The sequence below is a fragment of the Pituophis catenifer genome, unplaced genomic scaffold (genome assembly GCF_029215685.1).
Source record: "Pituophis catenifer annectens isolate HBS135680 unplaced genomic scaffold, rPitCat1.0.hap2 SCAF_2, whole genome shotgun sequence".
Classification (NCBI taxonomy): domain Eukaryota; kingdom Metazoa; phylum Chordata; class Lepidosauria; order Squamata; family Colubridae; genus Pituophis; species Pituophis catenifer.
In genome coordinates this window covers 182,273,347-182,345,435 of record NW_027256882.1, presented here as the reverse complement: position 1 = coordinate 182,345,435, position 72,089 = coordinate 182,273,347, and the positions used below count along the sequence as shown (strand labels likewise).

The 72,089-nt window shown below is 40.8% G+C and overlaps 1 protein-coding gene across 2 annotated transcripts; it reads right to left on the bottom strand.

Annotated features, from left to right (window-relative positions):
• Nucleotides 1-16,286: 16,286 nt before the first annotated feature.
• RAB3D (RAB3D, member RAS oncogene family) lies at nucleotides 16,287-68,131 on the bottom strand. Of its 2 annotated transcripts, XM_070935275.1 has the most exons (6): nucleotides 67,862-68,131; nucleotides 39,921-40,022; nucleotides 38,003-38,230; nucleotides 33,609-33,727; nucleotides 17,180-17,304; nucleotides 16,287-17,030 (listed from the first exon to the last, which is right to left on the bottom strand). In XM_070935275.1, the coding sequence occupies exons 3-6, from the start codon at nucleotides 38,228-38,230 to the stop codon at nucleotides 16,840-16,842; spliced, it is 663 nt and encodes a 220-aa protein (XP_070791376.1). In that variant the 5' UTR covers nucleotides 39,921-40,022; nucleotides 67,862-68,131; the 3' UTR covers nucleotides 16,287-16,839. The 2 variants fall into 2 exon arrangements, with proteins under 2 accessions (XP_070791376.1, XP_070791375.1); XM_070935274.1 differs by lacking the exon at nucleotides 39,921-40,022 and having other exon boundaries at nucleotides 67,862-68,129.
• Nucleotides 68,132-72,089: the final 3,958 nt, after the last annotated feature.

The following is a 72,089-nucleotide window of genomic DNA, read 5'->3' as shown; positions in this document are numbered from 1 at the left end:
AACCTGTCAGAACCTGCTGGATTTCACCCGTGACCCCGGGCCTCTCATTGCAACCAACCTATTGCAAGTGTTCATTCTCAGCTGGCCCTCCACCAACACTCCTGCCCTGCCACTGGTCCCCTGTCCTCCCCGCCCCCCACTGCATGGCCACAGGTGATTCACCCAGAGACACTTATCCTTGGCTGATTTGTGGCATGGGACAACTATCCACCAACCAATTTGCATGCTCAGGGAGGGGCTTCTACCTTCCCATTGGGCAGCCTTGGGTGCCTGGGAAGAGGGTGACAGAGTGGCAGCTCTGCATGCAAAGCCCCCAACTGGCCCGCATGTTTCGGGGCTCATGCAAAGTGCTCCAGAGTGGGCAGGGGGAGCAATTTGCATGGCAGAGAAATGCTCATGGACCGTGTAAATGTAACCCAAATAAAATTCAATAATATTTAGTTGTAAAAGAACACTTGGGCAGCAAAGCCACAGAAGCTGGTGGAGCACCGGGGGGCGGGGGGACAGGTGATTGATGCCGGGGCCATGACAAATGAGAAAAATCTTCCTTACAGGGTGCTGAAGTTTGTTTACTCTGCCTATGACTCTCACACAGAACTATACAAGAACTATACAACTACATACAAGAACTATACAACTATAGAACATTGACTATGCTAAAGCCTTTAATTATGTGGATCACAACAGGTTGTGGCAAGTTCTCAAAGAGATGGGATACCAGACCATCTTAATTGTCTCTTGAGAAACCTGTATGCAGGTCAAGAAACAACAATGAGAACTGGACACGGAACCACTGATTGGTTCAAAATTGGGAAAGGAGTCCAGCAAGGCTGCATACTGTTGTCCTGCCTATTTAACTTATATGCAGAGCACATCATGAGAAAGGCGGGGCTAGATGAATCAAAAGTTGGAATTAAGATTGCCAGGAGAAATATCAACAACCTCAGATATGCAGATGATACCACTCTAATGGCAGAAAGCGAAGAGGAACTAAAGAGCCTCTTGATGCGGGTGAAGAAGGAGAGTGCAAAAGTTGGCTTGAAACTCAACATTAAGAAAACTAAGATCATGGCATCTGGCCCTCTCAATTCCTGGCAAATAGATGGGGAAGAAATGGAGGTAGTGCCAGATTTTATTTTCCTGGGCTCCAAGATCACCACAGATGGGGACTGCAGCCAAGAAATTAAAAGACGCTTGCTCCTGGGGAGGAAAGCTATGGCAAATCTAGTTAAGTTAAGGCAAATTTAGCATACTAAAAAGCAGAGTCATTACCCTGCCAACAAAAGTGTGCATAGTCAAGGCTATGATTTTCCCAGTTGCAATGTATGACTGTGAAAGTTGGACCATAAGAAAGGCTGAGCACCAAAGAATTGAGGCCTTTAAACTATGGTGCTGGAGAAGACTCCTGTGAGTCCCTTGGACTTCAAGGTGAACAAACAAGTCAGACCTAGAGGAGATCAACCCTGACTGTTCCTTAGAAGGCCAGATCCTGAAGATGAAACTGAAATACTTTCAGTTAATGAGAAGGAAGGACTCACTGGAGAAGAGCCTAATGCTGGGAAAGAACGAGGGCAAAAGAAGAATGGAATGACAGAGAATGAGGTGGCTGGATGGAGTCACTGAAGCAGTCGGCGTGAGCTTAAATGGACTCCAGAGGATGGTAGAGGACAGGAAGGCCTAGAGGAACCTTGTCCATCGGGTTGTGACAGGTCGGACACGACTTTGCAACTAACAACAACAAAATGACTCTCTCTCCCCCCCTCTCTCCCTCCCCCCTCCCTCTCCCTGAGAGAGCTGGTGTGGAAGGGGAGAGACCAAGAAAAGAGGTAGGAAGGAAGGAAGGAAGGAAGGAAGGAAGGAAGGAAGGAAGGAAGGAAGGAAGGAAGGAAGGAAGGAAGGGCTGGTGTAGTCCATGAGCATTGCCCCACTATGCAAATTGCTCCCCCACCCCATTAGAGTACTTTGCATGAGCCCTGAAACACATGGATTGGTCAGGGGCTTTATGCACAGAGTCATTGCTCTGTACCCAACCTCCCAGGTACCTGAAATGCTGCCGTTCAATGGGAAGGCAGAGGCCCACCTGTCAGTGTGCAGATTGGCTGGTGGACAGTTGTCCATGCCAAGAATTGGCCAAGGATAAGTGTCCTGGTTAAATCACCTGTAGCCACACAGTGGGAGGGGGAGAGGACGAGGATCAGTGGCAGTGGCAGTTGCCACCTTATGCTTGTTTGTGCTTTGCTATGTAGTGACAGACTGCCAAGAACTGGGGGGGGGAGGGGAATAAAGGGGGGGAATGCTTCAGGAAATGAAAGTAAATGTTGTATCTCTTCAAGACACTGCCTCAAGGTCCCCCAGCTGGAAGAAGGAGGGGGCCGCATGCCAAACTACGCTTGGATTGACCATTAGGAAAACATTTGCCTGAACTGGATTGGTTACACTGAAGGAAGCAATAAGAAACAGTTAAGGGAGGGAAAAATAGAATTTAGGGATTTGAGCAAGTGATTTTCAGTTCTGGCTTTGCAGTACTGCAATACAGTTGATCTCTAATAAAGTATACCTTTCTCAACAATTGGAGCCAAAGATTATTCTACTTAGAGGTTTAAATTGTGGCAGGTCCGACAGTAAGCCAGAATTGCATTCTTTAATCCACCCAGAGGATTAATCTACCATTGGAATTTTGCAATCTTTAGATCATGGCTAGCTCTGGTGAAGACCAAGAAGAGCTGGAAGGCGGGGAAGAATTTGTGACAGGACTGGAAGGCAACTCCCTGACTGGGGAGATGATCTGGGGTTCCTCCAACCTGGAAGAGAACCCAGCAAACCACAGCTGAACCTGGCACCCGCATTAAGACAGCCTCCTGGAAGCTGGCACCACTGCCCTGATCCCCTGAGAGATGGAGTCAGTCTCCCATGGTGAGGGATTGACCTTAATGGTCATTTGGCATTGGAAAATTGGAAGAACCACCAGCAGGGTGACCATCACCAGAGGATCTGGGCCCAAAACAGGAGGGCAGCATGACCTGTGGCAAGGCTGGAGCCTGGAGAAGGCTCCCAATGTGACAATCAACCAGAGGGTCAAACTCATTAAAGAAATGCTTGAGGAACTCTTGGCCCAGCCCCCTCATGGAGCAGCCTGGACTGGCACTAGCAGCCCAGCCTGCCACCCCAGCACCCTGATGCCTGCAGGCCCTGTGAGGCCAGACAATTGTCAGATCCCACAGCTGAAAATGAAATTCAGCAGAGGATCTGGGAATGCAACTTCATAAACTAGTGGTTTAAGTTGTGGCAAATCCAACAGGTGGGGCAGGAGTGCTAGTGGAGGGCCAACTGAGAATAAACACCTGCGATAGGTTGGCTGCAATGGGGGGCATGTGGTGAAGTGGGTACAGCAATGTTGCTCTGATCAATTGTCCCATTCTGCAAATGTAGTTCCTGTTCTCAATTGCAATAGTCCCCTGGTTGCAGCTGTGTAATAGTCCAGCTTTCTATCCCGAAACTTTCAGAGCAACTTTCTCAGGTTTTTTAAAATATTCAAAACTGTTTCTCATTGAAATTTGAACATCTTGCAGCTTGCGTGATTTCAAAAAATGGATCAAAGGTATTTCTAGTTTGAATAAATAGTACACCTGAAGCCAAGAATTGGAGGTTGGGAAGCCAAAAAAATTAATATTTGAATAACTCATTTTTGTTCAGTAATTTGTATTTGGAATGCAACTTATTTGTATGCCTATAAAGAAATGTTGATAGTATAATTTCACAAGAAAATCTCCAAGTCTGTAAATACTAAAAAGCTGCCTTCAGAGTAAACTTTTAAGAACCCTTATCACATTTCCATCCTTTAAGAACCTTAAAATACAAAATAACTGGCCACATTTCCAGGATGAAACACTGCTTGCCCTTTAGTCTATCTCTGTAAAGACATGGTTCCCTCCTTCCTTTTTAATCAAGTAAAAAGGAATAATAACAATCAAGTAAAATTTAATCAAGTAAAAATAGCAATCACTTTTTATAATAGTAGACTTCCTATTTTCTTTAACTGTGGGTTCCTTTATGTTAGCTCTGTTTTTTAGCAAAGAGGTGATGAATAAAAGCAAAGATAGCTGGCATTGCTTAGGGTTGTCATATTGCGGATTTCAGTCCATGAACACAATATACAACTATTTTCTCAGTACAGGTAAAGGGTTGGGAAGCAAGAGCTAAATGCCAGCTGTAGTACCTCTAAGGCTCATGATCAAATGCAATAATATGAAAAAATGAAATTGGAGAATCTTGCAAATTGTATGATTTTAGAGGAGAATAAGAGCTCTTTGACAAAGTATTATCTGTAATAAGGGTATTCCCCCCAGGAAAAATAATTAAGGGGGTGTAAAAATCCCTTCTCATTGATTAAACTATTTCTGTACTCTGTCTCACTGGAATATTGTGCATTACAAGTTGTGCAGCATGCCATCAGAGTTGCATCCTCTCTCTTGTTTCAGAAGATTGTGATGATAATTAAGAGAAAGTCCAAGGCATAAGAACTCTCCTTATGCTCACTTCAGAATAGAAATCAGATGATCTGGAAGAAAAGAATTCAGCCCTGAGACTTTACCTTCTTGGAAGACTTAGCTTGGGTCCTGCATTATTATGTGATCAGCAATACATCTGTCATCAGAGCAATACAGCATGCTAGTGGTAAAGAACACAACAGAACTCCCAAGGAAATAAACAACACATACAAACCTTTATGGAAATGTTGACAATAAACCAGATCTCAGCATGGTGAAAACTTTCAAAGAATGTTTCATGAAGAGAGTTTTGAGTATTGTATATCTTTGACAAACTGATGAATAGAATAATGCACTAAGAAATGCCAAGCAAAACCTTCATGTTGCAATATTTTTCAGGATCAGACTCAATAAATTTAGTAAGAGTTAAAGGTTTAAATATATCTCCTTTTATTTACAATAGGCATTCTATATTCACTGAATATTCATAGGTAGAAGCAAGTAAATGGGGGCAAACAGCTCCTTATATATACAATGGGTGGAGCTAGATGTGGGAGTGGTGAATCATGAATACATTAAGAAGTGAAGAATAAGTTAACCCCTGATACCCCGTTCATATATTATTTACACATTATAGAATAAGGCATTTACATCTGACAAATCCCCCTCTAAATGCCGATTCGTTATACAACACCAATTACATTCAGATTCAGGACAGTACAAAACATACAATTTAGAAGTTAAGTATTTATGCTGCTTGGCAGGTAAAGGCTTTGTCAATATGTCAGCTAATTGTTCTGAAGTTTCACAATGCACAGCTTTAATAAATCCATCCTGAGATAATTGTCTCACATGTTTAAATTTTATATCTATGTGTCTGGACCTTTGTCCAATGGCGTCAGATCTGGATATTTCAATAGCTGCTTTATTATCTTCATGCATAATAAAAGGTAAAGCAGGTTTTTTCCAAACATCTGAAATCAAATCATTTAACCATACAAGGTTATTTGCAGCTTTAGATAAACAAACATATTCTGCTTCTGTCGTTGAAGTGGCCACTAATTCTTGTTTACCAGTGTACCAGTAAACTGGACAATCATTTAAGAGGAATATATAACCAGATGTACTTTTTCTACATGAGGTGTCTCCGGCCCAGTCCGCATCTGCGTAGCATGTAAGCTTTGGTTCTTTATTACCGTTAGGTTCCAACATTAAACAAAAGTCTAGTGTACTTTTCAGATACCTTAATATTCTTTTAACAGCTTCCCAGTGGTACATTGTTGGCTTGCTGACATGTCTGGATAATAAATTGAGGGGTAAAGCGATATCTGGTCTTGTCCAATTAGATATATAAAGAAGTGAACCTATGACTGATCTATAAAAGGTGTTATCTTTGAATTCAGGGGATGATTCATCAGTATTTCTTAGAAAGTCAGTTTGCATAGGAGTATCACAAGGTTTGGCATTACTTAGATTGCATTTATTTAAAAGCTCTATGATCTTATCTCTCTGAGTAAGTTTGAATCCTCTTTTTGTTTTATTAATTTGAACACCAAGATATTTGTTTACTTTGCCTAAAGATTTCAATGAGAAATGTTCATTTAGCTTAGTTACAAAGGTTTCTCTTCTCTCTTTATGTTTTCCTATGTATAAAATGTCATCCACATAGATCAATACAAATTCCATGTAATCATCACCCTTTTTAACGAAAAAACAGTTATCAGCAGTGGTGGCATTGAAGTCCATGGTTTTAAGTACTTTTACTAAGCAATCATACCATCGTTTACCAGATTGTTTTAACCCGTATAAACTCTTGTTTAACAACCAAGTCTCATTTCTGTTTGTGTATTGACTGTGGGGTGCTCTTACATATATTTCCTTATCTAGTTTTGCATGTAGGTACGCTGTCTGTATGTCATATTGGAATACATCGAGATTAAGTGCTGATGCTACCACTAGAGCTGTTTTGACACTCTCGGTTCTTACTGTGGGGGAATACGTGTCAGTGTAATCCTCCGGATATTTCTGTGCATAACCTTGTGCAACTAGTCTAGCTTTGTATAGGGTATTGCCTCCCTCTAAGTTCTTAATTTTATATATCCACCTGGTACCAATAATTGTTTTATCCTTTGGTGCGATTGCAGGTGTAAATACATTTAGTCCTTGTAAGCTTTCCATTTCTTTTTTCATTGCTAATTCCCATTTTTCTTTTTCTTCACGAGGGAGTTTTAACACTTCCTCATATGTATTAGGTGTCTTTGACTCATCATCCATATGCATTATATAGTCTTTATATTTATTTGGCATCTGATTTCTGGTGTTTCTAATTGTTTTTTCAGGTTTACTATTGTTATCATGCAAATATCTTGCTTCCTTTTTAGTTAGTGTGTCTGTCTTTATTTTATGTTGGCTATTTGTCCATGTTTTGGTTTTGTTTTTATATTTGTTGATGTTTTGCTTTTCTATGGTCCCTTTCTCTTGAGATTTTGTATCTTTGTTGTCACTTGTAAATATTTCATTAAGATGTATTTTAGACCAGTTGGCCTGTTCATGGAATACAGCTGTTCTGGAGACTATAAATTTGTTATTACTATCAATGAATCTGTACCCTTTAGTACCTGTCTCATATCCCATAAATCTGAGTCTTCTGGACACGTTTTCTCCCTTTCTTCTCAGTTGCTTAGGTATGTGTACGTCTGCAGTGACCCCAAATATGTGCATGTGTGCCAATTTTGGTTTTCTATTATACATTACTTCATATGGTGTTTTATTTACAATGCTGGACCAGGTTCTATTCTGTGTGTAATTGGAATAATGTAAGGCTTCTGACCAGAATTGTTTGCTTAAGCCAGCATCTTCCAATGTGCATCTAATCATGGTTTGTAATGTTGAGTTCTTCCTCTCTGCAATCCCGTTCTGGAACGCAGAAAATGGACTAGACGTGTAATGTAACATTCCTCTGTCCTTTAACCATTGGGAGAATTCTTTAGACATGAATTCACATCCCCTATCTGTCATAATTTGTTTTATTCTGATATTGTGTTGTGTTTCTATGCGTTTATAAAATTCTTTAAATTTTTGGAAGGTTTCGTCTTTGTGTTTTAATGTATAGACAAATCCATAACGGCTATAATCGTCTACTATGGTTAAGAAGTAACGTTTTCTATAAGTGATTGATGGAGTTAGTGGACCAACTAAGTCCATGTGTACTAAGTCAAAAATTTGGTTGGTTGATCTGGTGGATTTTCTTGGTCTGGGGCTAGTCTTTAGTTTTGTAGATTTACATACTGAGCATTCCAAATAGTTTTCACAATTTTTTATTTTGACACCTTCTGCGTGTTCAGTCATTTTTTGTACTACAGGAAAACTGGCATGTCCTAACTTCCTATGTAAGATGTGAGCACACTCATCATGAATTGGCTTACCTATTTTTGGTTTTTTTTCATTGTGTACATCTTTGTGATCATGAGATATTTTACATTCATCATTGTCACTGTTGCTAATGTTTCCATCATCTACTTTAATACAATCTTCCATATTTGAATCAATGTTGTGTAACCATTTTTCCTTTGTTATCAGATAAGGTAGGCCTCCTTTAATTATTACAGTGCCTATATCTATTTTATTTTTCTCTAAAGTCACCTTTCCTTTAGAAAAAACTATGTTAATATCAGAATCTCTACTTAGTTTTATGGCACTTAGTATGTTATGAGGTATTTCAGGTATTAGCAATACCCCCTCTATTTTTCCTAGACCTGGCAGTATTACATTCCCTCTGCCTAATACTTGAACCTTTTCTTGGTTAGCTACCTTTATTACAAATTTATCTTCTATAAATGAAGACAATATATCTTTGTTATTAGTGGTGTGATTAGTTGCTCCAGAATCAATAAGCCAATTACTATTTTCATTCTGCTGTGTGTTAGTGTTGTCTTGTTTATTTAATCCATTCAATGAACCAGATTTTCTATCCTTTGAATTATCTCTGCCCCCTCTATTGTCTTTGTAATTTGGTGGGCTTCTGTATCTATGTCTATCCATGGAAGACTGTCTATAATTGTATTTGTTTCTATATTCTGACCTATGTCTTTCTTTTGAAATTTTGGGGCAATCCCTTCTATTGTGTTCCCTGGATCCACAGTTATGACATTTAAATGTTTCATTATATTTTTCTTGGAAAGCTACTTTCCTATATGTTTTGTGTTCTATGTGATTGTTAGAACGATTCCTTCTTGAATTGTCTTCTGCTATTAATTTATTGGATAGACTTTCTATGGATAAGTATCCTAGATTGATTGTGTCTAAATGTGACATATAATTGTCCCATGATGGATCAAGTGAATTGATAATAACACTTTTCATTGTTTGATCTGAAATCACCTCCCCCCTTAAATGCAGCTCAGCTCTTATTTTGTTTAAAGATATTAAATGCTCACTTATGGAAACCCCTGGTTTTATCCTAGATGAAAAGAAATCTTTAGACATCCTTGTGGTGGTAGCTACACTGTCACTGTAAAACAAATTGAACATGCATTGAATAATTTCTGACACAGTCATATTTTGCTTAATGCTATGATACATTGCAGGAGACACGCTAGATATTAATAAGAAAAATGCTCTATGGTGTAAGCAGTCTATTTTTAGAGTCCAAGGTCTTTTTGGGGGACTAGTGATAAAAAACAGTAAGTTTTCCTTCATAAAGACAACCTGGAGCTGCTGATACCATTCTTGCAAATTAATGCCATCTACCCTTAGCTTTGGGAAGTCACTGGGTAAATTTCCGACATTATTAGGTCCATTACTTACAACCTGAGGTAGTCCGTGGTCTCGCAAATGCAGAAAGTTACAAAACGGCATGGGGATGCTCGCAACGAGCCTGCACGGTCTCCTCGCCAGTTCATGTCTTCCCGGACCGTCTGCGTAGTCTTGCGCATGCGTGTTGTTCATTTCTTCCACGGAGTCGTCGTGAGAGGTTCTCCTCGTTGCGGCTCGCTCGTTCTGCTCCTCCTCAGACGAATTGGTCTCTGGCTCGATTTTGGGAGTCTTGACGATGGCGGCTGCTCTTCTTCTTCCTTTGACGGCGTTGGTGCTTGCTTCGGTCTGTGGCGTGGGGCGGTATCGGCAGGGCTCTCTGGGTTCGGGCGTCGTCGCTCTCGTAGTCAGAATGGGAGCGGGCAGGTCTTGAGGCATTGGCTTGCCCGCTCGCTTCTTCGTTAGTTTTTTTGTTATTTTTAGTTTTGGTCCAAAGGCAGCAAAAAGCGTTTTCATTGCTGATTTTATTTGATTGTTTGTTGAATCCTCTTCACTTTCCGATTCTGATTCTTCAGAGGTGTTAGAGTCTTCTTTTTCATTTTCGTTGTCTGATGTTTTTCGCGCCAGAAATTTTGAATTGAGCTTTCTGATTGGCTCTGCTTCGCTCACCCTGGAGGTCTGTTGAAACCAAGATGGCTGCCATTCAAAATTTCGCGCTGGATCACCGGTTTTCTTCTTCACAACAATATTTTCTGTAGTCATATCACTCACTATTTTGGTGTCTTTTGATTTTTCATCAGTGATGTGCTTCTCTCTCGCTGCTCCGCTGTTCTTCAGCATATCTTGGAGGTTCGCGATGAGGCTTTCATCATTCTTCTGGCTTTTCAATAGTTTTAATATTTCTGACCTGAGTTCGTTATTCTCTATTTCGATTTCCTCCTCATCATCATTTTCATCTATTATTTCTTCGTCTTCAGTGGTGTATTCTTCAGATTCTCTCGAAATCGCATTTGTGGATTCGTTGATTATTTCTTGTTCTGTTTCTATTTCTTTGCTGTATGCCCTGGTGTTGGGCCTATCTTTCTTAGACATTTTTAATTTTTATTGAGTCAATTAACCATCCTCTGCTACCAGATTGTTGCAATATTTTTCAGGATCAGACTCAATAAATTTAGTAAGAGTTAAAGGTTTAAATATATCTCCTTTTATTTACAATAGGCATTCTATATTCACTGAATATTCATAGGTAGAAGCAAGTAAATGGGGGCAAACAGCTCCTTATATATACAATGGGTGGAGCTAGATGTGGGAGTGGTGAATCATGAATACATTAAGAAGTGAAGAATAAGTTAACCCCTGATACCCCGTTCATATATTATTTACACATTATAGAATAAGGCATTTACATCTGACACTTCATTTGAATTTAGTTAATAATAGAACTTGTCTTTGTATAGAAGGTTCCTGGTAAATCTTTGGATATTTCCATTCTTCCTTACTAGAAAACTTAAGAGTATTTATTTATACTTCTTATAATACTGCAGGACATTCTGTCAGAGTTTCTTGCATAAATCAAATCCAGAAGCACACACAGATAACTGATTCAACAGGATTCATTAACTTCTCTTTATATACATAATAACAGATGAAGTAAATTTACAATATCAATAGCAGAGTTCTTTCACCGGTAACAAGTAGAGAGATCAGTTTCCAGTTTCAGTTCAGCAGACAGACAAGCCCAGGCTTGTTTCATTTCAGAGTTGAGCACAGAGATAACCATCCCCAGCCTCTTTCCTTAAGTTTCTGTTTCCAAAACAAGCCCCATTGGCTGACTTGTTACCATGCCTATTCATTGGCTGATCTATTCCAATCCATGAATATTCATACTCTAATACATTCCAAATTATTTGTTGATGCAAAAGCACCAATACAAAACACTGCAAATTTGACATTAAACAATACTTAGCATATATCAAATGAGTTTACATTTCTTGTGATGGGATACCTTCAAAAACAAAAGAGCAAAAGCTTTCCTTCTATATTGTTCTCCTTTTTATTGCACCTAAATCAGACCTTTGAACTGCTTGTTTTAAAATTTCTTTTCCATGCTTGCTACATTTACTCAACCCATCTCCTTCCAGATCATACTGAGCTTTTATCTTCCTGTATACAGAGGATGAAGCTTTTGTTGCCCCTTTCATTGACAAGTAATACCATATCTTTTTGCCCTAAATGGAGAATAGAAGCTCTTGCTCAAACCCAAACCCACAGAACTCTGCTTGGGAAGGAGAATTTGAAAAAAGTTGGACTAAGCTCTTCAAAATATAATCAGCACATTACTAGGATGACTGTTATTTAAAACGACTAGCTACAGTATTTGAAATGGGTGGATGGATAGACATCCAAGTCAGTTTTTGGAAACAGAAATGAATCTGGAAATGTATCATAGGGAATTCTATGACATAATACAAAATGCCATAAACATTTCATGTAGTCAATTCTTGACTGTGCTATATAATTTAACATGGGCTTCTTTCAAGGCACATATACTTCTGAACATCTCCCTGAATGTTTAAATATTTTTCAAGTACTTTAGAGCTCTGCCATTGTTGAAGGCACTGAAGAATCTAGTAAGGAAATATCTCTGAAATGATAACCCAAGCATTCATGGGTAGTCTAGTATGGGAGGTGGGTTTCAGCAGGTTCTGACCAGTTCTGGAGAACCGGTAGCGGAAATTTTGAGTTCGGAGAACTGGTAAATACCACCTCTGACTGGCCCTGCCCCCATCTATTCTCTGCCTCCTGAGTCCCAGCTGATCAGGAGGAAATGGGGATTTTGCAGTTACCTTCCCCTGGAATGGGGAGGGAATGGAGGTTTTACAGTATCCTTCCCCTGGAGAAGGGTGGGAATGGAGATTTTACAGTATCTTCCCCTGCCACGCCCAGCAAGCCACACCCAACAAGCCATGCCATGCCCAACAAGCCACACCCACAGAACCGGTAGTAAAATTTTTTGAAACCCACCACTTAGTATGTTATATTTTTATATTCTTCATAAGGTAGCTACGCTACTCTCTTGCAGCAAGAAACAAGTTGGGGGGGCGGGGCTTTAAGATTAATCTTTTTTTTAAAATTGGATTTATATACCGCCCTACTCCCGAAGGATTCAGGGCGGTGAACAGCCACAGAATAAAACACATAAATACAAAAGATTTAAAATAGAATAAAAACGAATTAAATAATTTGGCTGAGACAAATTTAAAATACCCAATAATTTAAAAACAAATTAAAATTTACATTTAAAAGGGGAAAAGATTTAGGCCAGGCCAGCTTGATGAAATAAGAAAATCTTGAGCGCACGACAGAAAATGCACAGATCCGGGATCCTCCGTATCTCCAGGGAGAGCTCGTTCCAGATCGTAGGTGCCCCCACAGAGAAGGCTCTCCCCCTAGGGGCCGCCAGTCGACATTGTTTGGCTGACGGCACCTGGAGGAGCCCCTCTCTATGGGAGCGTACTGGCTGGTGGGAGGCTATTGGTGGTAGCAGGCGGTCCCGTAAATAACCAGGTCCTAAGCCATAGAGCGCTCTAAAGGTGATAACCAAAACCTTGAAGCGCACCCAGAAGACCACCGGGAGCCAGTGCAGCTCACGCAGGAGAGCTGTTACATGGGAATGCCACGTCGCTCCCATAACCACCCGCGCGGCCGCATTCTGCACCAGTTGGAGCCTCCAAATGCTCCTCAAGGGGAGCCCCATGTAGAGAGTGTTACAATAGTCCAGACGGGAGGTGACGAGGGCATGAGTTACTGTGCGTAGGGAGTCCCAATCTAGAAAGGGTGAACCTGATGAAAAATCCTCCCGGTCACGGCCATCAAATGCTCTTCTAAAGACAGCCGTGAATCCAGGAGGACGCCCAAGTTGCGAGCCCTTTCCGTGGGGGCCAATGATTCGCCCCCAATAGTCAGCGATGGCACCAGCTGACTATATCGGGTCGGAAACCACAGCCACTTAGTCTTGGATGGGTTGAGCCTGAGCCTGTTTCTCCCCTTCCAGATCTGTACAGCCTCTAGGCACCGGGACATCACTTCAAGGGCATCGTTGGGGTGGTCCGGGGTGGAGATGTACAGCTGGGTGTCATCAGTGTACTGGTGGCACTTCACTCCAAAACCACAGATGATCTCGCCCAGCGGCTTTACATAAATGTTGAACAAAAGGGGCGAGAGGACCGATCGTTGTGGCACCCCACGAGGGGCCTTGGGGTTGAACTCTGCCCCCGTCAACACAGACTGCAACCGGTTGGAGAGAAAGGAGGAGAACCACCATAGTACGGTGCCCCCCACCCCCAATTCTTCCAACCGGTGCAGCATGATACCATGATCGATGGTATCAAAAGCCGCTGAGAGATCTAACAGGACCAGGACAGAGGAGCAACCCCTGTCCCGAGCCCTCCAGAGATCATCAACCAACGCGACCAATGCCATTTCCGTGCTGTACCCAGGCCTGAAACCCGACTGGAACGGATCCAGATACGTCGTTTCATCCAGGTACTGGGGAAGCTGTCACGCAATCTTAATTTTACTTCCATCTACATATCTTCTTAAAGCAATGTCTGAAGCTGGAGATGCAAAATATTGGGTAAAAATCTAGAAAATGGCAGCTGAAGGTGCTTGTGGGAATATACTGTATGATAGGACAGAGGGTTTTCTCTCAGGAGATGGAGGGGGAGTGAAATCCAAATACAGATGGTTCTAAGATAAACCAAGCTATTTCTCAATTTTGGACATTTCAAAGTATCGTAATCCATTCTGTAGCTGAAGGAAGTTTGCCTATCATTACATGCCACAGATTAGCCATTTATAAATTGAAAAGATTTTTGGGGTTTTAAATTAAGCCAAATTTATTTAATATTTTTAAATTATTTTAAATTGATGTTTATTCTGTTTTTAAATAGGCTGTACACTGCCCTGAGTCCTTCGGGAGAAGGGCGGTATAAAAATAAAATTATTATTATTATTATTATTATTATTATTATTATTATTATTATTATTATTATTATTATTATTATTATTATTATTATCTACATTAGCCCAGTTCAAAGTTGTTTGTTATCACAAAGCAATAAGACAAAGTGGGCATGTTTGAAACAACATGCATTTGAGAGAATATGTTGTTGTTGTTGTTGTTGTTGTTGTTGTTGTTGTTGTTAGTTGCGAAGTCATGTCTGACCCATTGCAACTCCATGGACGTTCCTCCAGGCCTTCCTGTCCTCTACCATCCTCTGGAGTCCATTTAAGTTCACGCCAACTGCTTCAGTGACTCCATCCAGCCACCTCGTTTTCTGTCGTCCCCTTCTTCTTTTGCCCTCAATCTTTCCCAGCATTAGTCTCTTCTCCAGTGAGTCCTTCCTTCTCATTAGGTGGCTAAAGTATTTGAGTTTCATTTTCAAGATCTAGCATTCTAAAGACCCTTCTAAAGGGTTGATCTCCTCTAGGACTGACTTGTTTGTTCACCTTGCAGTCCAAGGGACTCACAGAAGTCTTCTCCAGTACCATAGTTCAAAGGCCTCAATTCTTTGACGCTCAGCCTTTTTTATGGTCCAACTTTCAAAGCCATACATTGCAACTGGAATATGTATAATACCATAATTTCCTGTCACCACCCATCTTAGAAATGGCAGTTCCATATGTATGAAAGTCCAGAGAAGGATCCTGTTTCACTTCAGTTGAGTTTACATAACAACAATTCTCTCCTCTCTTCCCTCAACCACCAAGTCTGAAGACCTAAAACTAGAGCCAGAGAAGTGAACAAAAATTTAGTCCAACTTTACTGCTTGCAATTGTGACAACTGTGCATTATGATTGTCCATACATTATGTTCCCTCTCCTCAATAAACTACCGTATCTCCGAATGTTCCACAGGAATACAATATAAAGATTCTTGATTGTTGTGTGTAAGGAAGCTCTAATGACAACAGCCAGCCTGATGGGGAGAGAAATATCTGAGTCTAAAAGCTGGAATGTGAACTCTATTACAGACCGAATGCACAAATTAAGTTTCACAGCCAGTGGAGTCTTAAAAACATTATTCTGGAAGATACAAATGTCAATTCCCTTGATGCTTTGTGAGACACTTTGTTAAGGGCCTTTTTGAACTATGTCAATGGGAATTTGGGATGTCTCTTCAATTTGAGAGGCAATAGAAAAACACAAGGTTCATCTGTAGGAGGGGAAAGGGAGGCAAGTGACCAAAAATGCACCCATATGTAGTGATGTAAACTCCGGCTCTTACTACGGTCTGCAATATCAAACAGAAATACAAAAGGGTAGAGCTTGTGTCATGATATCACAATACACATTTTGATATCTTTGTGGTTGGCAATGGATGCTTGACAGTGATAGACAATCCAAAGGTGACATGTGTGCCTCTAATATCTCATTTATAGCCAAAACGTTTAAACACTTTTTAATTGGGAGGCGTTTTAAGGGATTAACCATCAACCATTTGACTGGGATGGCATAAGGCTCCTGCCTTGAGCAGAGAGTTGGATTAGAAAACCACCAAAGCCCCTTTCAGCCCTATGATTCTATGTTCTATGTTAAACTCAAGATTTGGTGAACCTTAAAACAGGACAGTGCCACTTAAAAGCTTCATTGCTCTAAACATTTCCCACTGGTGGAGTTAGATTTCAGCCTTGCCTTATCTGATGACAATGCAGCCTTATTAGCCAGACATAGAGAAAGAGCAAGTTGGTCTCCCAGGCCTAAAAGGTTGCTTGCTCCCCCTCCTTTTGATATTTCTATACACCCAAGAGATTGGATCAGTGGATGCTCTCTGATTAAGCATGATCCATCTTATGGTAAACAGTTCTGAAGAGAAAAACCTATTGTCAGAATTCTCCACACATATTTCTCTCACCTACATCTAGTTCTTAAGGGCTGGCTGAATGAGGATATCCAACTTCAAAGTGCCATGGGATTTATTTTTTAGATAGAGAAAATTGCAGAAGGCTGAATTTGGCAGAAAATCCAAAGGAATAACATAGCCCCTTTCCAATAAAAAAACTTTTTATTAAAAGGCATAAAATTTTGTGAACTGCAGCTCACTTAATCAAATGCATGGAGTAGTTAAACTGATGCAGGATTTAAACTGGGAAAAGGCAAGATGGGAAGGAAGCATGCTTATGCAGATCCAGGTTTCATATGAAACAAATCGTTCAATTCCTAGTCACTAAGTGAGAGCAATCAAATCAAAGAACTGGCACTAGAATCTTGAAAAGAGTGGGGACAAAGTTGGGCACAGTGCCAGAGAGAGGCCCAATTTATCTGGGTTGCAAAGACATGTTGTTATTGGGAGTGTAAACTGAAGTGCATATATGCAAAAGAAATCATACTCCTTTGCCAGAAAAGGCCAATCATGCTGCAGAGAAAAGGAGGGGAGGCAACTGATGCATGCTGTCAGAGGCCAAACAGGCACAGTCAGAGGCAAACACAGAGATGTGCCAACCAGCCATCAAAGGAGATGTGCAATCTGCTGAACCTTCCTCCTCATTTATTTAGGGCAGCGAGGCACTGCAGGTCTCAGTGGTCAGCAAAGTTCTGTCTAGCAGGAACAACTGTTGGACTGTGAAGCTGATGCTTCCTTCAGGGCAGTGTTCTTGTGATTGGTGCTGTTCATGCCAGAGCTTGCATCCAGGCTCTCATTCATCTTCTCACAGATTATGTCCACCAAGCGCTCAAAGACCTGCTTGACATTGATATTATCCTTGGCACTGGCTTCAAAGAATTCTAAACCTGGAAGGAGAAGAAATGTTAAAGAAAAAAAGAAGAAGAAGCCCAAAGGTGGGAGGGGAAAAAGAGCGGGAGGCATTTCTTGTTTTGTTGGGTATGAGATTGAGAGCAATCTAATCTGGAGGTGTTCCCATATAAGAGACAAAACAAACCTAGTTCATCAGCAAGTCTCTTGCCATCTTCAGTGGGTATTACTCGATTATCCTCCAGGTCACACTTGTTCCCAACCAGAATCACTTGAGCATTATCCCAGGAGTAAGTCTTGATCTGAGTTGCCCTAAGAGAAGGATATAGAAAAATTCTGGAATGGATTTGCTATGGGGTTTGTAATTTCACAGTTACCTAAAAAGAACAGTTAGTGACAGTCACAAGGCAGAAGAATTATCCTCATTTCATCAGTTCATATACAGAATTATTTCCACCTTTTCAAAAAAAAGAACTATGTTGATTTGAATGGTGGTTGCTCTCCCCACTTTCCCTAATTGACAGGAATGGGGAATGGGAAATCAGAATCCTTATTGTCTGCACACACCCAGAATGAGATACCAATACAAATCTATCACTTGGTTTATTCAGACAGGAAGGTCTGAATAAACCAACTCTCTGAATAACTCTCTTAACTTTTTCTGCAATCATCGCCACTGGTCTCATCAAATGATGGTATGCCTCACAGCAGAAACTACCAGTCAGTAGAAAACAGCATCCAATTGCCAGTGTCACACAGCTTTTTAAGATGAACTTTTGAGTGTATAAGTTACAATAATTCTGGAAGCTCTTTTTAGAACTGTAGTGGACTAGGGAGAGAAAAGTGTGGAGCCTCCAAGGATCAGATAGCTGAGGAAGATGGTGGTGGATAGGAAGGTAATATGACAGAAAGGACAACTTCTAAAAAGAGAAGAAATGGAATGACTTCTAAAACAGAGTCATAATTTGGAGTTTAAAGAATTTTTGGAAAGTTGTGTTTTGTTAGAGTAAGTTGTGTAAGCAATGACTGGACATATTCTTGTCATTGTTGCAAACCATTTCTGGTTGGTGGAGTAGTTTGCAGAAGAATTGTGGCTGTTCTTGTTCTGTTTTGAAGTGTTTGATGGGTGGTTGGGGAATGTGGTTTATTATTATATGAAAAAGGAAGAGCTTGGAATTCAGTTAGCAGGTGTGCATTTTTATTTAGTTTATTTTGGTATTGTTAGATATTGAGGAGATTATTAGTGGGTGGACCTTCAGCTTATTTATGAATTATGTATTCAGGAGACAGATCAGCAAATTATTGGGGGGGAATATTCTGGGACCAGTGACAGTCATTTCAGGAGACATGCCCAGACTAGGGTTGCCAGGTCTACTTCCAAAAAATAGTGGACAAGCGGGGGGGGGAGGGTAAAAAGTAGTAAAAAAATAAAATTTACAATTAAATTATATATTTTCTTACAAACATTTTAACACGTATTAAAATAATCACTTCAAAACTTTACTTAAAATTCAAAACATCAAATATATTATAATAATATGTAAAAAATTAAATTACATTTTACTTTGCTGTCGTGTGTATTTTTTATTTGACTGCGCAGCTTTGATCAATTCTTTGTGTTTAACGAATAATTCTTTAATTTAAGTACAACATTGAGAAATATTAAAAAATATACAAAGTTCACTTCGAACTGATGGTACAAGCAGTCGGTTACGTTCGTCAGTCCACAAATTTCCCATGACGCTGAAAATTTGTTTAACTTTTGCATTTGATACTGGAATTGATGCACAATACTGGAACAGTTTCAGTAAACTCGGAGCTGGCTCTTTCTTGAAAAAGTACGTCCACTTATCAAGGGATGAATAGCCCTGCAGATGAACATAAACTTCTTCTAAGACAGAAATTTCATCGAAGAGAGTGTTGGGTGGAAGTTCTTCTCGCCATGGTGATAATAACCAGATGTTCGTCATTTTTTCTAAAGTTGGAGGATTATTGCGATCAATTAGATTGAAACAACTTAGCGTCTCATATACTGAATCGGTGAAATTATACCACTTTTCTAGGTACGCAATGGCTCTTTGATACATGTTGATGGCTTCTTTCTTGAACTTTTGCACGGCATTCTCAGGCAAATGTTTTTTACATAAGGCAAATAAAACTTTCATTCCAAAAAACTGCTCATCGTATTTTTTTTTTGCAAAGAATCACGCAGCTTACACATGATAATGTGAAGATCACATGCAAGAATTTTCTTGCTTTCCAGCTTCAGTAGGGTGTCTTGCATTATTGACATGAAGAAGTGCGTGAAATATAAATACAATTCTGAAATTGTTGGTTCATCGTCCTTTGCGAGTTCATTTTCCTGATCCGAAATAAGGTTCCAGATAACCTTATGGCACTCATCAGATCCAAGAGAAATAAAATACGATTTTAAAGGTATCCAGTTTAAAAGAAGTCTTTCGACTGCTTTAAACAAACTTAACCAACGTGTTGGAACATGGCGCAAAACTTCATGGAATTCTGACTCGCAAAACTCAAAAAATGATTTCAACTCTTCTCGTTTCTTCGCAGAATTTGAAAATTTGGCAAAAATCTTCAGCACTACATTTTCAATATCAAAAGATAACTGCTTTAATCAGTGATGGGATTCTGGGGGTTCCAGGGGGTTCGGCCGAACCCTTTGTTAAATTGTTGGCTCGCCCCGCCCCTTGTCCCGCCCCTCCGCACTACTATTTATTCCAATAAATGGGGCGAGCAAGCCAGCAATTTAACAAACAGTTCGGTGTTTTTTTGTAATTTATTGGCCCCGCAGCACACCGAACCGTTTGTTAAATTGCTGGCTCGCCCGCCCCTCACCCCGCCCCCCCCTCCCACCCACGCGGCGCCAGCCTACCGTAGCCAGGGGTAGGCAATTGTGGCTCTTTTACAACCTGTGGACTTCAACTTCCAGAATTCCTGGAAGGAAGCTTGGCTGTCTCAGGAATTCTGGGAGTTGAAGGCCACAGGTTGTAAAAGAGCCACAATTGCCCACCCCTTCCCTAGCCTGAGTTCCGCTGCCTGGGATCCACGTGGGCTGCCACGTGGTTCCCCACCGACTCCGGACGCAAAAGAGCAGGATGGAGAAAGCAGCTTCCATGCCTTCACTCACCCTCACTCTCTGCTCTGTTGGATCGCCGGCCGTTCGCTTACCCCGCCCACTCCCAATCTATTGCTGCCTCCGGAGTCCCAGCTGATGGCTAGAGGAAAAAAAACTTCAAATTCTTGCTGCGGGGCTTCAAAGGGCCGCCCTAGAGCCAGTGGTGCAGCCGAACCGTTTGTTAAATTGCTGGCTTGCCCCGCCCCTCCGCACCACTATTTATTGCCAATAAATAGTGGTGGGCGAGGGGCGGGACAAGCCAGCAATTTAACAAATGGTTCGGTGTTTTTTTGAAATTTTATTGGCCCACGGAGCTTCAGCATAGGCTAATTAGCCCTTGATTAGATCAGCTCCCGACTCTCAGCTGATTTGTCTCAGCCTTTTTTGCTCAGGGCTCTGCTGCTTCTTTGCAAAGAGTCCTGGAGCAATTTTTTCCCCCCTAGCTATGCTGAGAAATGAAACTGAAACTGCTTTGCTGTTGCTGCAAGGTTGGAAAATTAGGCAGGCAGATTTCTTTTCTTTTTCCTCACCAAAAAAGGTAGGTGCAAACAACGGGAAATTTAGGGAAAAAGAGGAGATTTTAAAACACAAAAGAAAAAAAGCTCTATTTAACTAGGGAATTGTAATAATTGAGATACTATTAATTGTATATTGTGTTGAAAGCAGAAATGGTTAAGTTGTGGTTTGGAGGAATATATGGGGGAAATTATTTGGTTTATTATTATTGGTAAATATAATTAATTGATTTGTAAGAAATTGGATTGCATGGAAATAATTGGAATATTCATGTTCATATTGATTAATATACAAAAAAGGTAGTTATATAACTAATTGATTTATATTAAAATGTTGAATTTATATTAAACAACTAATATTACATAATTAACCAATGTGAGGATGGATATAAAAATATATGACAATGGGAAGGGGTATAATATAGAATAGAAGGGAAAAATTGAATTTGATTAAGATTAGAGATGAGAATGAAGGGTAATATTGGTTTTTTACAAAAATAGATGAGGAATAAATATGGCAAAAAGGAAATATAGAAATTGTAAATTTAATTGAAATGACTAAACACAGTTTAAATTTGTGAACCGGGCAAATACTCTGTTCAAAGAAAATACATTGTATGTGTGTTTCTAATTATTGTTATTTATTCATATTTGTTCTCTTTTATTCTTTAAAGTTTAACAATTCATTCTTTATCTTAATATCTTTATATTTGTTTGGGGTTGGCTTTCTTCCCTTTCATCTTTTTTATTGTACAGCAATCTTTCTCCTCAAACCTACCACCTCTCTCTTTTCTTTCCTTCTTACTTTCTCTTCCTCCCCCTCTTCTTCTCCTCCCTACTTCCTCTTCCTTTCTCCTTCTCCTCCTCTCTTCCTCCCTCTCTTACCCTCACTCCTATTCTAATTTCCCTTCCCTTCCTTCATCCCTCTCTATTGCTGTATCCTTTTATGCATATGGTCTACTCAGAGAGCTGAAAAAGTTATTTCTGACTGGTCCTTGCACTTTTGACCAGTCCTCGAACTTACAACTGTCCTCACATTTTACGTTTTTGCCCTATCTTGTCACCATGGTGAAGAGAAGCAGTTGTGAAATGAGTGACATGGTTGTTAAGAATGCTACAATGGGCATAAATGATGACCAGTCATAAGTGCGAAGACCGGTCAAAAGTGCGAGGACCTGTCAGAAATCACTTTTTTCAGCCCTCTGGGTAGTTCTTTTGTGCATATGGACTACTCAGAGGGCTGAAAAAGTTATTTTTGACTGGTCCTCGCACTTTTGACCAGTCCTCAAACTTACGACTGTCCTCACATTTTACGTTTTTGCCTATCTTGTCACCATGCTGAAGAGAAGCAGTTGTGAAATGAGTGACACGGTTGTTAAGAAAGCTGCACGGGTGATTTGCCGACTTCCGGTGGCTCCGCAGACGTCGAGGACGGTCTCCATAGACCGCCAGCCACCCGATCTGTAAAAACCGCCCTGACAGCGCTAAACAGCTGTCCGGCGGTTTGAAAAAACTCTCCTTCGGGCAAAGAAGGAGAGGAGAGCCGGAGGGGGTGGGTAGAGCTCCCCGATAGTCACTGGATTAACTCCAGGGACTCGGAGGGTGAGAGCTCCCCAGTTCACCCCTCCCATCGCTCCGGATCGCTGGTGCCTCTGTCTTCAGAGCAAGACGTCTGTGTCCAATTCTGCCGGCAAACAGTGAGTTTTAATGATTTTCAACAAGGCAGACAGAGCGGAAGCAAGAGTGCAAGCTTTTTAAGAGAAACAGAACTTAACTCTGTGAATACATTGTTGCAAACGGAGCTCTCTGGAGCTGGAGGCTGGGAGGAAGCCTTTGTTATGGGCGGAAGGGAAAGTGAAAGTTAAAAGGAAACTGTTTGTTAATAGCCCTCTGCCTGAAGAGAAAACTACTGGGCTTTGAGTATAGTTTGAAGAGAGGATTGTTTATTTTGGAAAAACTTTGGAATATACTTTCTAAGACTGTTTACAAGATTTTCTGGCTGTAAAAGGAAAACTTTTTTTTAAATAAAATGGCTGCTAAACAACTAAAGCCACCAACTTCTAAAGGGGGAGGAGGTTCCCCTGTAGTGACTCAAAAACAACAACTTCCGGCTGATACACAGTCACAAGACCTTAAAGAATTTATAATGGGTGCCCTGAATAATCAGACAGAAATGATGAAAGGATTTTCAGAGGAGTTAAAGAAACTTACAAGTGTGGTGGAGGAAAAACATGATGAAATAAGAGATGATATTGTCTTTGCAGTTTCAGGACTGGCTACTCACATGTTAAAGATTGAGGAGAGAGTGCGGGAAATTGATGATGCTAATTTGGAGATTGCAACTAAACTGGGAGAGGTTATGATACAGACAGAGAAAGTGGATGACGAGATGGTTATGTTACAGTACAGGTCAATGGAATTTGCCCTGAGGCTGAGAGGTTTGAAAGAAAAGAGTGGTGAAAATTTAAAAGATGTTTGTTCCAATGCTTTAGCAGAGCTGATTCCAGAAAGGCCAGCAGATGTGGCAATTCAAATGGACAAAATTTACAGGGTCAACTCCTGGCTGGCAAAACAAAAGCAGCTACCAAGAGATGTGGTGATCTATTTTACAACAAGGAGAGTTAGAAATGATATTTTGCAAGCGTCTTATAGAAATAAGATTAAAGTGGAAGGACAAGAGCTGGTGGTCCTGAAAGAGCTTCCTCCTAAAATGTTAAGAGATAGAAAGCAGTTTGGCTTTTTGGTGAACGAACTAAGAAACCAGCAAATTCAGTACAGATGGGATGTCCCATTTGGGATAATAGTGCCATACGCTGGGCAAAGACATCGTTTAAACACAGTTGGAAAAGCAAAAGATTTTTATGCCAATGTTTTAAAGGCTGGAAGGCCACCCTCACCAGGGGGTGCTAGAAAGCAATTGGAAATTACTCAACAAGAGAAAGATGGAGGGCAACCACAAACCTATGCTCAAGTATTAGCTGGAGGAGCTATTCTGGAAGAAGATCCATTACTGACTGGGGGTTCACCACCAACTTTGGAGTCATTAACGATGATTCAGCTGCCAAAAGATCAACGACTGACAAGGGCTACCTATAAACAACATATGGCGCAACAGCCTCAAGATCCAACTCAACAAGCCCAAAAAACGCAAGCTGTGGGAGGAGCTAGGCCGAAGTCTAAAATGGCGGAGGAGGTTCAGCTGATGCTCTCGAAGCTTGGAACGCCCAGAGATGGCAAATAAATTTCTATCTTGGAATGTTAACGGTTTAAATTCTCCACAAAAAAGAAAGAAAATATTTCATTATTTGAAGCAATTTCAGAACGATGTTATTTGTTTGCAAGAAACGCATATTAAATCTTCAGATCAAAAGTACCTGATAAATTCGAAATTAGGTACACATTTTGTGGCATCAGCACCAGAAAAGAAAAACGGCCTAGTAATATATGTTAAAAGAGGCTTAGTGGCCAATTTAATTGAGGCTGATACTCAAGGTAGATATATCGCAATTGAATTAATAACACAGAGTGGGAAGCTGCTTGTAATTGGAGTATATGCACCTAATCAACAACAAGATAAATTTTACAAACTTTTACATACTAAAATACTACAATGGGACTATAGATCCTTATTTTTAATGGGTGATTGGAATGGGGTATTAGATACCCAGAAAGATAAAAAAAGTCTTTCCAAGATCTCCATGCGTGCTAAGTTGCCTAAATCTTTTTTTGATATTTTGGAGGATATGGAGCTTAGAGACGTTTGGAGAGAAAGGAACGTATTGGAGAGTGATTTTACTTTTTTCTCAGACAGGCACCAATCTTTTTCGAGGATTGACTTTATATTAATTACAAACGATCTTTTTTCTAGGGTGAAGAGTACGAAGATATGTCCAAGAACTTTAACTGATCATAGCCCAGTTTGGGTGGAATTAGAGCAGGAGAGAGGGGAAAGGAGGTCTTGGAGGCTAAATGAGAATTTATTTAGATATGAAGACAATCTGTGTGAGCTTAAAAAACAAATGAAAGAATTTTTTATTAATAATATGAATAAAGGAACATCGATGGAGATGGTATGGGATGCGTGTAAGGCTTATATGAGAGGAACATTAATCTTTTTGAATAATAAACATAGATTAAAACAACAAAATAGACGGAAAGAGATAGAGGAGGAAATTAAAAAGAAAGAACAATTACTTATAATTAATCCAGGAGATAAAAAGGCAAAAGATATGATTAATATTTTAAGACAGCAATTTAATATGTTAATGGCGGGGCAAGTAGCAACTAGCATACAATATGCCAGACATAACACATTTTGCAATGCTAATAAACCTGGGAGATGGTTGGCTTACACGATGAGGAAAAAACAGAAATCACGTATTATAGATAAAATAGAATTTAGAGGTAAAGAGATTTATCAACAGAATTTAATAAAAAAGGCTTTTTTGGAGTTTTACACAAAACTATATGCCAAAGATGCAATTCGAGATGTTGATATTGATAGATATCTAAAGATGGAGATTCCTGAATTAACGTTGGAACAGAGAGATAGATTGAATCAGCCAATAACTTCTGAGGAAATTGTTGGAGCAATTAAACAATTAAAAATAGGTAAGGCTCCGGGAACAGATGGACTAACAGCTGTTTATTATAAACACTTACAATCCGAAATGTTAGAACCACTAAAAAATTTATTTAATAAGATACAATTAGGAGGAGGAGTACCACCCTCTTGGAAAACAGCCTTTGTTTCATTAATTCCAAAGGAGGATCGAAATTCCATTAAACCGGAGAATTTTAGGCCAATTTCACTTCTGAATACTGATTATAAGATTTTTGCTAAAATATTAGCCAATAGACTAATGCCAGTTATGCAACAAATAATTCACAGTGATCAATCAGGGTTTATAAAAGGTAGACAAATGAGATACAATGTTAGACAAATTGTAAACTTATTGGAATATTTGGAAAAAAATAACCAAGTCCCTGCAGCGTTTATATTCTTGGATGCAGAGAAGGCATTTGATCGTTTGAACTGGCAATTTTTGTTTAAGATAATAGAGAAAATGCGCTTTGGGGAATATTTTACACAATCAATTAGAGCGATATACCAGCAGCAATCAGCACAAATCATAGTTAATGGAGGTTTAACAGAGGCTTTTAAAATTGAGAAAGGAACAAGACAGGGGTGTCCTCTGTCCCCATTATTATTTATTCTGACTTTGGAGGTATTACTGAATAAGATACGTGATTCACAAAAACTGAAGGGTATTGTAATTAGACAACAAGATTATAGATTAAGAGCCTTTGCAGATGATTTGGTTATTACCTTATCTCAACCTACAGAGTCGGCTCCATACATATTGGATATAATTAATCAATATGGGAAGGTATCAGGATTTAAAGTTAATTCACATAAGACAAAGATGATAGTTAAAAATATGACTACATTTGAAAGAGACAAATTAGCAAGATTAACAGATTTTGAAATAGTTAAAAAGGTTAAATATCTAGGGGTATACATAGCAGCTTCAAATACAAAATTATACAAAAATAATTATGAGGTACTTTGGCAGAAGGTACAGAAGGATATGGAAAATTGGAAAAAATTACAGTTGTCTTTATTGGGAAGAATTGCTGCAATTAAAATGAATGTTTTACCTAGATTTTTATTTCTGTTCCAAATGATACCTGTGCTTAAGAAAGATGAAAATCTGAGAGAATGGCAGAAAGGTGTTAATACTTTTATTTGGGCAGGGAAAAAACCCAGAATAAAAATGAAAATTATACAAGATACACGTGAAAGAGGGGGTCTTAAAATGCCTAATTTAAGATTATATTATGAAGCAGCGGTTTTATCACAAATCAGTGATTGGTTTAATTTAACTGAGAGGAGAATTTTGAATTTAGAAGGTTATGATTTGTTATATGGATGGCATGCCTATTTGTTATATGACAAAAAAGTGGATAAAGTATTTAAGGTTCATATATTAAGAAATGCTTTGTTAAGGGTTTGGAAAAAATATCAATATAAGTTAAATTATAAGATACCTTTATGGGCAAATCCCAGACATGCAATAGAAAATATAAGTATAGAACAAAAACAGGAGGTGATTACTTATAAAGAGCTTCTTATTATGGAAAGGGGGGCAATGTATTTGAAATCTTTAGATACACTGAGAGAAGAAGGTATAATTTATACATGGTTTCAGTATGGTCAACTTCAAGCTAGATGGAAGGAAGATCAAAAAACTGGCTTTGTGCAAAATGAAGAGAATTTGGTAAAACAAATTAGAGATCAAAAACAAATGCATATTAAAAGGTTGTATAATGCTTTATTGGAAATAGATTCTGAGACAGAATTGGTTAAAGACTGTATGATTAAATGGGCACAAAATTTTCAAGAGCCAGTAATGATGGAAACTTGGGAAAAGATTTGGATTAGAAATGTGAAGTTTACACAAGCACAAAATTTAAGAGAAAATTTTTATAAAATGTTTTATAGATGGCATTTAGATCCTAAAAAATTATCATGTATGTATTCTAATGTGCAAGCTAAATGTTGGAGATGTGACTGTGATGATGCAACTTATTATCATATATGGTGGACTTGTAGAAAAATCAAAGCATTTTGGATAAAGATTTGGTGGGTGATCCAGAATATTCTCAAAAAGAGACTGAAATTTACTCCACAGTTGTTCTTATTGGGTATAACTACGGACTGTACAGTTGCAGAGACTAAATTGATTTTGAACTTGATAACAGCAGCAAGATTGTTGGTGGCACAATACTGGAAGAAGGACTTTTTGCCTACTATTGGTGAATGGATACTGAAAGTAACTAATTTAGCTGAAATGGCTAAAATTTCAGCATATCTGAAGGATCACACACAAGAAAGGTACATACAGGACTGGAGAAGATGGATTGATTATATACAAAATAAGTATCAGACCAAAAAATATCAAATAGCTTATGAATGATTTCTTTTATTTGTATAAGCGTTATATAAGTGACATTAGAAGTATTATGTTTAAGAAATGGGATTTTATATATGGGGGGTTAAGAATTTTTTTTTTAGGGATGTTAGTTTAATGATTGGTTATGCAATTTAGATTATTGTTAGAGATCAATAGAAATACCTTGTGTTCTGCTCTGGGAAGTCGGGGAGGGGGAGGGGGGGTTGTGGGGGGTGATGGGGGGTTGTGGGGAAAATATGTTTGTTTTTTTTTAAAACTTTTTCAATAAAAAAAAAAAGAAAGCTGCACGGGCATAAATGTGAGGATGGTCATAAGTGTGAGGACCGGTCAAAAGTGCGAGGCCCAGTCAGAAATGACTTTTTTCAGCCCTCTGAGTAGTCCCTATGCACATAGCCATGCCCACCCGGTCACATGACCAGCTAGCCACGCCTACACAGTCACATGACCAGCTAGCCATGCTTACACAGTCACGTGACCAGCTAGCCACGCCCACCCAGTCACATGATTGCCAAGCCACACCCCCAACTAAGCCACGCCCACTGAACCTGTTGTTAAAAAAATTGAATCCCATCACTGGCTTTAATGCATTTTTTGCGCTGTTGTGTAAAATGTGATTATTGCAATGAGCAGCTACAATATTGTCATTTTCCAGCAATAATTTTTGGTAAACAGATTTGTTCATTCCATAATTGACCGATGCATTATCTGCTGAGTAAGCTGAAACATTATTTATTTCCAATTCGTTATCACTAAGAACTCGACACAGCTGATTTTTTATTGATGTAGAATCTTCGAAAGAATCCTCATAAAAGTCTAAAATTTTCACACACAGTCCTTCTTCACAAGTAAAATATTATGCAACAATGGGATACATTTTGTGATTTCCCTTGTTTGATGCGTCAGTGGAGAGAGAAAATGGAATTCCAGTTTTAAGATCATTGAGAACAACTCAATAGAAAAAGGATACAAAACCTCATTGACAATAGCTGATGATTTGGTTCTTCCATAAGACATCATTTTTACAATTTCTGAATCATCAAAAATTTGCTTCATTAACTTAATACCGCAATCTTGAGCCAGGAAAGAAATATGGTGTTTGATCCCATGGTAAGTTTCAGCCATTTCAGCTACAGTCACTTTCTCACTGAAAGAGGAGTCTTTAACAATGAAAAACGAATTGATTCGCTTGTTGCTGGAAGCTATTTTCTCCTTATCTAAATGATTTTCTGTGCTTGCATGCTGTGTGATAGCTTTTATATCATTATATTCAATTGTGAATGATTTCTGACACAATTTACAGTAGGCCGTCGTATTTGTTCTGTCGGTTTCGTTGTTGGTAATCCATGTAAAAGTAGCTTCCCAGTCTTTGATGTATTTGCACACTCCTCTCTTTCGTTTTAAAGAATTTGAATTCTCACCGCTGTCACTCTCATTACTCAACGCCATTTTAGGTCAGTTGACACAAGCTACAATACATTTTAAAAATGTGAACTGTACATAATTTTATAATATATTTTTATTTTAATCTCATCATTAATTTTTTCGGAGAATCGAGTTCAATGGATATTCAATCTGTCTCATTCTAACTTATGAAAAAAAAGACAAAACGTGATTCTCCTATCCTTATTCTCTTAGACTGTGCAGCTTTAGATTACATACCATTTCATCATAAAGCTTTTAAATAAAAAAAATGTCCACTATTTTGTGAAAAAAAATAGTGAACATAATGTGAAAAAAGCGGACTGTCCGCTCAAATAGTGGACACCTGGCAAGGGTAGCCCAGACAGGTAGGGCCAGTTTTTCACTGAGGCCCAGTGTGGAGAGTAGAGCAGTGTTCTGCAACCTCAGCAACTTTAGGTTGCATGGACGTCAGCTCCCAAAGTGCCTAGTCAGCATGCTTAGGGTTTTCCCTAAGGATCTGATGGGCAGTTTGGCCAAGGTCTTAGTCACTGTCTAGTATGGGTGGGGGGCTGAAGTCTGGGATCGTATCACCTCTCTGCTGCTTCTCTCTGTGTACCAATCCTGATGTCATTGGGAATCAGGTTGCATATAAATTTAAATAAATAAATATCACTCATCAAACAGACACATCTTGGGCCAGGCTGCAGGTACCAATCTGTGATTGGGAGACCCTGTCGTGACTCCTTTGTCATGGAGCAATCACTATCTGATCAGATGTTTTCCAGATTGGATTAAGTTCCAGAAGTCAGTGCTCTGAAAGCTGGTTAATATGCCAAGCCTTTCAGCAGAGGAGCCCATGGTGACTATCTGAAATTACCAACTATCCCTGGCTTTGATAGACTTCTAGAATGGCTGGGTCATATCTAAAAGCAAATATGACTAAGTACAGCTTAAACATTCCTTGAAAAAGCTAAGCTATATCAGGGAAAGAGATCCCTGAATCCATTGAGTCTGGTGATAGTCACTTAAGGGAGCTGTTCTGGAGGGGCTGATGCATCTTGAATCACTATCACTAAATGGGAAAGTGTTATGGATTTCTTCACAAAGTTGCTCATAGTCATTGTTGGATAGTCAGCCCCTTGCCGAGTAAGCTTTAGGAGGAAGCTAACAAACCTGCTGGGCCTGTGTTGTTAGATCAGTCTGACCTTATGCTCCTTGGAACTAGGAACAGAGTGCTTGAATGCATTTGAGCCATTATTTGTCTCTAGGCTGGTATTGGTTGGGATGGAGAGAATCAAAATCATGAATACCTTCCTTAATCTCTTTTTTTAAAAATGGGTACAGCCTTGGGATTCACTTGACCAAAGATGTCTAAATTGGAACAGGCAAACAAAACAAAACAAAACCTGAATCCAGACAAGTCGGAATTTTGGGGGAAATCTCAATCAATCGACAAGGATTATTCCTGCTCTGGATATTGTTTCTGGAAGGACCAGGTTGTGGGTTTAGGGTAGGAACCTGTGCTATCCAGAATGCCAAGCTGAGAACAGTCATTGTCATTTTCCACTTATGACTTATCAATTTTATCCCTTCCTAAAGAGAGATCATCTGGGTGTTCTTTGTCTCCTGGTTATTTTCTTCTAGCCTGTGTAAGAATTCCCAGACATTGTAATAGGTTAAAAAATAGCAGCCAGAACATGGCACCTCTTCTGATTAAGTTGCATTGGCTCCAAGAAATTTCCAATTTAAAGTATATGTTATTACATCTAAATACCCAAATGGCTTGGCCTCATCAGCTTTCCACTCCTCCTCTGTAAAGTGGCTCATTCGGAATCCATAAGAGCTGTGGAATTCCCTTCCTTGGCTCTTCAGTCTGCTGCTTTTTCATGATTTAGGAGAAACTTAGTCTGACTTCTACATTAGCTTATCCTCCACAGAAGATACGTTTTTAACTGCTATTGATCTTTTAAGGCTAAAATCATAATTTTGTATTGAACCATTTTAACATTAGTTGTTGTTTTAGGATATGGCCTTTTTATGTTTGATATATTTGGGGAAGGGGATTTGATTGGTATTTATTGCTTTTTGCTGGAAACCACTGAGAATTGGCTTCTGTTCTTTTTCAAGATGTTTCCTAAGTTTCTAAATTGCAAGATAACTTGCCAAACTGACACAGTGAAATCCATAATCTAAATTAGGACTAAGGAACTGCTGGAACTGGAGCAGATATATGTATACTGTATACTGGAGGGGATATAGTACCTACATCATTCAGCACTTGTTTCTTGGTTTGGATGAATAAACCAGCTTGAGTGTCTCAGTCCATTGTGTTAGAAATTTTAGAAACCTATGCAATACAGCTAAAAGCAACCAAGAGTTTTATATCAGTGTAAACGCTAGTAGTCTAGTACTGATACTGGTACTGTTGAACTTTCATGGATCAGGCATCACCAAAAATGTGGGGTTTCTTTTTTCTGAAATACTGTATTTTGGAATATTTGCAGTCATGTAACAATTTTCTCAGCTAATTTGGACAAAGAGACTTTCTCAAAGACTAATGTGAGATAAACTTGCATCAAAGCATTCAGTGCCTAAAAGATCCATGTCCATATTGTAAAACAGAAAAGGTTGGTAACTTCTAAATACAAGCCTCTTAATCTACTAATTGAGACTTAAGACTAATTGAGAGACAGTTTTTAGTGAAAAGCAGAGAGAAAGATGGTGTAGTATAGAATGCCATTTTTCATCTATAATCCATCCCAACAATTTACTGTCTATTTAGTATTTTTGCTAGCATGAGATTGGCTCACAGTATGCTAAATGTTCCATGAAGATTATCTGCATCAAATTAACATGTTTAAGCTTCTGCCTGCAGATTTGCTTAAGCATCTGTGGTCATTTTCACAAAAAGGCTCTTTTCTACTATAAGGCATAGTAAGCATATTTGGTCACCATATTATAAAAAAGATACAGAGACTCTAGAAGGAGTGCAGAAAAGAGCAATAAAGATGATTGAGGGCCTCAAGGCTAAACATATGAAGAATGGTTGCAGGAATTGGGTTTGTCTAGTCTAGTGAAAAGAAGGACTAAGGGTGACATGACAGCAGTGTTCCAATATTTGAGGGGCTGCCCCAAAGAAGAGAGGGGTCAACCTATTCTCCAAAGCACCAGAAGACAGAACAAGAAGCAATGAATGAAAACTAATCAAGAAGAGAACCAATCTAGAAGTAAGGAGAAATTTCCTGACAGTGGGAACAATTAACCAGTGGAACGGTTTGTCTCCAGAAGTTGTGGCCGCTCCATCACTGGAGGTTTTTAAGAAAAGACTAGACAGTCACTTATCTGAAATAGGTATAGGGTCTCCTGCTTGAGCAGGGGGTTGGATTAGAAGACCTCCAAGGTCTCTTCCAACTCTTGTTATTCTGTTAAGCATAAATTGTACAGCAGGAAAGCCTCATAGTTGGAGTGTGAGAACAGGATAATCCAATATCCTGTTCTATATTCATGACAGATATTTGTGGCATATCAGATTCTTAGATATTTCAAGGATCTTGAAACTATGTCCAAGCAACAGACTCTTCCAGTAACATAGAACACTAGCACATCAGGTAATTCTTGACTTATGACTGCAATTGGGACTGGAATTTTGGTCATAAGTTGTGACTGTCATAAGTTGAGACATCCATGTGACCAGACCTGATTTTATGATTGTTTTTAATTAAAGAGAAACTTCCTAGCAGTGAGGACAATTAACCAATGGAACAGCTTGCCTTCAGAAATCGTGGCCGCTCCATCATTGGAGGTTTTTAAGAAAAGACTAGACAGTCACTTATCTGAAATAGGTATAGGTTCTCCTGCTTGAGCAGGGGGCTGGACTAGAAGACCTCCAAGGTCCCTTCCAGCTCTGTTTTGTTCTGTTCTTACTTATTCAGGCAAGTGTAAAACTCTTCTCTCAAATGGGCATTTGTTGCCAGAAACCAGTAAAAACACTGTAAATCATGGGCATGTGACTGCAGAACACTGCAACCAGTTTTAAATGTGAGCCAGTTACCAAGTGCCTAAAATGCAGTCATGTGACTGCACGGGGGTTGGGGGACAGCACAATATTGTACAATAGCCAGAAGTGCTTTACAGGCTGTAAAACTCTCTCTCTGAATCTGTCATAACTCTGAACAGTTGTTAAATTACTAGTCATAAGTTGAGGCTTACTTGTACAATGGAGGCATGTATACATTGCTTTATAATGAGTCAGTTGATAAAGCCATACAATGTCACCTGTTCTGACTGGCAGTGTTATTTTGGGCCCTGATATTTCCCAGCCCTGTTGTCAAAATCCTTTAATTGGAGATGCTAATAAGTTGCTGTGCACATGAGACACGCTCTCTAACTCAGCTTTGGCCCCTTAATATACTGGTAAGAAATTCTGGCCTCAGCAAGTTCCTAAATAGCAAGAATGTTGCACCTGTAAATAATACATTACCAACTGAGCACATTTCAAAGTCTGTTTTCCTAGTCCATAACTGGAAATCACCCCCTTGACAGAAAAAGTCCCTGTTCCAGCTCAGGATTCTGCACAGCAAACCTTACCAGTCTTGTACAGCATTGAAAGACTCCTGGTTGGAAATATCATACATGAGTAAAAAACCCATTGCTCCCCTGTAGTAGGCTGTTGTGATGGTTCGATACCGCTCTTGCCCAGCTGTGTCCTTAGAAAGACAGAAACAGAAAAGGAAATTGATCAATTAAATGACTTCCCCTTTCAGACAAATATAGAGTTCCTTATCTAACTACTTGTTTTGTCAAGCCTTAAAATCAATTTCATCTATCATCTTTTTTTCATTATCATCAGAAATTTCTCTCTGTGACCTCCCATCTTGCCTACTGTTATAATCAATCAACCTATCAAACAGCACCCTTAGCTCAGCATAGCTCTTGCTGCATTGATACAAGAGTCTTTCCATTTTTCAGATTGACGTGTGGCTAACAGATGCAAAGTATGCCCAACCTCATTCAATCTCAAAAATTCAAAAATCCCTCCAGGGGAAATCTATAGTCTAAAGCAAGGGTGTCAAACTCAAGGCTTTCAGGCCAAATTCGGTCTGCAGGGTGCTTAAATCTGGCCTGCGGAACTAGCCTGGAAATATCAAAGATCAGCCTGCAGTATCTCTGCCGGCCAAAACGGGCCGCATGCGGCCCCACCCACCCCGGTACCACCTCCCCGGCCTCCTGCAGCACTCTGCCAAGGCCTCAGCAGAGAGGCCCGTTTTTGGCTGGCAGAGTGTTGCTGGAGGCCAGAGAGGCCGAAAATGGGCCATGCAGGGGCCTTGGGAGGCCTCCACATGGCCCATTTTGGGCCAGGAGAGTGCTGCAGGAGGCTGTTCAAGCTGAAAATGGGGCAGAGGGAGCCACACGTGACCCCTCCCCATGCCCTGTTTTGGCCAGCAGGGTGCTGCAGGAGGCATCCATCCCATCTCCTCCCCACCCTCCCCCCACCTCCGCTGGCCCACAGAGGACTACAATGCTTATCCAGCTCTCAAAGAAATCCAGTTGGACACCCCTGGTCTAAAGCAATTCTATTTGTTCACGGTTTCAAGCATGAACAAATGCTCTGAGTCTCTGAGAAAACATGACAACAATAATAATGAATTAAGTGAGATAAGGCCACCTACAAAGCACAGGCACAGAAAGGCTATGGAAGAACAGTCCCCCTTCTGCTGCCCAGCCTTGGAGACTAGACTCCTTCCTGATTCTCCTGAGATTTGTTCCTGCACCCCAAAGATTCACTGTTACTGTGGAGACCTGTGCTTACTCTGTAGGGCTCTGACCTATGGACTCCTTTTAGGCTCATCTCTGGTTGAGGACAGCATTTCCATGATGGCCCTGGTGTACGTAAGGGTTGGCATTTGACTCTAATTAAAATTTAAAGAGATTGAAAGCTTAATGGAGCATTTAAATGAGGGAAAAGAGGACAGCAAATTGGAAATGGGTTGCTTCCGGTGCATTATCAAAGGCTAAGGGTAGAAAGAACAGCAAGTTCCTGACCTAAAAGGTTCACTAGTGTGGAAATGTTTCCCCAGTGTGGAATTGTTATGAGCACAGACCATTAAGTGACAACAGGAAGAGTGATTCTTGCCGATTCTTCAGTTTTGAGGATTTTGGCCCGAGGGCTCTTTTGATGGAATATAAAAAAGGGTATTCCAGTCTGCCCTTTCCCCTCAAATAACCACATGGAACAACCCTACAATCGGAAAAGTCAGAGAACTACCTTTCTAGCCTTATGGAGCAGTATGCAAATGCGCAGGTCCAAAGAGAATCATACTTTTCTCAGAAACAGATGGTGCTTTCTCCAATTTAAAAAGCACCATTAAGGACTGCAGACTGAAGTTATAGACAATTAGCAAATTGTATACAAGATGTATGGAATGAGCCAGTGGTGACTCATTTGTTAGAACTGGTTCTGTGGGCGTGGCTTGGTGGTGGTGGGTAATGTGGCTGGGTGGGTGTGGCCAATTTTTTTTTTTACTTTTAAAACCATTTTTTCTACAACCTCTTCGGCGAAGAGGTTGTATAAAAATGCTTTCAAAAAGCTCTGACGATCCCAGCTGAGTTGCCTGATCGGTGGAGACTTTTTTTCTTTTAAATGCCTCTGACAACCAGGCAACTCAGCTTGGATCGTCAAAGGCATTTAAAAGAAAAAAAGGGTTTTTTTCTTTTAAAAGCCTTTGATGATCCCAGCTGAGCCGCACAATCATCAGAGGCTTTACACAACCCAGGATTGTATTAGGTTTTTCGGCTGCTGCCACACACTGCTAGCTCATATTCAAGTGATCATCCATTAGGACTCCCTCTCACAGTTACGGTTTTGAGCCAGATCTCGCCTAATCTGTACATATAGCTTTGATTTTTCATGTCTAAATGTAAAATTGTGCTTTTCTTCACATTAAAATTCATTTTGTTGGATTGTTCAAATCTTTCAAGATCTTTTTGGATCCTGAGCTTGTCTTCTCGGGTGTTGGCTATTCCTGCCACTTAATGGATTATAAGACGCTCCGGATTATAAGACGCACCTAGCTTTTTGGGAGGAAAAAAAGAAAAAAAAATCTGCCTCTGCCTCCCAGCAATTTGCCTCCTTGCAGCAAACAGCAAACAGCTTGGTCTGCTTCAGCACAGCCTTATTTAGCATGAGCAGCTGATTGGCGGTTGGATTGGCCTCCCGGAATAACACCTATCAGTTATTTCAGACTGCGGGGATCACTGCCGCCTATTGCCACCTCCGCGCACCCCATTTTTGGCCTCCGTACAGTCCCATTTTCGGCCTGTTCCAGGTGGCAGGGATAGGTGGCAGCGGCGGCAATCCCCGCCGCCTGGAACAGGCTGAAAACAGGGTGCACAGAGGCCGAAAACGAGATGCATGGAGGCCGAAAATGGGGCACACAGAGGTGGAGATAGGCAGCAGTGGTGATGGGTGGCAACAGCGGCGATGGGTAGTGGCGATCCCTGCAGCCTGGAACAGCTGATAGGCAGTATTCCGGGAGGCAGATCCAACCGCCAATCAGCTGCTCATGCTAAATCAGGCTGTGCTGAAGCTGATCAGGCTGTTTGCTGCAAAGAGGCAAATTGCTGGGAGGCAGTGGCCAGCTGGGGGGGCGGGGGCGGCAGCGGGGGTGTGTGTGGCTTCGCAATATTCGCTGTATAAGACGCACAGACATTTCTACCCACTTTTGGGAGGAGGGGAAAGTGCATCTTATACACCGAAAAATACGGTAATCTGGAAATTTGATAAATTCCCCTCATCCCTCATCTAAGTCATTTATGAAGATATTGAAGAGTACTGGTCTTAAGAGGGAACCTTGTGGTCAATGGTGCAATTCAATTTTTTTTACTACCGATTCTATGGGCGTGGTGTGGCTTTGTGGGCGTGGCAGGGAAAGGATACTGCAAAATCTCCATTTCCACCCCACTCCAGGGGAAGGATACTGCAAAATCTCCATTCCCATCCTACTCCAGGGGAAGGATACTGCAAAATCCCCATTCCCTCCCCACTCTGGGGCCAGCCAGAGGTGGTATTTGCCAGTTCTCTGAACTACTCAAAATTTGCGCTACTGGTTCTCCAGAAACTGTCAGAACCTGCTGAATTTCACCCCTGCTTGTGGTACTCCACTGCTTACTTCCCTCCATGTAGTACCATTAAAAACTACTCATTGAGTATGGTTTGTCAGCCAGCTACAAATCCATCTGATGGTGATGTTGTCTATTCCACATTTTTCTAGCTTACCAAGAAGTCGGTTGTAGACTACTGTGTCGAATGCTTTACTGAAATCTAAGTAATGCTATATCCAAAGCATTTCTCTGGTCTATAAATGAGAAGACATCAGAGAAGGCAGGTCAGTGATCAATTAATGCGCAATTTAGAATTTCTAGTACAGAAATTCATGCAGGCTTATTCCTGCTTCCCTGCAATCAAAGGCTGATTCTAAATCAATAAAAGCAACATCCTGGGAAGGAGAACAGAGGATTCCAATTGCTTTGGATATATTTTCTTCAGTTTCAGTTCTTAGGAAATCTCCCTCACTGCTGAAACATGCATGTTCGCCCATAATTGATATGTCATGAATCAGCCAGAGCACAGAACATAATTTTATACTAAATGAGTACTATACTCTCCCTTTTCATGCAAGGGGAAAAATTCTTAAGGATGCTGAAATGTAAGGGGATATGTAATGATTATATCAATGCAACCCCTCCCAAAAGCTCAGAAAGGCAGCAGGTAACTAGAACACTGTCTCCTTTAATTAAGAATGCATGTTTTCATTATCTCTACTACCCCTTCTCTCTCTTAAGATTTAACCAAAGAAAGCCATGTATGCCCATTTGCAGTCCTTGAATTACTCAGGCACAGACTGGTTGCCTGATCTAGAGCTCTACCAACTTTTGTTTTCAGTTCCTATACTCTGCTTCCCATGAACAGTAAAATATCTTACCCAAATCTGCAGTTTGACTCTTTTTTCATTCCTGTAGACAGTCTTCACCTTGAAATCGATGCCAACAGTACTAACAAAGTCTGAAGTAAAGGAATCATCAGCGTATCGGAAGAGAAACGATGTCTTGCCTACGCTGCTGTTGCCAATGATCAAAAGCTTGAACATGTAATCAAAGTTTTGGTCAGCAGCATCCTTGGGCATCTGTCGGGTGTCGTTTGCGGAGGCCATCTAAGGGAGGGAAATGGATATCTCTAGTGAAGCTCGAGGCCAGAGAAGAATGCTAATGCTCATTCTAGAACTTGCAAACAGAAGCCATATTCAGACATGATATCCAAGATAAGCAAGACAGAGACACAGATGTGCTTACCTACCTCACCCACATCCTCTCTTGCCTTTCTTGTTGGCAGGGGATGTCTTAAAAGAAAAAGTACGCCTGTTAGCATCATAGTGCTTCCTTTGATAGGAATCCCTGCATAAGGATCAATTCCAAGATTTATAATCCCATTCAACTCAATGGTGTACATACATTTTTTTTTCTCATTTAGATCTAAAACTGTGCATGACAAAAGTCTTCATTGCTCAACACATACTGTGATTGTCACTTAACATGAGACAGCTCAAAAGATCAAAATTTAGTGGAATTACAATAGAATAGAATAACAGAGTTGGAAGGGACCTTGGAGGTCTTGTAGTCCAATCCCCTGCTTAGGCAGGAAACCCTATACCACTTCAGACAAATGGTTATCCAATTCTCAGCTTTCAGTCCCAGTTTCTTCTAAGATAACTATCTTGGTTTGAGACATCTTGGTTGAATCATCATCTCTCAGATTTTAAAGTCAGCAGACTCACTTATAGTATTTCAAGGTTTAAAATGCTTATCCTGGAGCAGCATACACTTGGATTTGTCTCACAGCCCTATGACAACTACACATGTTGGATAGTGAATTCCAGTACAGTAGTCGGTAGCAGCAGATAACAATTGTAAATAAAGCAAGAAGATATCTTTGGTAATAATCAAACAGCTTCATTTGCACAATCAACTCTGGGCTTTCTGCCATGATATCTAACTAGAGAATATATCCACACATGCAGAGCATTTAATTATCCCTGATCCACAATGTCACATTATCTTTATTCAGCTATTTTGGATGATTATTCAGTACCCAAAGTAAGGTTAGGGGTTTGGAAAGATGGCAAATTTATTAGTGCATGTTGATTTTACTAACTAGCTGCTTTTAAAGAATTTCTATCATTAAATATGAAATATCTCACCAACATCTCCTATAACTGACTCCCCCACCTCTGGTGATCACAGAAAAAGATGAGTGAGGTCTATTTATCAGACAAAAGCCTAGAAAAGCACCAGGCCCAGACAATTCCTTCTTGCTAGAAAGTTTGTGCTGATCAATTGGCTCTTCACTCACTTTAATAAATCACTGGAGATGTGTTCCTTCTTGCTTCAAACACTCTACTATCATCCCAGTGTCTAAGAAACTCTCCATCAAGGAGCTGAACAACTATAGACTGGTTGCTCTGACATCCATAGTTACGAAAATCTTCGAAAGGTTAATGCTGGCCCATCTGAAAACCATTAGAAATCCCCTATTAGACCCCTTGTAATTTGCCTACTGAGCAAATAGATCAGCAGGTGATGCTGTTAACATAGCACTGCACTACATCTTATAACATCTTGAATCTCTAAGGACCTATGCAAAGGCCCTTTTTGTAGATTTCAGCTCAGCATTCAATTTTATCATTCCAGATATTCTTCTCACTAAACTGACTCAGCTAGCTGTGCATGACTACACTTGTAAGTGGATTATAAACTGTTTAACAGACAGCAAGCAGCAGGTGATGCTAGGCAAAATCACAGCAGATAGCTGTACAATTAGCACAGGTGCCCCCCTCTCTCCATTACCTTTTTCTCTCTACACCAATGTCTGCATCTCAAAGGATCCCTCTGTTAAAGTATTGAAGTTTGCAGATGATACAATAGGTCTCATTTGAGATGATGATGAATCTGCATGTAGATGGAGAGTTAAATAATTTTCCCTGTGGTACAGTCGGAACAATCTTGAACTGAACACACTCAAAACTGTAGAGATGGTAGTAGATTTTTGGAGAAGCCCTCCTATTCTACCACCTCTTATAATACTAGACAACATGGTATCAACAGTAGAGACCTTCAAGTTTCTAGGTTCTATAAGGACTTAAAATGGACACCTAACAAAAAAAAGTCATAAAAAAGCACAACAAAGACTGTTCTTCATGCACCAACTCAGAAAGCTCAGGAATTATTGAGTCTGTCATTTGTACCTCTATAACTGTCTGGTTTGGCACAGCAACCAAACAAGACAGACACAGACTCCAACGGATAGTTAGGACTGCAGAAAAAAGAATTGCAACCAGCCTTTCTTCCACTGAAGATCTGTATACTGAACAAGCCACAAGGAGCGCTGTGAAAATATCTACAGACCCCTCACGTCCTGGACATAAACTGTTTCAATTCCTTCCTTCAATATACAAGATAAGATGTTAATTATGTTCGAGGATCGTGCCCAATAACTCCATAGACAGGTTCTTGTTAAATCAATTACTGTTTATTAATCATACATCTTATCGTTACAGGTACAAGTCTGGAACTGGAGCAGGGCCGCATGGCTGACCCTTAAGTACCCCTGGGGCGTGGCTAAGGTAAGGAGGGGTTATTGGGCTAGGGTGGACCTTGGGGACTGGCTTGTCCAGCCCCCCTGCTTCTAGCTCTGGATCAGAGGCAAGGCATTTATTCGTGACAAAACCCCCTCTAAATGCCTGGCCGAGATATTTTTGTGTGGTGTGTACCTGAGGTGTCCTTTTCAGTAGAACGCCTAATTTTGATGTGAGATACGTGTGCTGTTTATTTTGCAATGGTTTTGTTAGAATGTCTGCTGTTTGCTCTTCCGTGTCACAGTGTATAACCTTCACAAATCCTATGTTCGCGAACTGCCTAACGTGCTTGTACTTTATGTCGATATGCCTCGACCTTTGACCCACCGCTTCGGCCTTAGATATTTCCATGGCAGCTTTATTGTCCTCGTGCATGATGATGGGGTAGTTTGGCTCGGCCCATATGTCAGCGAGCAGGTCATCAAACCAGACCAGGTTGTTGGCGGCTTTGGACAAGCAGATATATTCGGCCTCCGTGGTGGATGTGGCTACTAAGTCTTGCTTGCCTGTATACCAATGAACTGGGCTGTTGTTTAGAAAAAATATGTAACCCAAAGTGCTCCTTCTGCACTTTACGTCCCCAGCCCAGTCAGCGTCAGCATAGCACGTGAGTGTGGGTGTTGTGGCGTTCTCGGGCTCTAATGACAGGCAAGCCTCGGGAGTTTGCTTTAGATACCTTAATACCCTTTTGATGGCCTCCCAGTGGTACACAGTGGGCTTACCCACGTCTTGACAGCAAGTTAACTGGCAGAGCGATGTCTGGCCTGGTCCAGTTTGCAATGTATAGAAGGGAGCCTATGGTGGATCTGTATAATGTGTTGTCTTTGAACGCCTCAGCCTCATTATACATGTCCTTCAAGAAATCTGGTTGCATTGGCGTTTCACACCCCTTGGCGCTTGTCATGTTGCATTTATGTATTAGTTCCAAGATTTTATCCTTCTGTGACAGTTGAAAACCCTTGTTTTCGTGATCTGCACCCCCAAGTATTTGTCTACCTTGCCCAATACCTTTAGTGTAAAATGTTTTCCCAGCTCATTGGCGAAGTTATTACATTTGCTGGCTTGATCACCGATATACAATATATCGTCTACGTATATCAAAACATATTCGAGGGAGTTGTCTGACTTCTTGGTGAAGAAGCAGTTGTCGGCTGAAGTGGCTGAGAATCCCATGGATTTCAATGTCTTGGATAGGCACTCATACCAACGTTTCCCTGATTGTTTGAGTCCGTACAAGCTTCGGTTTAAAATCCAGGTTTCTCCCTTTTTGGTGCTTTGGCTGGGTGGCGCTCTCACATATATCTCCTTGTCGAGCTCAGCGTGCAGGTAAGCGGTTTGCACGTCGAATTGGTGCACTTCTAACCCTAGCAGTGATGCGATTACGAGTGCACACTTCACGCTCTCGGCCCTGACTGTGGGGGAGTACGTTTCCGTGTAGTCATCAGGGTATTTCTGGGCGAACCCCTGTGCCACCAGTCTTGCTTTGTAGAGCGCCTTGTTTCCCTCTAGTGTTTTAACCTTGTAGACCCACCTAGTGCCTATGGTTGTCTTTCCTGTTGGGACTTCAGAGGGAGTGTATACGTTTAGTTCCCTCAGGCTGTCCATTTCCCTTTCCATGGCTTGTTCCCATTTCTCTCTTTCCTCATCCAGTAACCCCAGTACGTCCTCATATGTGTTGGGGGTTAGTTGGTTAGTGTGTAGGGATAGTATGTAGTCCCCTAACCTTTCTGGCCTTTTGCCCCTGTTTGCCCTGACTGGTCTGCCAGGAGGTGTCTCTGTGTCATGCATGTACCTAGCTTCTCTCTCAGTGAGTGAGTCTACTTTAATGTGTGGGTGGTTTTCCTTCCATCCCTTCACTGGTATTTCCTGTCCCTTGGGTTTGTTCTTTCCCTGTTCAGTGCCCCTTCCTGCTTGGTGTTTTATTTCCCTTTGATTATCCCCTGGTCCGTCCTCGTTAAGGGACACCTCGTTGAGGTGTATTTTGGACCAGTTAGCGTTTTCGTGAAAAACAGCTGTTCGTGATATTACGAAATTGTTGCTGTTGTCTATGAACCTGTATCCCTTCGTCCCCGGTTCATAGCCCATGAACCTCAGCCTCCTGGATACCCTGTCCCCCTTACGCCTGAGTTGCTTGGGGATGTGCACATCTGCTGTGACCCCGAATATGTGTAAGTGTGACACCTGTGGTTTCCTTTGGTACATTAATTCGTATGGAGTTTTATTCAGTACGCTGGACCATAGTCTATTTAGGGTATAATTCGAATAAATGAGTGCTTCGGACCAGAAATGCTGCCCTAGGCCAGCATCATCCAGCGCGCACCTCATCATGGTCTGTAGCGTTCCGTTTTTTCGTTCTGCCACGCCATTTTGAAAGGCGGAAAATGGAGAAGTCGTGTAATGGACCATCCCGCGTGCTTTTAGCCATCGCGAGAAGTCGCTTGATAAGAATTCAGACCCTCGATCTGTCATTATTTGCCTGATTTTGGTGTTGTGCTGTGTCTCTACCCTCGCATAGAATTCCTTAAATTTTTGGAATACCTCATTTTTGTGTTTTAGGGTGTACACGAAGCCATAGCGGCTGAAGTCATCCACTATGGTCAGGAAGTACCTTTTCCTGTACTTGATGGAGGGCCTTAGTGGCCCCACTAGGTCCATATGTACAAGTTGAAATATCGAATTAGTTGTGCGTACTGACTTCTTGGGTCTTGGTTTGGTTTTTAATTTGGAGCCCTTACAAATAGAACACTCGAGATAGTTCTCACAATCCTTTATTTTTATACCTTCAGAACATTCCAACATTTTCTGCACTACGGGAAAACTAATGTGTCCTAGTTTTCTGTGTAATAGGTGGGCACAGTTGTCATGCATCGGTTTTCCTATCGCTGGTTTCTCCTTCCTGGGTGCCCCCTGTTCACTGGGTTCATCGGTGGTGTGTGTGTGCTTAACCCCCTCTACTTCCTTACTTGCGTTGCCTGTGCTATTGGGTCTAACCCCTCGGTGATTGTTTACTTCTGGCTGTTTGTCCTTGGTTGGGTGGAAGAATGGTAGTTCCCCACTGACTACTACTTTCCCTATCCTTTTACCCCCTCTGGTTACCTGTGCCTTTCCTTCTTTGAAAATCACCTCGACATTGTTATCCTTGCTCAGTTTTAGGGTGGCAAGGATATTATATGGTATGTTTGGCACTAGGAGTACTCCCTGTACCACACCTATTCCTGGCACGTATGCGTTACCTTTGCCTGTTACTTGCACGTTATTCTGGTTAGCCACTTTCACTACAAAGCTTTCTCCTGTAAAAGAGGTTAGTAGATTGCGGTCATGTGTGGTGTGGTTTGTGGCTCCTGAGTCCAGTAGACATGTGCCTTCCTCTTTGTCCTGACCTATGTGTCGTTCTTGATCCCCTATGCCATACAGTGATCCAGTGTGGCTCTCCCTGGAACTGTCCCTGTGGTCTCTCCTGTCCCTAGGGCTAGGGGAATCCCTACGCCTGTGTCTGGTCTCTGGTGAGCGCCCGCTGGTATGTCTTGCTCTTTGCTCTGGCCTATCTCTTCTGTGTGTCCTGTCTCCTGTATTTTTAGGACAGTCCCTTTTGTAATGGTTTCTTGACCCACATATATAACCCTCTGTGTTGCTGTGGCTCCTGCCCTAGGCTCAACCTTTCTGCTAGGTCTTTGCTCCCTGCGGCTTAGGGAGCGGTCCTTTCTGATGCAATCCTCTGATATTAGTTTGCTTGTTAGTAAGTCCAGTGAGAGCCTCCCTGTCCCTAGGTTGTCTATCTGCGTAATGAAGGTGTCCCAACTGGGGTCTAGGGAATTTACTATGATACTTATCATGGTCCTCTCGCTTATGACCTCCCCCCTTTGTGTCAGCTGGGCCCTAGTATTATTTAGGGATAGTAAATGCTCGCTCATGGGTGTCCCTGCCTTGAGTTTGGTGGCATAAAATTCCCTGGACAGCCTGGTGGTGCTGGCAACGCTTTGGCAGTAAAACAATTTGTGCATTCTCTGTATTATTTCTAACGCAGTCAGGTGGTGTCTAATACTGGGGTAAATGCTGGGGGTAATGCTGGCAATGACAATACAGTAAGCTTTGTGATGAATGCAATCTAATTCAAAAGTCCAGGGTTTTTCTGGGGGGTCTGTAACCATAGATAATAGGTCTTCCTTAAGCAGGGTGGCCTGGAGTTGTTGATTCCAGTCCAGGAAATTCTCCCCATCTAGCCTCAGTTTGGGAAAGTCACTGGGCAAAGTCCCTGAATTGTAAGTTAAATTACTCACATTATGTCGCTGTCCATGGTTTCTCACGTAAGGATACTCGCAATAAGGCAGAGGAACGACTGTGGCAAGTCTGAACTGACTTGTCTCTATGTGCCTGCGTCGGTGTAGCTCTATGTCCTGTTCCGTTTCTCTTACAGGGGCGTGCTGCGCATGCGTGAGATTCATTTCTCCCCAGTCGCCGTGGAGTGAGGAGCTCGTCCATGCTGCTCCCGGGTGAAGGCCCCAATCTTCCGGATGGGCCTTCAGTTCCTCTCCGGTCGGCCTTCTCTGCTCGGGATCGTCGCGGATCATCGCCTGAAGTCTCGGGAAGCGGTGAGGATCGCCGGTGGACGCTGGGAGTCCCGTTGGGGCCGCGAATGGTCCCGGGTGGCCCGGTCTTGTGCGGATGCCGCCTGTGGGTGTCGGGCCGAGCCCCCTGCCCGCCGATGGATGTCCCCTGCCAGCGGATGGCCTCGCGGTCCACGGATCTGGTCCCGGTCATCGGTCCAGTGAGTAGTCCCATCGCCCTTGGTGTCCCGTTTTTGTGGGTAGGTCCCTTAGGGGCTCTGGGTGGTCCTGGGTCCATGCGATGGTGGCTGCCTTCCCAGGGTGGGTGTCGGTGCCGGCCCTCGTCGCGCTGGGGTCCCTTTTGCTTTTCGGCCTGGCACCGGGGTGTATGGTCGGTATTTTCTTTTCTTTTCTTTTTTTTTAATATTTTATTGTAAGAAGTTATAATAGTACAATTTTTAGCCATCCGGTTACATAGTATGGAAAAAGAAATAAATACAGATTACATATTATGCATAAATAGATAATCTTTGCAAACCAGTTACATGGTAATAAAAAAATAAATAAATAAATTAAGAAAAAAAAAATTGTGGTCTCATATCATTTTTAGTATATATATTTATAATAATCTTTAACAATGAATTAGTAAATACATAAATTATATCTTTTGCTTACCCATGTAACCTTTCCTTGCCTTATTGTATTTCCTACCATCCACAGTACATCTTCTCTTACTATTTCATTTTACTATTTCTTGTACTTGCTCTGGTCTCTTTCCTTTTTATTTCAATTTCCTCTTCTCTAACCACCCGTACCACTTATCCCATACGCTGTAATAATCTGAATCTTCTCTGTCATTGATTTCTAATGTTAGTTTATTCATCTCGGCACAATCCATTATTTTGCCGATTACTTGTTCCTTAGTTGGTATTTTTTTCTCTTTCCATTGTTGAGCGAAAGCGATTCTTGCTGCTGTTATTATATGCACTGCCAAGTATTTCTTCTTTTTTGCCATTTCCGTCTTAAGAATTCCCAGGAGAAGTATTTTAGGATCTAATTCAAAGGTTTCACCTATTATTTCTGAAAGCCAATTGCAAATCATCTTCCAATACTTTTTTGCTTGAGAGCAGGTCCACCAGCAGTGGTAAAAAGTACCTTGCTGGTGTCCACACTTCCAACATTTTGGATTTGAGTTAGGGTAAATCTTGGCAATCCTAGCTGGTGCTAGGTGCCACCTATAAATCATCTTATACTGGTTCTCCTTGTAAGTAGTTGCCTTGGTGAGTTTTATATTGTTGTTCCATATTTGATCCCATTCTTCCAGATTTATATTTTTCCCAATATTTTTGGCCCATGCTAGCATTGGGCCTTTAACCACTTCTTCCATCAGGTCATATTCCACTAAGTAATTGTACATTTTGGCTAATAATTTATTATCTGTGCCCATCCAAATTTTATCAAAATCTTTACTTCCCATTTCTATGCCGTATTGTTCTTTATCTTTTTTGTATCTTGATTTTATCTGTGTGTATGTCCACCATTCAACAAAAGTGCCTTGTTCTTTTAATTGTTCTAATGTTTTGAGGTTCCCTGCCTCATCTAGGATTTCTTTATATTTTACAGTTTTACCATGGTCCAGGACATTCGGGTAAATTATCGCCTCCATGGTTGAGAGCCAGCTGGGAATTTTGGTGTAATGTTTTCGTCTTATTTCTTCCCACGTTGACTTCAATATGTCCCTCAATTTATGTTTGTTGAAATATGTTTTGGTTTTTTTCCCCGTTTCCCATAAATAAGCATGCCAGCCCATCTGGAGATCGTGCCCTTCTAGTGTTAGGATTCTTTTGTTTGCTAATGTCGCCCATTCTTTTAACCAAACAAGAATTGCTGCTTTGTGATATGTTTCCCATATTGGTAATCCGAGCCCTCCTCTATTTTTTTTATCTTGTAAGCTCCTAATTGCTATTCTTGGTTTTTTTCCTCCCCAAATAAACTTCCTAATAGTAACATTAAGTTCACTGAAAAGTTTTTTATCTAATTTAATTGGCGCTGTTTGGAACAGGTACAACAATTTGGGTAGAATGCTCATTTTAATTGTCGCTATCCTCCCAAGGAAGGAAATTTGCAACTTCCCCCACTTCTCTAAATCTTGTTTTATGCTTTTTACCAAGGGGACATAATTGTCCTCTTTGAGGGCCAGGTATTTTGTTGAGATCCATACTCCTAAATATTTAACTTTTTTCACAATTTGGATTCCCATAGATTCCTCCAGGGCTTCTTTCTGGTTTTTCGTCATGTTTTTGGTGAGCATTTTAGTTTTAGATTTATTTAATTTGAGTCCTGCTACTTCTCCATATTTATCGAGTGTTTCCAATACTTGTATACCTGTTTCCACCGGTTCTTCCATAATTAGAACAACATCGTCCGCAAACGCTTGAACTTTATATGTTTCCTTCCTGATTTTAAGCCCTTTGATTTGTTCACTCTCTCTAATCTTCTTCAATAGCACTTCTAGTGCCAATATATACAGGAGTGGTGACATTGGGCATCCCTGTCTTACTCCTTTACTGATCTGAAATGTTTTAGTGAGTTCACCGTTTACTAAAATATTGGCCCTTTGCTTCTCATAAATTGTGTTTATTGTATTTGTAAAATTTTGTCCAAATCCCATTATGTTCAGTTGTTGCTTTATAAACTCCCAATTCAAATTGTCGAAGGCCTTCTGTGCGTCTAGAAAAACTAATGCCACCTCTTTATCCGGGTGTTCCTCGTAATATTCTATCACATCCAGAATCATCCTTGTATTATTCCTAATTTGCCTCCCTGGGAGGAATCCATTCTGATCGCTATGTATTATTTTATTAAGAATTCTTTTTAGTCTTTCCGCTAATATGTTCATATATATTTTATAGTCAATATTGAGAAGTGAAATTGGCCTATAATTCTGTATCAATTTGGTATCCGATCCTTCTTTTGGTAGGAGTGTAATATAGGCCTCTCTCCAAGATTCTGGTATTTTATTTTTCGTTAAGGCCTCATTAAAAATTTGGAGCATTCTTGGGAGTAAAATGTCCTCTAATTCTAAATTTTTGTATAATTCCCCTGGGAATCCATCCGGGCCTGGAGATTTGTTCTTCTTCAATTTGGCAATTGCAGTCTTTAACTCTGTTAATGTGATCTCTTTGTTCAACATCTCTTTTTCCTCCTCTCCGATCTGTGGCATTCCCTCCTCCAATAAATATTGTTTTACTTTCTCTTTGGGTATATCTTCTTCTTTATATAAAGACGCATAGAATTCGCGTGCTATTTCCAATTTTTCTTCTTCCTTAGTTGTGGTATGGCCTTCGGTGTCTTCTAGTTGGAGAATAATTCCTTTCTCTCTCTCTTTTTTAATTCTGTAGGATAACCACCTTCCTGGCTTATTGGCATTCTCGAAATAATATTGTTTTGTTCTCTTGATGTTATATGCTAATTTTTCTTGATCTATTATATTTAGTTTATGACGAATGTTCATCCAGTTTTCTTTTGTTATTTCATTATCAGGGTTTTGTTGCGCCTCTTTCTCTGCCTTTGCCAGTTCTTCTAGCAGTATTCTTTGAGTTTCTCTCCTCTCTTTATTTCTGTATGCTCCATATGATATCATTAGGCCTCTTAAATAGGCCTTCATCGTATCCCAGATTATCCCCCGGTCCATTGGTTCTTTTTCATTTTCTTCAAAAAAGCTTTCTAACTCCCTCTTGACTTTATCAATGTTTTTTTTGTCTCGCAAAAATTGTGTATTCATTCTCCATCTTGTGTTTTTTCTCTTATATCTACTTTTCCATCTGATTTCTAGTGGATTATGGTCAGCCCAGGTATTGGGTAAGATTTCCGCTGACACAATGTCCATACCCAAGTTCCTGCTTACCCACATCATGTCTATTCTAGACCATGATTTGTTGGGGTTAGAATAAAAAGTATATTGTCTCTTATTGGGATGTAGTGTTCGCCAGATATCTACAAGGTTTAGTTCATCCACTAAGTCAAAGAAGGTTTTTGGTAAATTTTTCCTTATTTTCTTTTGACCTCTGGGTCTTTTGTGATCTTTGTGCGCATCAGCCACTCCGTTGAAATCCCCGATAATGCAAATATTGTTGTTATCCAATCCTCTTATTATTTCTCTTGTTTTGTTATAAAACTCTTTCAAATTTTTGTTTGGGGCATAGATCGCTGCTATTAATATTGCCGAATTGCCCCTCTCAATTTCAACAATTAGTAATCTACCTTTGGGGTCTGCGTATTTCAGTTCTGTCTTCATCTCTTTTCTGATATATAGTGCCACCCCTCTCTTTTTCTTCATGGCTAAAGAGGTATAAAGATTCCCCAATTTTTTATGTTCCAAATATTTTATATGTTCTTGTTTAATGTGTACCTCCTGAAGACAGACTATGTCCGCATTTTGTATGACTAATTTGTTAAAGAAGGTTTTTCTTTTTTTATGATCGTTAAGTCCATTTACATTGATCGATAGGATTTTCCAATCGTCCATCCTTTTTGCCTTGTGTTGATTTACTTGAATTTGAGGTTAGTATTGGCTCGAACTGCTCTTTGAGGTCTTTGTTTTTTCCCTGCTTCTCTACTTTCTTTCTCTTCCTTTTCTTTCTCCTCTAGGCTCTCTTTCCCTGTCGGGACCTCTTCTTGGGATCTTCTTTGGGTGAGTTCTTCTTCTGTGATAACAGCTTCCAGCTCCTCTTTGCTACTTTGTTCGTCTTCTGACCCTCTCAGTTGGTCCAGGAATTCTTGGGCCTCCACCAGACTATTAATTTTAATTCTTCTCCCTTGCCAAGTAATCAGCATGCCCTCCGGCAAGGTCCATCTAAAAAGTATATTCCTTTTGTTCAACTGTGTGGCTAGGAATCTGTAGTCTCTTCGTTGTTCTCTTACCCTCCTCGGCACTTGCTTCAGGACAATCACCTCCTTTTCCTTATAATTAATTGGTTCTTCTTTTACCATTTTATAAAAGAGATCCTTAACTTTCTTTCGTGCGAACCTTATATGTACCTCTCTGGGTAGTTTGTTCCGTCGGGCGTAGTTCGTCTGTATTCTATACACCTCATCCAACTCTTTTATTATATCGTTTGGATCCTGTTGGAGCACCTCCGCTATTAATTCAACCATTACTTGGCCTAAGTTTTCGTCCTTGTCTTCTGTAACATTTTGAAAATGCAGATAGAAAGAGGCCTTGTCCATTTCCTTGTCCATTTCACTCATGCCCTAGTTACCTCCCGTATGGACTACTGTAATGCTCTCTACATGGGGCTCCCCTTGAAAAGCACCCGGAGGCTCCAACTGGTCCAGAACGTAGCCGCGCGGGTGATTATGGGCGCAGCTCGTTACGCCCATGTAACACCTCTCCTACGCGAGCTGCACTGGCTCCCGGTGGTCTTCCGGGTGTGATTCAAGGTGTTAGTTATCACCTTTAAAGCGCTCCATGGCTTAGGACCTGGGTACCTACGAGACCGTCTTTTGCCACCAATAGCCTCCCACCGACCAGTTCGTTCTCACAGGGAGGGACTACTCAGGGTACCGTCAGTCAAATTATGTCGACTGGTGACTCCCAGGGGGAGGGCCTTCTCTGTGGGGGCTCCAACCCTTTGGAATGAACTGCCCCCGGAGATACGGAATATCCCTGATCTCCGTGCTTTCCGCCGTGCTCTCAAGACCCTGATGTTCCAACAGGCAGGGCTAAACATACAAACATGCGAATGATTTTTTAAATGTTATCTAATTCTGGGTTTTATTTAATTGACCAAACTAAGTAACAATTTTAATTAGCAATTATATGATGTTTGTGTGTCTATATTTTTCTTGACTGTACACCGCCTTGAGTCCTACGGGAGAAAGGCGGTATAGAAATATAATAAATAAATAAATAAATAAATAAATTTCCAACTGCATAATAGATTCCTCCAGATCCCTATTCTGGGCCATTAATTTTTGATCTACTGTCTCTAAATCTTTCTCTTGTTGTTCCACCTTAGATTCTATTTTTTGTATTCTCTGTTCGTTCTTTAAAATGGCTTGTTGTATGTCGCCCATTTTCTGATCAATGCCTTGTATGTCTATTTTCATTTCCTGGTGATTATTAGACATTTTCTCTTGCATTAAGAGCATTGTCTCTTGAATCATTGCTAGTGATGCCTGCATCGCTTGCATTGTTGGAATCACTGATGCTTTCTCAATTTTTGGTAGCCCTTCCATCGATTTTGGGGTTGCAGGGGACGACATTATAATTGTGGGACTTGAAACGCTAGAGATTACTTTCTTTCCTGTTTTTGCCACAGTGGATGCAAAACTTGTCATCTCCCTGAGCACTTTCGCCTGTTCTTTGACTATCCTTTCTATATTCCTCCAAACCGTCATCCACTAATTAACTTCCCTTGCTTAGTTTAACAGTTCTAAAGGAATTTACAAGACAAGTAGAAATGGTATAATCGACCTTTTCTCCACTATGCTGCCCACTACTTAACTTTGTTGACTAATCCCGATCAATAAGCACTTAATTAATTGATGTTATAAATTAAATCACTATTTTATAAAATTGATTCTTAATAGTATTAAACACAATAATCAATCAATAATCACTCTATACGCACAACAATAAATAAGTAAGTAAGTAATAGATATATAAATAAGTAGATAATTAAATAGATATATATATAAATGGGAATATAGATAAGTAAGTAAATAGAAAATAGTAGGTTCTAATATGTCTATACAGGTATTTAAATAAATTAATTAGCTATATTATATTACTACTTTTAATACTTTAAATATATAGGTGCTTTAAATAGATTTAAATACTTATATAAATATTTCAAGTACTTTAAATGTGAAGAGAAAAAAAAAGAAGAATAAATATGTATATATTATAGTTTTAAACTATTTTTGAAGTAATGACAATATATATTAATATAGATTTAAATTCAGGTCTTCTTAGTCCCTTCGAGTACCACACTTATTAGAGTCTATGCAGGAAAGTACATTAATTTAATATCACCCTTCTGCTTCTCGCTTCTTCAAAGTCTCCTTGTAAAAATAAGTTTAATTATTCCGTTGTTCTCTTCCTGGTGTTCCTTCTTTCCTCTCTAGCTCTTCGTTGTTCTTCTCGTTGGTATCAAGTATGGTTGCACTTCCGGTCCTAAGTTTCCGGTCGTTCTCCTCTCCAGTCAGCAGAATCTCTTCCCCACGTCCTCAGCGCTCGATCTATGCAGCAAATTAAATCCAAAAAGGTAGTGCCGCTGGTCCGCTTGCCGATCTTTCCTCCTCCTTCTTGCCAGCCTGTCTGCGATCTTTTTAGCTGTCAATCCTCCTCCTTCTTTCAATCGCCGCTTTTTTCCACTCAGACCCGGCTGGCGAGGCTTTATCTTCCGATCTCAAGCGCGCTCTGAAGAAAGTGGTCACTGGTGCACTCGCCTCTCTTTCCCGGAATTTTTGCTTCCTCTCTTGTTGGTTATCGTGACTTCAGGTCTGCCATTAAGAGGCAGACGCGCCCCGTTAGCTTGACAGTGGGAATCGGTCGCGCCGGGTGGGTTTGTGCTCCACCACTCAGCTCACCGAAGCCCCACTAATGTCCGCGAAGCCCTCCAGGCTTCCACGCCTCGAACGGTCCCCAAAACGTTGCGTTAAGTGGCAGTGGGAGAGAGCGATCACTCTCACCACGCCATGACACCTCGAGTCACCAACCGGAAGTCGTGGTCCGGCGGATGGCCTCGCGGTCCACGGATCTGGTCCCGGTCGTCGGTCCGGTGAGTAGTCCCATCGCCCTTGGTGTCCCGTTTTTGTGGGTAGGTCCCTTAGGGGCTCTGGGTGGTCCTGGGTCCACGCGATGGTGGCTGCCTTCCCAGGGTGGGTGTCGGTGCCGGCCCTCGTCGCGCTGGGGTCCCTTTTGCTTTTCGGCCTGGCACCGGGGTGTATGGTCGGTATTTTCACCTTGTCCCCTAGGGCCGCGGCGATTAGCTCGATGGCTTTATTGACCTCGGGCTCGGTAGGCGAGTCTGTAGGTTTGGGTTTTGGGCTTTTGTGTTTTTTGTAGTATTTTTGGTCGGTAGTTTTTGAGTAGGCCCCGATTCCCGCCATGGGGTTTAAATCTCGGGAGTCTATTGGTGGATGGTCGGCCATCTTTGATGACGCCGTCTTCCAAGATGGCTGCCGTGAAAAGGGCGCGAAGTCTCCTTCGGCCTTTGCGGTGGGTTTTTGGTGGGGGAAATCTTCCCTTACCGGGTCTCCTTCGCTGTAATCGGATTCGTCCTCCTCTTCCTCACTCGCTGCTTCGCAGCCTTTGATCAGGCTTCAGAGTTCCGCGATGAGGTCGTTGTTGCTTTGCGACGAATCTATCAGCTCGAGGAGTTTTCCTTTTAGGTTGTGCATCTCTTCCTTTGAGGTTTCGTGTTTCGTCCACCCCTCGTTGCTCCTGGCCGGGGTGGATGGGTGGTGGAGTAGGCCGCTCTTCTCGGGTGCCTCTCCTTGCGTGGTTTCGGGTTGGGCAGGTCGTTCTGCCATCCTCTTGGTGAATGCTCTGGTATTCACCCTGTCTGTCGTGGTTCCTTGCATGCTGTGGAGTATCAGGATTGGGCTATCGAACCATCCTCTGCTACCATATTGTTAATTATGTTCGAGGATCGTGCCCAATAACTCCATAGACAGGTTCTTGTTAAATCAATTACTGTTTATTAATCATACATCTTATCGTTACAGGTACAAGTCTGGAACTGGAGCAGGGCCGCATGGCTGACCCTTAAGTACCCCTGGGGCGTGGCTAAGGTAAGGAGGGGTTATTGGGCTAGGGTGGACCTTGGGGACTGGCTTGTCCAGCCCCCCTGCTTCTAGCTCTGGATCAGAGGCAAGGCATTTATTCGTGACATAAGATTATAGGGTATTGCATGTTAAAACAACTGTACACAAGGACAGTTTTTTCCCCCGCATACAATCATTCTGCTAAATAACTAATTCCCACTACATTATCTTGTGCCCTAGGATGTCAAACCATGTAGTAGGGCTGTATTACTATTATCCTTTTCATCTTTCCTATTCCCTATTCCCTCAGCATCTTATGACTATAACTTTGTTGTTTTTATCTTATGATTTATGTTGATTGCTTTTATTTAATATCCCATTATGATTTATGTTGATTGCTTATTTAATATCCTATGTCTATTACTGAGTATTGTATCTTATGATTTATGATGATTGTATTTTATGCTTATGATTCATGCCTTTTCATTTGCTTATATGTACACTGAGAGCTTATGCACAGGAGACAAATTCCTTGTGTTTTCAATCACACTTGGACAATAAAGAATTCTACATAATTAAAGAGAAATACATAATACTTCGAGAGGAGAGAGTTTTGTCTGACCCTTAGCTAATTTCCAAGAGAAATGCAACAACTGAGAGCCAGTTTGGTTCTCGTGGTTAAGTCACCAGGCTAGAAATAAATAAATTGGGATTTCAAGTTCTGCCCCAGTCATGAACGCTGGCTGGGTGACTTTTGGCCGGACACTCTCTGGGTTGTTCTGATGGGTAAAGTAAGAGAAGGAAGGTGTGTTGGAATGTTCACTGCCTTGAGTTATTTGTGAAAATAATAAAAGTGGGATATAAATAAATAAATGAATAAATAAAATTACCTGCACTGCACATTTTACAGAGATTATCTAATTTTAAAAGACTTGACATAGATCTGATCAAGGACAACCTGCTGTCCCAAGGAATTACACTGAATATCTAAAAGGTTTGCTTTTTATTCTTTAGAATTGAAAGTACTGCAAAAAAAGGAGAGGAATATCACATATTGGAGTAGGTAGAACAATAAAGATGTCAAACATGCTGTTTTATTGAAAGAATGCCATTTGATCAATTAAAAAAAAAGTTTAGTCAGCTAAGATGCGGAGGTGTAAAATTGTCAAGAAAAAAACACTTTCTTCACATTCACCTTAAAACCAAACTAAGTTTACAGTAAGGATTCGACACACTGTACTCACTTTGAAGCCTGCCAATTTGATTTTTTCCTTTAATTAAAATGTTCTTCTTGAACTGTTAACCATACTGTGCATTTTAAACCATGAATCTTGACTTTTAATAAAGAATACATTTTATACATCAGCAGAATATTTACAATGAGTAATAGTGCCCATATATAAATGTATCCTCAAATGAGCAAACCTATTGCATCAGCCACTGATGTAAGAGAAGCTTCTCTTCGTTTCTTCACAATCAAAAGCAGTGCAGAAAGCCAAGAGGAAGGACTCCAACGGCAGTTCCATTCTTCAACTAAATCTGGAATCCCGCCCCAGGTTATGCTAAAAATAAAGAAAGCATCTAGGAGGAGTCAGTGATTTTGTTCTATCTGCTTGGAAATAAATGGATGCCAGGCTAGGTCATCCTGTCTTGGCACATCCTAGTTAGCAAACATTAGCATGATTTTGAAAATTCAATTAAAAGAAGTTACCGCCCCTTGACAATACTCACTGATCCCAAGAAGATAAGGATGACTTGCTGTGCAGGTGTCACTGAAGAGATATGTCTAAGAAAGGAAACAGATACACACACACACACACACACACACACACACACACACCAGCATTGTCTCATTCTCTTGAAGCAATCATTGATGGATGGCAACCATTCATTTTTACTGCAAATAACCAAGCTGAGCTTGCCCATCATGATAACTTCTACATTATGAATGATGAGGCAACTATAGTCATGCTGGAAAGGCCTATCTCAGGAAGGCATTTGCTCTACCAATGGTGACTTTAGTGAAGAAAATAAACCTGTTTTTGGGATCCCAAAGTGCAGTGTGAGAGACAGGTTCTATTTTCTGCCCACTGCCCCAAACTGAGGGGGGTGGATTTGGAGGGGAGAGCAAGAATGGTACAAGTGAAGCCATTTAAAAAAAGACAAGCCTTTATTAGACATCCAAACCACTTCTTAGGGGAAACCCATTAGCCAACTTGGGAGAAGAGGAAAGGATATTTTTGCCAAAAACTAAGTACCCCTCTTCATTTCTAAAATTATCACTAGCAAGATGCTTATTAATATATGTAGCCCAGGCAACCAGAACAAAAAGCTTGAGAACTGCTTTGAATTCTTGTCTAGATGCCTAGATTTTAAAGGCTCTTTAATATATACTTTGGCCTTGGAGGCTTCCTTGTGAGGGAGGGTACAATCTCCACTCCAATCACTCCCTTGCAGTAGCATCTGGATTGCCCTCAGGGATAACACTGCATTTTTGCACACTTGTGCTTTTCTCTTGGACCCTAAACCATGTTAATGGCACCAAAAATACATGTACAGATTAGGTGAAACCTAGTTTAATAGTAAATGTAAGAAGAATATTGGAGTCCTAGTGGACAAACAACTAAATATGAGCCAGCAATGTGCTGCAGCAGCCAAAAAAACCAAATGAAATCCTAGGCTGCATTAACAAAGAGATACAATCAAGATCAAGTGAGGTACTAATATTGCTCTATAAAGCCTTAGTAAGACGACACCTAGAATACTGCATCCAGTTTTGGTCACCACCCTATAAAAAAGATGTTCAGACTCTAGAAAGAGTGCAGAGAAGAGCAACCAAGATGATTAGGGGACTGGAGGCTAAAACATATGATGAATAGTTGCAGGAACTGGACATGGCTAGTCTAGGGAAGAGAAGGACCAGTCAGTCAGAACAGAACAGAACAGAATTCTTTATTAGCCAAGTGTGATTGGACACAAAAGGAATTTGTCTTGGTGCATATGCTCTCAGTGTACATAAAAGAAAAGATACATTCGTCAAGAATCATAAGGTACAACACTTAATGATAATCATAGGGTAGAAATAAGCAATCAAATCATATTAGGATTTGTCAATATAAATCGTAAGGATACCAGCAACTAGGTTGCAGTCATATGGTCATAAGTGGGAGGAGATGGGTGATTGGAATGGTGACAAGATTAATAGTAGTGCAGACTTAGTAAATAGTTTGATAGCAGTGTTCCAATATTTGAGGGGCTGTCACAGAAAGGAGAGGGACAACCTATTCTCCAAAGCACCCAAAGGCCAGACAAGGAATAATGGATGGAAACTGAACAAGGAGAGATTCAACCTAGAAATAAGGAGAATTTCTGACAGTGAGAACAATCAAACCAATGGAACAACTTGCCTTCAGAAGTTGTGGATGCTTCATCACTGGAGACTTTCAAGAAGAGACTGGACAACCACTTGTCTGGAATAGTAGGGTTTCCTGCTTGTGCAGGGGGTTTGACTAGATGCCCTCTAAGGACCCTTTCAACTCTGTTATAGAGTTATTATCTGTTATAGTCTTTTTTCCTTTCCATAAAATTAACAACCAAATTTCTTGCCAGCCAAGACACCAACTAGTCATTGTATCATTCATTATATGTATGACTTGGTGATTATGATTTTGGGCTATTGAAGAGAACAGCAGATTATAGTTCAACCTTCTCTCCATGCAGCTGTACTTGAGGTGGAATTCCATGTTGGCAATATGTGCCTCCTTTCTTTGGGCCCGTGGCAGAATATACACGAAGAGAGTTGGCATTTTCTGTTGGCAGAGGAACACAGTAAGCTGCTGAAGAAGAGGAAAAATCTCTATATTTCTCCCCGTTTGCTAAAGAAGGCTCATTTTAAAAAAGCATAATAGAAATTTTTGAGGTTTATTTACAAGAAGGTTATACAACTGAGTTATTAATACTATTTACAGGTCTTACATGAGGTTAACCATTCTGCGTGCTTGTGCAAATGTACACACCTGAGTACATGTATAGCCTAGTTGTACTTGATCTCTCCTTTCTTGGCAAGGTTCTCATAGCAGAGGCTCTAATCCAACCGGTCAAACTAGTTTGGCTCTCTGTGACAAAGAGCTATTCAAAAAAGCCACTTTTCTGGTTTCCTGGGCTTTATCAGCAAACAGGCCTATTAATTTCTAGGTGCAAACATCAAAGGAATGCTGAAAGAGAAATGCTGGGAGTGAATTCTCTACCAAATTGTGCCTCCCTTCAGCCAATAAGATTTTAAATTGGCATGGTCTCTTTTGTATTAGATCTCAATCAGATACAATAACAGAGCATATTAAAAATGATGAATCAGATTAAAGCAGTAGCCTTGTTGGAACACCTATGTAAGCAATGGCAGAAAGAATCTCTGGCAAAAGCAGGAAAGCTTTTCATAAAATTTGGCATCTCTGGGGGAAATAGCTAATTGGTTTAGTTCCTATCATTGGAAAGTATTTGTGATTTCTTCCTCAGTTATACATTTTATAACCTGAACAGTTTCTCGGGCACTGTAAAGAAATAAAACATTACAGATAGTTGAGTGTTTACTTGGGTCAGCCAACAAAATGCCACATTTTTCAGACTCCACTTCACTATGAAGGAACCAGCTTCAGTTTGAAAACATCCAAGGAGAAATAGGTCATAATTTACACATGGAAAAAAGATCCATACACCTAAGGGGCTGCCCAATTACTATTTCAGTCCACAGAAGGAGAAGATAGAGCATGGAAATCATTTTGGAAGGGATCCTCCCTAATTTTCTGGAGAATAAAAGGAGAGGAGGGAAGAAATTTATTATTTATTTATTAAATTTGTTTGTTGCCCATCTCCCCAAAAGGTGACTCTTTTAGTCTTGCAAGATTCTGTTAACGTAATCTTATAATCCCAAAGGTGCTTTTTCAAGAGGCAACTAGTATACACAGTATACACATACAATGAAATTTACTTGACACCCAAAGACCAGGTCCCACACACATAATCCCCAAACACACTTCCACCCACCACAATTCCCCACCCCTAAACTACCCAAACATCCACACAACAGACCAAGTAATACTGTCCAACAGCTCACTGATGGTGGCCCTTTAGTTCATTGTTGAGTGCAATTATAGCTCTGGGATAAAAACTATTCAGAAAACGTGTGGTCCGAGTTTTAATTGTTCTGTATCTTCTGCCAGAAGGCAACAGTCCAAAAAGATTGTAAGCAGGATGGGAAGAGTCTCTGAGAATGTTATGCAACTTCCTCAAACAGCGAGATTCGAAGATGTTGTCCAGGGCTGGAGTCCGATAATATTCTGGGCAGTTTTAATGATTCTCTGTAGAGCTTTTTTGTCCGCTACAGAGCTGCTCCCATACCATGCAAGAATGCCGTATGTCAGGACACTCTCAATGGTGCTGTGATAGTAGGACAGAAGTAGATGCTGAGGTAGATTTATCTTCCTGAGCATTCTCAGGAAGTACAGTCTTCTTTACAAGTATGTTAGCATTCATAGTCCATGAGAGGTCCTCCAAGATATAAGTGCCCAGAAATTTAAAACTACCCACCCTCTCCACCTCCTCACCATTTATGTACAGTGGTAGATGTACATCTCTCTTCTTCCTGAAGTCAATTATAAATTCTTTAGTTTTTGTGGTGTTAAGTGTGAGATTATTTTCATTACACCACAGAAAGTCCAGTTGCCTCTTGAAAAAGCACCTTTAGGACAACTATGGCCTAGATGACTGAGCATCTCCATAGACATAACCTTATAATAAAGATAGAGTTAATATTCATGGTTGTGCTTCTTGTCTGGACAACTTTGAAGCTAAAAGATACCCATCAATATCTCTTTGCTTCTTCAAAATAGACAAAGAATGGATTGGTTATAAAGAAATAAACTAGAAAACAATTGAATAAGCTGAAGTAGTAAATTAGTGAAAATGGCATAGAGAAAAGGAAGAGAAAAGGAAGGTGAAAAGGATTTTATGCCGATTTGGTGCCTGATAAAGAAAAAAGAAACCCAGCCTCAAATATTTACTAGGTAACCCTGCCCATTCCTGTTTCTCAACCTCATCTACTCTAAAGGATTAAAGAAAAGATAACATGGAGACAGGGTGAGATCGGGTATAGTTACTCTGGGCACTTTGGAAAAGGGCAGAGTATAAATTAATTGAGTACAAAGGGAGAAGAACTTGCTATATTATTACAAAATATTCTAAAAGAAAATCCTCCCCCTCTTCCTCAGCCTCAGGAACATTCACTTTGCTGTGTGATGCATGGCATTTTTAGGAGGAAACTAAGGGAGATATCTCCACATCCCAGTCTTAACACACTTGGTAAGGAATGCAGATGCCAACACTGCCAGGCTTCAAACACTGTTGTAAATTATGGATCCTCAGACAGACACTATACTCGCATGCTACCTGGCTAATATAAAGCACAATTTCCTAATTTGTACAGAAAGAGAAACAATTTACATCACAGAGAAAAAAGAAAAAATCTAACACAAATTTTTCTAGACTTTTTTTCTTTAGAAATCACACTACCCAAAACGTTCAGTTTTCCTGGACTTGCCACCTTCTGGCGATTCCAGTGTTTGTTCCGAGGCTGAGAGGGAGAGAATTCCTCCTGCTGTTCTGCTTCCAGATCTACACTTCCAGCTTAGCCTGGAGTGATGAGCATGAGCCATCCACTACTTCAGAAGTGCAGGAACCCACAATGTTATCCTCAACCCATCCTCATCCTCCACCCATGTCTCCTGGCTTCATTTCAAAAGCAGTGTTTTCTGTCTTGCACTGGCATGCTGGGCTTCAAGCAATTCCCCTCACTCCAACTGACTACAATGGTGGAACACATTTTCCTGACCAGGCACTGCCTCCAGCCTCCACATTTTTTTCCTACAAGTTGATTGATGAAACATGCGAAGATGGACTAATCTGTTAAAGAAACCCAACAACCTAGGGAGTTTGGTTGAAATTCTACCAAGTTCTCTTTCAAGTGACAATGATAGAACTGAGTTTTCTTATTCCATTTTTAAATCAGGCCAGAAGAGATAAACAAGCAAGGGAATCCATCCATCAAGGGCTGCAGGAGACCTAGTGCAAATGAAACAACTGAGGCCAAAGCAAAGCAAAACGAAGCATTGAAATCCAGAAACCAAGCTGCTGCAAGTTGCAGTCTGAGTAAAACCTTATAATTAGCAGCATTTGTCTCTAAAACCAAAGGGGAGGAAGGGCTGGTTAATCTTAATCTGTGTCTATATGACAGATTACAGATTAACAGAGTTGGAAAGGGACCTTGTAGGTCATCTAGTCCAACCCATTTCTGACAGATGGTAGTCCAGTCTCTTCTTGAAAGCTTCCAGTGATGAAGCTTTTCCTTGGAAATCTATATTCTGTCCCTAGTGGGCTATGAATGTCTGAATTTGCCTGACAAACAAGGAAGCAATATTTAAAACAATAATGATGGTCTGGGGGTTTAAACACTATAGACTTCCTGCTTCCACCTTTCTCAATTAATACGCACGGTCACTCATGCCCTCGTCACCTCCCGTCTGGACTATTGTAACGCTCTCTACATGGGGCTCCCCTTGAGGAGCACTCGGAGGCTCCAACTGGCGCAGAGAGCGGCCGCGCGGGTGGTGACGGGAGCGACGTGGCGCTCCCATGTAACACCTCTCCTGCGCGAGCTGCACTGGCTCCTGGTGGTCTTCCAAGTGTGCTTCAAGGTTTTGGTTATCACCTTTAGAGCGCTCCATGGCTTAGGACCTGGTTATTTACGGGACCGCCTGCTACCACCAATAGCCTCCCACCGACTAGTACGCTCCCATAGAGAGGGGCTCCTCCGGGTGCCATCGGCCAAACAATGTCGACTGGCGGCCCCCAGGGGGAGAGCCTTCTCTGTGGGGGCACCTACTATCTGGAACCAGCTCGCCCCGGAGATACGGAGGATCCCGAATCTGCGTACCTTCCGTCGCGCGCTCAAGACTTTCTTATTTCATCAAGCTGGCCTGACCTAAGTCTTTCCCCTTTTTAAATGGAAATTTTAAATTTGGTTTTAAATTATTGGGGTTTTAAATTTGTTCAGCCAAATTATTTAATTCATTTTATTCTATTTTAAATTTTGTATTTATGTTTTATTCTATGGCTGTTCACCGCCCTGAGTCCTTCGGGAGTAGGGCGGTATACAAATTCAATAAAATAAAAATAAATAAATAAATAAATAAATATACTGCTCAAAAAAAAATAAAGGGAACACAAGCAGAAGACATCCGAGATCTGAATGAATGAAATAGCCTTATTAAATACTTTGTTCTTTACATACAGTAGTTTTGTGTTCCCTTTAGTTGTTTGAGCAGTGTATAAACTACTGTATGTAAAGAACAAAGTATTTAATAAGGCTATTTCATTCATTCAGACCTCGGATGTCTTCTGCATGTGTTCCCTTTATTTTTTTGAGCAGTGTATATCACATAGTGAGTCTCCTGATGGCCTTAGAGACAACTGAGATACAATTGCTTTCTCTAATCTGGATACCATTGTCTTATATCCCCAACCCAGTGGTGAAATTCAGCCGGTTCTATCTGGCTTGGGAAAACTGGTAGCGCAGGTGGCGGGAGGCTCCGCCCACCCGCCTGGACATCATCATGTCCCATTTTTGACCCTCTGTGCATGTGCAGAAGGCTCTGCACATGTACGGAGGAGGCACCCACAAGCATAGGGAGCGTGCTCACATTTGCAAACCGGTAGCGAAGGTAAGTAAATTTCACTCCTGCCCCAGCCCTCAAAAAAGAAGCCATTTATAACTAATCCTATCACAAATGCCTTCCTAATTGGCAAGTATGACTACTTTCACAAATCTGTCCATCTGTCTCTTCCAGTGAAATATATTCAGGCTCATTCTGTAACCCACATTTCTCAACACACTGACAATGAGATACTCTTTTACTTTGATGTTAATGTCCTGTTAAGTGCAGCCAAATTGCCTTAGTTTGTGCTGAATGTCAGCCACTAGAGTGTCCCAGAAAGTTTTGCTAAGACTAAAGAGGTATTTCAGTCATGTTAACATGTAATTATTCCACATAAAATGATCTCAAATATACAGTAGTAGATTAATTGAAAGTCAGTCTCTGCAAAAATGCTGCAGGCTGGAAAAGGAATTGATTCAAAGGACTAAACTTTTAGCCAAATCCATGCTTTTTTTCCTTGGGAGCCTCAGCTCTTTGATAATGTTCTTCATCACTTCTCTTGTATAGGTAACCTTTGACTTATGACTATGACTATTTGAAGTTATGATAGTGCTGAAACAAGTGACTTACAACCGGTCCTACACATTACATCACAGCATCATAATTCACTTAACTACATTATTTGCTTATAAGACAAAAAAGATCATAAAATCGGTCACATGATAACTCACTTAGCAACCTCATCTTTTAGTGATGGGAGTTCTGGTCCCAACTGAGATCATAAATTGAAGACTACCTGTATTACAGAGATATGAAGGGAACCAGAAGCATCTTATTGGTGTCTTTCTCACACAGAAAAGTGGGTTGTTGTTTTTTACATTGGCCAATACAAACCCTATATACCATATTTTTGGACTATAAGATGCACCGGTATATAAGATGCACCAAGATTTCGAAGAGGTAAGTAAGAAAAAAAAGGTTTTTGCCATCCCTGGCCCCCAGGAGCACTCTGCAGGCCTCCCAAACCCTCTGTGTGCCTCATTTTTCACAAAAATGGGACGAGCGGGGCGAGGCTTCAGGACACCAAAATGGCTGTATTCTGTGTATAAAACGCAACAACATTTCCACCCCCTTTTAGGGGGGGGGGGAAGTGTGTTTTATACTCTGAAAAATATGGTAAACGAGAGTGCGTATTTGTTTTCTCTTTCATATTCTACTCCTTGCGGACATTGCATGGATAGTACTGTAACTCAAAAGAGTATCAGATCAGGAAAAATCATTACTTCCAATTTTATACTCCAAATAGTGTGGTAGGACTCTAAGCAAATCAGTGGTATTTACTAGCAAAACCAAATCACCTCATTAGATCTATGAACTGGACCAAAAGTGATGGTACTAAATATACACAATTCAGATAAATTGGACAATAAAAAAGGGTGAAATTCAACAGGTATGCAATTCCACAGACTATCAAACATAACTACTTATTGGAACATGTATATACATCATTTTATTATTTTATTTGTATCTACCTTTATTATATTTATTTATTTATTTATTTATTTATTTATTTATTTATTTATTTATTTATTTATTGCGATTTATATGCCGCCTTTCTCCCTAGGGACTCAAGGCGGCTTACAAAATGACAACCTCAATACAAATCACAATACAATATCAAATTAAAATCAGTAACCCAATTAAAAACGATTTAAAATTATACCAGTGTACCCCCAAACGGATCAGTTTAATTGGCGGAAGAGCCACGTCTTCAGCTCGCGACGGAAGGAAAGAAGGTCGGGGGCTGTCCTGAGCTCAGTGGGCAATCCATTCCAGAGGGTCGGGGCTCCCACAGAGAACGCCCTCCCCCTGGGGGTCGTCAGCCGACATTGTTTGGCCGACGGCACCCTGAGGAGGCCGACTCTGTGAGAGCGCACAGGACGATGGGAGAACGGCTGGAGATGGTCCTGCAAGTACCCCGGGCCTAAGCCATGAAGGGCTTTATAGGTGAGCACCAGCACCTTGAAACGTATCCGGAGTGCCACCGGTAGCCAGTGCAGCTCATGCAGGAGAGGTGTTACACGGGAGTATCTAGACGCCCCCGTAACTACCCGCGCGGCTGCATTTTGGACTAGCTGAAGCCTCCGGACACATCCCAAGGGCAGCCCCATGTAGAGGGTGTTACAGTAGTCCAACCTAGAGGTAACAAGGGCGTGAGTGACCGTGGCGAGGGCATCCCGGTCTAGGAACGGATGCAACTGGCGCACAAGACGGACCTGTGCGAAGGCCCCCCTGGTTACGGCCGTCAGATGGTCATCTAAAGACAGCCGAGAATCCAGGAGTGGCTAAGATGCTGAGCTTGTTGATCAAAAGGTCAGTAGTTCAACGGTTCGAATCCCTAGTGCTGCATAACGGGGTGAGCTCCCGTGACTTGTCCCAGCTTCTGCCAACCTAGCAGTTCAAAAGTACATAAAAATGCAAGTAGAAAAACAGGGACCACCAGGTAATAGGCATTTAGTCATGCCAGCCACATGACCACGGAGACGTCTTCGGCTTTGAAATGGAGATGAGCACTGCCCCCTAGAGTCGGGAACGACTAACATGCATGTGCGAGAGGAACCTTTACCTTACTGTAGGCCTAAGGAATAAAACACAGGTTGATGTAGGGTTCTCTTAGCAGAAATTGCAGCAATATTAGCATCACCATTGAAATGTTAAGGTTAAGACTCTTCATAGATTTGTCATATTATAATAAATAAATAAATAAATAATCATAATCAGCATAATACTAACAATTATATTGTTTACATTTCTATCTTAGCATATTTTCTACTCTTCTTTAATCTCCTTTATTTCCAACTTCTATTTTTATTCTCTAACCATTGATAAAATAATTCCCATATCATATATTCAGTTTGTTCTTTCTCCTTAATTGCCAGTGTTAATCTGTTCATTTCTGCACATTCTAATATTTTCCTAATCACTTTCTCATCAGTAGGGATCACTTTTCCAATTTTGTGCAAATACGATTCTAGCTGTGGTTAATAGATGAATAATTATGTGATCTCTTTACTATAAGTTTCAGGTACAATCCCCAACAAGAATATTTCTGGTTTTAACTCAATGTGCTATTTTATCATCTTTTCCAGCCATGTATGTATTTTTGTCCAATATTTTTTTGCTTCTACACATGTCCACCACATATGATAATAAGACTGGTGGCACTTCCAACATTTAGCTGACTTATCTTTGAACATCTTTGCCAACCTCGCCGATGCAAAGTGCCATCTATAAAACAACTTATACAAATTTTTTGCCCATGCTATTATTGTCTCCTTCACTTATTGATCTTCCAGTTTTATGCCCAATAAGTAGCTGTACAATTTCTTTATCAATCTTTCCTCTGTTCCTGTTAATATCTTATCTAATTTTGTTAATTCTTTATAAAAACTATATAATTTAGCATCTTTCTTTCTCACATCTAGAATGTATCTGCACTTGTAAATACCATGTCATATCGATCCCTTGATCACTCAGTTCTTGTTTAGTTTTGAGTTCCTTTTCATTCAAATTGGGTGGGTTTATATTAATATTAGGATAGTCCTACTATGGTTTATGAACTTGATTTGGATTTACACTTTATGTGAAGCCACCTTTTATCATGTTATACTAAGCAACTATAATCCGACAGGTTTTTATAACACCCATGCTTCACAAGTTTTAATAGTTGGCTTCATACAACATGCTAAGCCAAAAATAAACAATCATGCAACCTTTGAATCCAGTTTTTGTGGTTGTCTTTTTTTTAATACTGCTCTTCTGTTTCTGTCCTCCCAAATCAAGGTAGATTAGGAAACAACACATAAAGGAAAATGTCAACTGTACAAATTGTGAGAGAAAATAAAAACCTAGATCCATCAGCTTATCTGTACACTCCACCCAAGCAGTCTTGACTCCAGGAATGCCACGTTTCATTGCTCAAAAGCCAGGAAGAGCCATTCAGGTGTGCAGATGCCCTATCTGCTTCTAATGACCACAGATAGAAAGACTGCAAATACTGACAGTTTCCGGGACCATCACACAGATGTGGATGCCAGCTGAGGTTGCCACAAAAGATCAGACTCACTATATCTGTTCTGGTAAAAGCACAGAAACTGGACAAAATAAAAAGTTTAAATCATTGCTGTGACTCTTTTAATGGTCGTCTCCTAATTCTGGAGGAACTTCCACATCAGTTTGCTCTTGTAGCAGTGCTAAGCAGATCTCAAAGATTCCTTCAGTGGAAAGAATAGATTTCAGTCTATAGATCTCCTACATTTGATTAACAGTTGGAACAGTACCAGATCCCGAGACATATCCAACTACATGAGAGCACCTTCCCGGACTTGGTGCTCTTCAAATGGATTACATAAGAACATGCAGTAAATTTACCAATTGACCCTGAAAGTTGTGGATAATGAATATTATAGTCAAACACATTCTGAAAGTGCCAGGCTGGGGACTCTGTGCAGCTACTTTTTTAGGGCCCTATAGCTGTTTTGAACAGCTACTAGCTTCCAATGAAGAGATGGTCCCCTAATTCTCCCCTCTCCTATTTTTACTAAGTGCAGAATAGTATTTCGGCACATTCTTGAAAGAACACTGTGAATTGTAAATAGAACACCAATCGGAACTTTGCTGACGTTGATTCAATGATGATTTAAATACATAAACCCTGATCTTTAAGAAGGAAAGTAATCTCATGCCATTAGTTTTATTACCCTCCTTTTCAAAGAGGAGCACTAACTGATGTTCGCAGTTGGCCGAGAAGGAAATGGATGCATGGCCGTTCCCCAATACCCAAGTTTGTGACTCTAGAATGAAGGAGAGTCAAACCAGACAGCCTTCCTGCGTCAACCCCAAGACAGTCGCCTTCACTTTCCCTCTAGGGCGCGCCCAGTCAACACACCCCGAAGTCTCAAAGGAAGAAGTTCGCATCCGGGCAGTTTGGAGTTGCAACCTCGCTTAGCGAACAAGCAACCCGACACTGAGCAACGCCAGCTGCCCGGAGAGTAACCGGACGTTGCAACTGGCCGTAGGGCTCCCTTCGAAAGAGTTACAGAAGAAGCCAAGATCACTGACTGACTTACTTCGCCTGGCTACGGGGCGTAAGGACCCGAGCCTGGTTTCTCCCACAGGCTGGAACCTGCTGCGATTTTCGGGCTGATTTAGTTGCTCCAGAGAAGAGGAGAAGCAGCAGTACTAGCAGCTCCTGGTCTGCGCGGGGAGGAGAGCAAAGCCACTCTCGAAAAAGGAAGAAGTGCCCGAGCCGTCTTCTCACAGCCGACCTCAGCAATCGATGCTCCACATCATCCAACCACTCCCACCTGGAGCGGGTCCGAAGTGGCCGCCCGCCCTGCTGTCTACCCGCCCTCGCCGGGTCCGGGGATTGCAAGGCGGTTCTTCGCCTGAACGCGGAAACAGGATGCCGGGAGCTCCGGAGAGGGCTTTCCAGGAGCTGCCCTCGAATCCTTACGGGTCTCGACCGCCCTGCTGTACCTACGGGAAAATCTCACTTCCTTCCTCGTGGCGGGACGTCACTGGTAGCACAATAATACGGTTTTTAACTATTTCTATAGCCACTTTTTGCTCCGGAGAAAGTTTTATCGAATTCTGTGACCTAGTTCGCGTATGGTGTTAAAATGTTATCCAAAATACATTTTAGGATTCTTTTTTATCGTGAGAACCTAAAACTTATTGTTTTGGATTTACATGATTAAGGAAGCCTTAAACTGTAATAAAGAGTATAGTAATTGTAGCAAGAGCAGAATGATCTTATGGACATCCATGTTCAAATTTCTTAAATCATAGTTGGTTGCGCTCCAGTTCACGTGTATATGAAGATTTCTCGTTGCAGACAATGTCGTTGAGGCAGGCTGTGCGGTGACGTCACATATTTTTGCGGAAGGCAGGGGCTAGTCAGGACTCTTCAGGCGTTTGTTTCTATACTCTGGAAGTCGAAAGGCGTATAAATTTAAATAATTATAATTATATCCCCGATGTATCTCAGCGTTTCTGATTTGGAAGAAGTCTAGTGAACAACATCGAAAAGACTTTATTGCTAGTCTCTGAAGCTGTGGTCACATACACCTGAGTGCATGCAAATACTCTTTCCTGATGTTTCAGGTTTTTTGTTTCGTGTGAACCTAAAACAAGTATGATATTGGTTTACTGAAATGCTCTAATTTATAGCATTCGGATTAAAATACTCCAAGATGACAGCCATTTTGAATTCAAACAATACAGCAATATGCTTGGGTGGAAGGTAATATGTAATAACATCGGACCAGCCTATTTGCAGGACTACCTGTCCCCCATTGTTTTTGCCTACCCCACCAGGTCTAACAGGGAGGGCATGTTTCAGATCCACTCCATCGGATAATGTCACCTTGTTAGACCCCATATCGTATCTGTTTTGTGGCTGACTTGTAAAATAGTACCTCCATTAGAGATCTGTGTGGCCCCAAGGCTGTTAGTCTTCTGTAAGGCATTAGAAACCTGGTTGTATTCCCAGATATTTGTGCCAGGAGGTAAGGTGAATCTCTTGATGTGTTTTTTTTAAATTTTGGGATTGTTATTTTAACTGGTTTCTTGTGACTTTATACTGTTATGATTTTAATCCTTGTACAGTACTCCACCCAGGGTCATTATTGTGAAATGGGTAGTCTGTAAATAGTTAAGTTTTGTGCTTGCTCTGAAAGCATTGTGCTTCCTCTGAAGTTTATATCTGACCATGCCATACACCTGATGTAGGTGATTGGTAGAAAATTAGGCTTGAATTTTGTTGGTCTACTAACTACTACTGTAATAAAGATTTGGTTGACAGGTATGCCTTTATGGTTAGAGTCACATATCACACTAAGCAGCAGGAGTACAGTTTGTACGGCACACTAGACTAAAAGATTGATTCACTTAGGGTTCAGTGTATTCACATGAATCCAGGCAACTGGTTTAATTCAGTACATTTAGTTAGTCATGGCTTCATATATTGTACAGAAAATGCCAGTGTGGTTTATTTAGTTAGGCATTTGTGTGTGCGCATGTGCCTTTGTGTTAGTCTTGATGCTTGGCAACTAAATGAACACGTCCCTGCATGTTTTTGGCAAGATTTTAAAAAGTGATTTACTCCTGCCTTCTTCCTTCCTGAGAGAGAGCGATGGGCCCAAGATCTGCACATCCTTGTTGGTTATCATGAAAGGAGGAGATGAAATCTATATCTATATCTATATATCTAAGCTTATATATACAGTATAAGCAAACAATTGGCTGCTGTCTCAAGCAGTTTTGGAAGAGTATGTGAAGTAGCACCATCTAGTGCTGTTCTGACTGAAAAACACATTTTAATTTTTAGTAAGAAATATAAAACTGATTATATGCATGTCACAGAATAACTAATGAACCACATTTTAATCTAATTTGTTCAGTGAATTTGTTTATGTGGTGGGTTTATGGTTCAGTGTGTTGTGCAAATTCAGAAGATTAGGTTAAATTGGATAACTGGTTCTTTTTAACACAGATAAACTCATTGTTTGAACACAACTTTAGGGCTCAGTTTACAGATCTATATAAGATGTTGGAAAAGGAGTTTGGAGGTCTAGAAAGCAGGAATAGCAATAGCACTTAGATTTTTATACTGCTCCAAAATGCTTTACAGCACCCTCTGGGTGGTTTACAATGTCAGAATCATGCTCCCAACAATCTGGGTCCTCATTTTTCTGACTTCAGCAGGATGGAAGGCTGAGTCAACCTTGAGCCCATCAGGATAAAATTCCAGACTGTGGGCAGAGTTTGCCTGCATTACTGCATTCTAACTTCACCACCAGGGTTCTTGACCAGGAATCATTGACCATCACAAATAGCTGTCCAACCTTTATTTGAAAATTGTCAGTGATGCCTATTCCATTGCTTAATAGCAATCACAATCAGAAAATGACTCCTTATTTTGAACCCTGTTCTGTCTGTAAACAGATACAGTGACTGTATCTGGTATCAGGTGCCACCTGTCTTGTATTTCTACATCTGGTTTTTAGTGTATAACTCTGCATTTCTTCCTATTAAACTGAATTTTACTGGAAAAAGACCCAATGTTCAAGTTTTTCAGGATCCTTTTGAACATTGAACCTTCATGTAGATAGGTCAGGAGAACAGCTGTGCAGTCCCAGGAAAAAGTGTGGCTGTTTTGAGGAACTGCAGTTAAATGCTGTGTGAGTGCCCTGTAGGATTTAGAAGTTTGATTTTTATTCTCCACTAGCACAGCAAAGAAAACAAGAAATTGATATTTTCTGTTTTAATATTTGTTATATATTCATCTATGTAACATAAATAACAAGGAATGCAGAATCTTTTCTGATACTAAATATAGTCAATTCAAAGTGAATAAGAAGATATGAGACTAAAGCTGCCACGTGTGAAACAGGGCCAATGTATCTCAATGGACAAACAAAGGGGCCAGCTTCCCTGCTCAACAGGGCAGCATAAGTATGTGTCCCATTAGTGATGCAAAATTGGGAATTATACCATGTAATTAATTACCTACTATGGATTAGCCCATTTTCTTCTGTTGGAAGAAATATCCTTCTGGGTTCAGTTCCAAGTGGGGAAAAAGACACTGGATTCATGGAAGTTGCTTGGAAAGATGGTTTAATGGTGGACAGGATCACTTGGCTTGAGTTCCTGAGCAGAAAAAGGGCAGAGATGCTGAGAGTGGCTTGGTTTCATGCCCTTTGTTGGGCTTTGAATATGAGGTTATATTCTGATTGGTTGTCAGACTCCCATGGGGCCATGCAGGGGCAACTCTGTATACTGTGTTTTGAGTCCAAGTTTGGTTGAGCCTTGCTCGGTGGTGTAATCTTCCCAGGTGCCATGTGGTGAGTTCTGTTGCTGGATGGGTAGAAGGTTAATCCTATCTTTGTTGGATCTTGGGTGAGGGCAATTCCTACTAAGGCTCTGCCTTTGTTATGTAGAATAGACAGGCTCAGGTCTTAATGGCCCATTGACAAAGGTGGGGGGGGCTGAGTTTCTGCCTCCTTTTAGGGGAAATATTCTGTCCTTTTAATATTTCCTAAAATATCTCATTCTTCTAGGAGAGGGGTCTATATCATCCTTGCTGACCTAAGCTTGGGGCTCTCAGTCCGCTTTGGTTGGGCCAGTGAATCATATTGGTGTTTCAATGTAGAAAATTGAAACTCAGATCTCCATTTTTCTGGTTCTCATTTTAGTGGAGCAATTTTTCACTATGGTAACCCAATATGCTAAGTACTTTTTGGGCTTCAGATCTGAAGTATCAGCCCTAATAAACAATGTTCTATGTGAAATAGT

Excerpts from the sequence above, each read along its gene's own strand:
- RAB3D (XM_070935275.1), bottom strand. The coding sequence starts at position 38,230 with ATGGCCTCCGCAAACGACACCCGACAGATGCCCAAGGATGCTGCTGAC. Across the intron at positions 17,305-33,608 it reads TTCAATGCTGTACAAGACTG|GGCAACTCAGATCAAGACTT; the intron begins GTAAGGTTTGCT and ends TCCTTCTCTTAG. Across the intron at positions 17,031-17,179 it reads GAGACTTGCTGATGAACTAG|GTTTAGAATTCTTTGAAGCC; the intron begins GTTTGTTTTGTC and ends TTCTCCTTCCAG.